A 72,089-nucleotide genomic window follows, 5' to 3' on the forward strand; every position below is an offset into this window, starting at 1 on the left:
TCCTTTACTCAAGTAGAAGTACACACATCCTTTACTCAAGTAGAAGTACACACATCCTTTACTCAAGTAGAAGTACAGATACTCGTGTTTAAAAATACTCTGGTGAAGTAGAAGTACTGACTAAACTTCTTTACTCAAGTCAAAGTAAAGAGGCTTTGAAATGTACTTCAGTAAAAAGTACCCATAACTAGCAGCTGTTTTAAAGAGTACCTGACCTCCCTTTATATTAATAGAACAATAATGTCATTGTTAGCTAATGAATGTTTCCATGCTGAACAACGGCAACATGACAACGTTTTCATTGGTCCCTCTTCTTTAGAGAAGACCAGGAAATGATGGATACACGGATCGTGTTCAAATCAATAGGCACGCAATGACTCTAAATAATAATGATCACGCCACCAAACACACATTCAAACTAAAGGAACCAGCCTGTTTGGGAAATGTGAGAAGTAGAAAGTACAGGTATTTGTGTTCAACATGTGAGAAGTAGAAAGTACAGGTATTTGGGTTCAACATGTAAGAAGTAGAAAGTACAGGTATTAGTGTTCAACATGTGAGAAGTAGAAAGTACAGGTATTTGAGTTCAACATGTAAGAAGTAGAAAGTACAGGTATTAGTGTTCAACATGTGAGAAGTAGAAAGTACAGGTATTTGGGTTCAACATGTGAGAAGTAGAAAGTACAGGTATTTGAGTTCAACATGTGAGAAGTAGAAAGTACAGGTATTTGGGTTCAACATGTGAGAAGTAGAAAGTACAGGTATTTGGGTTCAACATGTAAGAAGTAGAAAGTACAGGTATTTGTGTTCAACATGTAAGAAGTAGAAAGTACAGGTATTTGTGTTCAACATGTAAGAAGTAGAAAGTACAGGTATTTGTGTTCAACATGTAAGAAGTAGAAAGTACAGGGATTTGGGTTCAACATGTAAGAAGTAGAAAGTACAGGTATTTGGGTTCAACATGTAAGAAGTAGAAAGTACAGGTATTTGTGTTCAACATGTAAGAAGTAGAAAGTACAGGTATTTGTGTTCAACATGTAAGAAGTAGAAAGTACAGGTATTTGAGTTCAAAATGTAAGAAGTAGAGAGTACAGGTATTTGTGTTCAACATGTAAGAAGTAGAAAGTACAGGTATTTGTGTTCAACATGTAAGAAGTAGAAAGTACAGGTATTTGTGTTCAACATGTAAGAAGTAGAAAGTACAGGTATTTGTGTTCAACATGTAAGAAGTAGAAAGAACAGGTATTTGTGTTCATCATGTAAGAAGTAGAAAGTACAGGTATTTGTGTTCAACATGTAAGAAGTAGAAAGTACAGGTATTTGTGTTCAACATGTAAGAAGTAGAAAGTACAGGTATTTGTGTTCAACATGTAAGAAGTAGAAAGTACAGGTATTTGGGTTCAACATGTAAGAAGTAGAAAGTACAGGTATTTGTGTTCAACATGTAAGAAGTAGAAAGTACAGGTATTTGTGTTCAACATGTAAGAAGTAGAAAGTACAGGTATTTGGGTTCAACATGTAAGAAGTAGAAAGTACAGGTATTTGTCTTCAACATGTAAGAAGTAGAAAGTACAGGTATTTGTGTTCAACATGTAAGAAGTAGAAAGTACAGGTATTTGTGTTCAACATGTAAGAAGTAGAAAGTACAGGTATTTGTGTTCAACATGTAAAAAGTAGAAAGTACAGGTATTTGTCTTCAACATGTAAGAAGTAGAAAGTACAGGTATTTGTGTTCAACATGTAAGAAATAGAAAGTACAGGTATTTGTCTTCAACATGTAAGAAGTAGAAAGTACAGGTATTTGTGTTCAACATGTAAGAAGTAGAGAGTACAGGTATTTGTGTTCAACATGTAAGAAGTAGAAAGTACAGGTATTTGTGTTCAAAATGTAAGAAGTCAAAGTAAAAAGTGGTCAGAAAACTAAGTAGTGGAGTAAAGTACTAATACCAGAAACATGTACTTAAGTACAGTAACAAAGTATTTGTTCTCCACTACTTCCCACCTCTAGTTAGACCAGAGATTAACGTTTAAACCGTCACAATCATCCTCCTCTTCATCACAATCATCTTCATCACAAGCAGTCCTCCGCTTCAGCACAATCAGCTGCAGCACAAGCATCCGCAGCTGCATCACAATCATCTTCATCACAATCATCCTCATCTTCATCACAATCATCCTCCTCTTCATCACAATAATCTTCATCACAATCATCCTCCTCTTCATCACAATCATCTTCATCACAATCACCCTCCTCTTCATCACAATCACCCTCCTCTTCATCACAATCACCCTCCTCTTCATCACCCTCCTCTTCATCACAGCCAGCAGCCCTGAAGGGAAGTCAATGGGCTTGGTGCAGAAACCAACTAGAGGACGAAACGCTGAAGAAACACACGATGAATTTAAAGGAAACTGTTGCTAATAGTTGAGCTTTCTGCTAACGGCAGCATCTGATGTTGCAGAGCGATGGAGAAGCTCTGTTTCTGTTGTAAACATTCCTGAGACTTCCCCTTTGTTCTCTGAAAGCTGCTTGACCTTAGCGCTTTCTAATCTGAGAGAAAGAGGATCAAGTGTTAAAAAGGTCATCTCGTTGCGTCTGACTTGATACTTGAGTGCGTGACGTTGAGATAACATCGAGTGATTTGAGGCTCTTGCTGCAAAATGGTTGCATTTCAATGAGAGAAAGCTGTTGCTAACAGTTTAGCTTTGTGCTAACGGCAGCCACAGGTCTGATGTTGTACAGAGATGCAGAGGATCTGATTCTGATAGCTTAGCGCTTTGTTTCTGTTTGAAATGTTCCTGAGACTTCTCTTTTATTCTCTGAAAGCTGCAGGCGAGACGCAGCTCACCTGGAACGAGAATAATGAGATCCTGAGGAACTATAAGTCTGCCTGAATCATCAAAATGTGTTCATGACTCCTTCCCCTCCTGCAGGGTCTGTGCCTCACCTCATTTATATATATGTATATATTAATAAAATACCCAGGACTTTATTGCACTGTTTTACGTCTTTTTATATTGTATGTTGCGTTATTGGAGGAAGCCGGGGATTGCAGAGGTTCATGCAGGGCCGTCCCTCCCTCCAGGCCGATCATGCAGACTGCATGGGGCCTCATGTTGGCCAGGGACGGCCCTGGGTTCATGAGCAGAAAACTACATTTGAGATTTTCAGCATACGATGATCATCACGGGGTTAGAGAGCAGAACCAAGATGAAGTGAACGAGACGGGACAAAAGTCTAAACCAGGGGTGTCCAAACTACGGCCCCGGGGCCAAATGCGGCCAGCGGGACATTTTGAATCGGCCCTCAGAAATTAAAAAAGTATAATGGAGTATGGCCCACACACTAAACTTGTGCTTGTCTTATATTGTACTTCTTAAATATAAATGTAAACATATATTACAAAGTAGTATTCATGTGTTAATAAAACCACTTTTCTAATAAATTCAGTCAATTAAAGTTTAAAACAATTTCTAACAAATCTAAGTTGATAAGAAAAAAGCCCAATAACCTATTTGTATAACAAGCTTGAAATAAACCCTTCATATTTCCCCTTATTTTTGTATTCGGGTTTGTTGGAAACAGTATTTCGATCTCTCTGTCTGAACACACTGGAAGATTGACATTAAAGTTGACTTTGACTTATCATCAATCTGAGGCTTCTGTTTGAAGGAATGATCTGCTAACGAGATCAATGCAACCCTCTGGAGAGCTGGGATGGAGGCTGTTTTTTTCCTTAAACCATATTCAAGTAACAAGCATCATTTACCTACATTTGATTGATTTTGCTAACTTCTGACTTGACTTATGAGGCGATACACATCACCTCTAGTGAGCGGCCCTGTATGTGGCCCTCAGGGAAAGGAGCTGGGACGCTCCTGGTCTAAACAGAGCTTCAGTCGCCTCCTCACCAACAGAAAGGCTGTGTGTTTAACAGACCTGGTAAAGGTGTTGAAATCAAGAGTTAGAGCAGGTTCTCAGTCTCCTGTCAGACGGATTCAAGTTTTTGAAGAGCCGGACGCTCACGACTGCTTCTGCTCGGATTAATAATTAAACGTCATGTTTCTGAGACGGTGTTTCCAGACTGAGGCTCTCCTCAGCAGCTGGAGGCACTTCACTGATACAGAGTCCCAGATTACTACAGCTGACGGGACCCTGAAGGCACCACAACGCATCCCATACAATTCATTAACTCACACAGAGCCTCAAATAAAACCCGCTGTAGATCTGAGGTCTTTGAACGCCTCGTACAGTAGACGCTTTGTTCCTTTAATGAAGATGAAGTTATATCTTGATCCAATATCCACTTGTGTCCCGTCACGCTGCTTTAATCACATCCTGTAGAAACTAAATCTAATCACATCAGGTTCAATTAAATGTCAACGCACAATTTCATTTACCTTTGACCAGACACAAGACGTTTTCGGTCTTTCCAGCTTCAGATCTTTGCGCTCTCCTATCATGCAAGGAACTTTTTGATGTATTTTAAACATAACTAGAGAATGCAATTCCTGAAGAAATTGCTAGTGGGAATGCTTTATGCTGAAAAGCTGACGCTAAACTGCTATGCTGAAATTTAATGTGTAAGAAGAAAGTGAAGAATTTAGATTGAAATGATACATGAACACTGGGGGCTTGAATGTGTGATGAGAGAAGAAAAGAAAGTAAAAAGGCTTGGAAAAGCAGCAGAATATTTGAAATGCAAACTTTTGAACTAACTTGATGGCGAATGATCTGTCGCCATGCCAACGGCATTTGATGACATCCCATAATACGCTTAGATGCGTTGATGGCTGTGTTACCAAACCTGTGAAGTTTTGGGCCATTTGGAGCATTTTCACTGAAGTTATGAGAAAACCGTGTTTCATGGCGGGCATTGTGTTGCCATGGCAACGGCATGTCCCGTAGATGTCTCCACGGCTGGACTGTTAGCACACATGTGAAGTTTGAGCACTTTTTGAACATTTTCATAGGAGTTATAGCGACATCATGTTTTATGGCGAGGGATGCGTTTCCATGGAAACGGCATATGGTGAGATCTCAGATTTGGCGTAGAGCTGTTGAGGCATGGACCGGTGATATACACGTGAAGATTGGGGGACGATTGGACCGTGTCGATTGGACTTACAGCGACATCGTGTTTCATGGCGAGTGGTCTGTCGCCATGGCAACGGCATTTGAAGAAATCTCAAAACTGTCCCGTAGATGTCTTCACGGCTGGACTGTTAGCACACATGTGAAGTTTTAGCACTTTTTGACAATTTTCATAGAAGTTATAGCAATATCGTGTTTTATTGCAAGGGATGCGTTGCCATGGCAACAGCTTTTGAGGAAAACTCACTAATGGTATATAGACATGTTGAGGGCTGGACCATTAACTGTCATCTGAAGTCTGGTGGTGTTTGGATTATTTGCATAGGTATCACGACAACATCGTGTTTTATGGCGAGGGATGCGTTTCCATGGAAACAGCCTATGGTGAGATCTCAGATTTGGCGTAGAGCTGTTGAGGCATGGACCGGTGATATACAAGCTAAGTTTGGGGACGATCGGACCGTGTCCATTGGAGTTACAGCGACATCGTGTTTCATGGCGAGCATTGTGTTGCCATGGCAACGGCATTTGAAGAAATCTCAAAACTGTCTCGTAGATGTCTTCACGGCTGGACTGTTAGCACACATGTGAATTTTGAGCACTTTTTGAACATTTTCATAGGAGTTAAAGGGACATCGTGTTTTATGGCGAGGGATGCGTTTCCATGGAAACGGCATATGGTGAGATTTCAGATTTGGCGTAGAGCTGTTGAGGCATGGACCGGTGTGGCAGAGAGAGAGAGAGAGAGAGAGAGAGAGAGAGAGAGAGAGAGAGAGAGAGAGAGAGAGAGAGAGAGAGAGAGAGAGAGAGAGAGAGAGAGAGAGAGAGAGAGAGAGTATGAAATGAACAGTTAGAACTGACTGCTGTCAGTTGGAGTGATGACATCATCGTGTTCCATTACACAGGTGTTTATAGTTGAGCTAACGAGCTCTGAAGAGATCAAAGGTTTCATTGTTCTGAATGAGAGATGAAGCTCTTACATGTGAACGTTTTGTGGAAGAACGATAACAAATATCTGTGAAATTTCAAAACGTGAAGCATGTCAAGGAAGTTGAGTATCTGAAGTGTAATTTTTGTGTACTTTCGGGTTAATAATGTGGCCTTTTTGGCAGTTTAAGGAAGGTGTGCGGCTGCTGCTGTGAGGAAATATCTGCCTGAAATTACAATGGGCTTTAATGGAGACATGTTGAACGTTTTTGTCACTTCATGCCCTCAAGAGGCATTTTGTTTAATTATTTTTGCTTAATTATTTGTCATTTTTCAAGCTACGAGATGTTTTCCTACGTTTGTCATGAAAAATTATGTCTCAGGAATGTAGGGTTTGGGAATTATGGTAGTTTAAAAAAAAAATATGAAGGCAAATTTCAAGATTTCTCACCCTCTAGCTGTGACATCACGCACTCTGCCTTAACGAGCTGCGCAATGTTAAAGTTCAAATGTTAAAAATGTGATGAATTATGGGATGTATCTCTGGAATTATGAAAGTTATGAATGATAAAAGTAATAGCAGTCGATTCCCGACCGAGCTGAACGTTTTGATGTTTGAACGGAGTTTCTGCGATGTTGAATGTGGGAGGAGAAGACGGACAAAATAATTGGACGGAATAATAAACTTTTTGTCCGTAGCATAACATATAGTTGGAATGCTGTATCAGCATATATGAGAATATGAGAATCAAACAGCGTCAGACGGCAGAGACAGCTTTGTTTTTACGGAGCTCCGACGTCATGTTGTTGTTTACGTCAGGAGACATCTTGTATGTATCTTATGAACAAGATCAGAGACACAGAACTCATACTATATCTTTCTAGAAACACCCCTGAATGTAACACGGAGGCCAACAGGTCCATCTCTTCCATCAGGAGAAACTCGCTGCAGCTTCAGAAAGGATGCAGATATAAAAACCCAAATGTGTGTGTGTGTGTGTGTGTGTGTGTGTGTGTGTGTGTGTGTGTGTGTGTGTGTGTGTGTCGGAGGGGGAAAGGGGGTCAGTGTGAGTGTGTGGGTTTTTCTGATCGATGCCTTCAGGTGTTATGGGAATCGTGGCTATCACAGCTGCCGATAAGAATTGATTGGCAAATCAAGCCTCCACCTGCGGCGGAAAAAAAAACCACACACACACACACACACACACACACACGCTGTTACAATAACAGAAGCACAATTCCTTTTGGTTAATTGTTCGTAAGATATAACCATTGTTCTCATGCAGAAAATCCACTTTTCTTATTTTTCTTGACGAGGTGAGGGATTACTTTCTTTGCTGTTAGATAACATCGTCCACCAGACACTCACACACACACACACACACACACACACACACACACACACACACACACACACACACACACACATGTCTCTGTGTACCTTTGTGTGCAGGTTTAAGTGTGTGTCCATCACTTCCTGTCTTTATGTGTCACCTTGATCTCGACAGCAGCCATTGGGATAAATACTTCCTGTCTGAGCCGTCGTTATGGATACAGAGCAGCTTTAAACGCTGACAGCACTGTGGGTAATTACAGCTGACACACAAACTCTTGAGGAAGTGTTATTGAAAATGCTGTATTTTCCGAGCTTCGCCTTCACCTCAGCCATTTCGAATGTGGTGCGCTCAGCAGCAGACTGATGCGCTGCAGAGGTTATGATTATGCGCGGTCCCGCGGGGGAGAGGTCTGAGGATTTAAACATTAAACTAAATTATTATTATTTTATTATATTTATTATGCAACACCCGCGACCCGACCCGCATCATCTTTGTTTTACCCAGAACCAAACCTGGAAAAAAGCATTTGAAAAAATAGCACCCGCGAATCACTTTTTTTGCGGGTCACCCGCACCGGGTCGGGTACCCGCGGGATGCAGGACTCTGACACACACACACACACACACACACACACACACACACACACACTGCACGATTAAAAGCAGTGTGTGCACGGCAGCTTATACCTTTGAATACTTCAAATACCTCCACTAGAACAAGAGAAACCTTTATTAAGAGACACAAGAAGCATCTTAATCATTTAGTTTATCATCAGTGTGTGTGTGTGTGTGTGTGTGTGTGTGTGTGTGTGGGTGTGGGTGTGGGTGTGTGTGTGTGTGTGTGTGAGAGATGCTCTACTGTAACCATGTGTGTGTGTGTAAAGTCTCCTGAAACAAACTTCTGGTGACACAAGGACACATGAAGGTTTTCGTGTGTGTGTGTGTGTGTGTGCGTGCGTGCGTGCGTGCGTGCGTGCGTGCGTGCGTGCGTGCGTGTACACCGCATCACGTCTTTCTCTCTACGTGCCTCGAGCGAATCTACTCTTCCATAGAAATTAGATTTAGATATAAATCTTTATTGTGTTGATATAAATATTGACTCTTGTGTGCGATCACTACATCCCAGCTGTGTGCGCCACTCTTTAGTGTCCCCTGGTCTCCAGCTGTGTGCGTCACTGTTTAGTCTCCCCTGGTCTCCCAGCTGTGTGCGCCACTCTTTAGTGTCCCCTGGTCTCCAGCTGTGTGCGTCACTGTTTAGTCTCCCCTGGTCTCCCAGCTGTGTGCGTCACTCTTTAGTGTCCCCTGGTCTCCCAGCTGTGTGCGTCACTCTTTAGTGTCCCCTGGTCTCCCAGCTGTGTGCGTCACTCTTTAGTGTCCCCTGGTCTCCCAGCTGTGTGCGTCACTCTTTAGTGTCCCCTGGTCTCCCAGCTGTGTGCGTCCAAAAAAGTGTCCCCACAAGCTTTTCTAACAAAGTGACACCCATGATGCTAACAGTTATTCTGTTATGTGATTTTCCTAAATGTATGGAGAACACACACAGTAAGGATATCACTGGAATCTCCTCTTTCAGACGGGGTATTTAACTCGAGATGTGACTGGTTTTAAAGGAGACGGGAAGTATTGGAGTTCAAATACTTTGTTACTGTACTTAAGTGCATGTTTCTGGTATCAGTACTTTACTCCACTTCTTATTTTTCTGACCACTTTTTACCTTGACTACATGTTGAACCCAAATACCTGTACTTTCTACTTCTTACATGTTGAACACAAATACCTGTACTTTCTACTTCTTACATGTTGAACACAAATACCTGTACTTTCTACTTCTTACATGTTGAACCCAAATACCTGTACTTTCTACTTCTTACATGTTGAACACAAATACCTGTACTTTCTACTTCTTACATGTTGAACACAAATACCTGTACTTTCTACTTCTTACATGTTGAACACAATACCTGTACTTTCTACTTCTTACATGTTGAACACAAATACCTGTACTTTCTACTTCTTACATGTTGAACCCAAATACCTGTACTTTCTACTTCTTACATGTTGAACACAAATACCTGTACTTTCTACTTCTTACATTTTGAACACAAATACCTGTACTTTCTACTTCTCACATGTTGAACACAAATACCTGTACTTTCTACTAGTTACATTTTGAACTCAAATACCTGTACTTTCTACTTCTTACATGTTGAACCCAAATACCTGTACTTTCTACTTCTTACATGTTGAACCCAAATACCTGTACTTTCTACTTCTTACATGTTGAACCCAAATACCTGTACTTTCTACTTCTTACATGTTGAACCCAAATACCTGTACTTTCTACTTCTTACATGTTGAACCCAAATACCTGTACTTTCTACTTCTTACATGTTGAACACAAATACCTGTACTTTCTACTTCTTACATGTTGAACACAAATACCTGTACTTTCTACTTCTTACATGTTGAACACACATACCTGTACTTTCTACTTCTTACATGTTGAACCCAAATACCTGTACTTTCTACTTCTTACATGTTGAACCCAAATACCTGTACTTTCTACTTCTCACATGTTGAAACCCAAATACCTGTACTTTCTACTTCTTACATGTTGAACACAAATACCTGTACTTTCTACTAGTTACATTTTGAACTCAAATACCTGTACTTTCTACTTCTTACATGTTGAACACAAATACCTGTACTTTCTACTTCTTACATGTTGAACCCAAATACCTGTACTTTCTACTTCTTACATGTTGAACCCAAATACCTGTACTTTCTACTTCTTACATGTTGAACACAAATACCTGTACTTTCTACTTCTTACATTTTGAACTCAAATACCTGTACTTTCTACTTCTTACATGTTGAACCCAAATACCTGTACTTTCTACTTCTTACATGTTGAACCCAAATACCTGTACTTTCTACTTCTTACATGTTGAACACAAATACCTGTACTTTCTACTAGTTACATTTTGAACTCAAATACCTGTACTTTCTACTTCTTACATGTTGAACACAAATACCTGTACTTTCTACTTCTTACATGTTGAACCCAAATACCTGTACTTTCTACTTCTTACATGTTGAACACAATACCTGTACTTTCTACTTCTTACATGTTGAACCCAAATACCTGTACTTTCTACTTCTTACATGTTGAACACAAATACCTGTACTTTCTACTTCTTACATTTTGAACTCAAATACCTGTACTTTCTACTTCTTACATGTTGAACCCAAATACCTGTACTTTCTACTTCTTACATGTTGAACACAAATACCTGTACTTTCTACTTCTTACATGTTGAACACAAATACCTGTACTTTCTACTTCTTACATGTTGAACCCAAATACCTGTACTTTCTACTTCTTACATGTTGAACCCAAATACCTGTACTTTCTACTTCTCACATGTTGAACCCAAATACCTGTACTTTCTACTTCTTACATGTTGAACACAAATACCTGTACTTTCTACTAGTTACATTTTGAACTCAAATACCTGTACTTTCTACTTCTTACATGTTGAACACAAATACCTGTACTTTCTACTTCTTACATGTTGAACCCAAATACCTGTACTTTCTACTTCTTACATGTTGAACACAAATACCTGTACTTTCTACTTCTTACATGTTGAACCCAAATACCTGTACTTTCTACTTCTTACATGTTGAACACAAATACCTGTACTTTCTACTTCTTACATTTTGAACTCAAATACCTGTACTTTCTACTTCTTACATGTTGAACCCAAATACCTGTACTTTCTACTTCTTACATGTTGAAACCCAAATACCTGTACTTTCTACTTCTTACATGTTGAACACAAATACCTGTACTTTCTACTAGTTACATTTTGAACTCAAATACCTGTACTTTCTACTTCTTACATGTTGAACACAAATACCTGTACTTTCTACTTCTTACATGTTGAACCCAAATACCTGTACTTTCTACTTCTTACATGTTGAACACAAATACCTGTACTTTCTACTTCTTACATGTTGAACCCAAATACCTGTACTTTCTACTTCTTACATGTTGAACACAAATACCTGTACTTTCTACTTCTTACATTTTGAACTCAAATACCTGTACTTTCTACTTCTTACATGTTGAACCCAAATACCTGTACTTTCTACTTCTTACATGTTGAACACAAATACCTGTACTTTCTACTTCTTACATGTTGAACACAAATACCTGTACTTTCTACTTCTTACATGTTGAACACAAATACCTGTACTTTCTACTTCTTACATGTTGAACACAAATACCTGTACTTTCTACTTCTTACATGTTGAACCCAAATACCTGTACTTTCTACTTCTTACATGTTGAACCCAAATACCTGTACTTTCTACTTCTTACATGTTGAACACAAATACCTGTACTTTCTACTTCTTACATGTTGAACTCAAATACCTGTACTTTCTACTTCTCACATGTTGAACACAAATACCTGTACTTTCTACTTCTTACATGTTGAACACAAATACCTGTACTTTCTACTTCTCACATGTTGAACACAAATACCTGTACTTTCTACTTCTCACATTTCCCAAACAGGCTGGTTCCTTTAGTTTGAATGTGTGTTTGGTGGCGTGATCATTATTATTTAGAGTCATTGCGTGCCTATTGATTTGAACACGATCCGTGTATCCATCATTTCCTGGTCTTCTCTAAAGAAGAGGGACCAATGAAAACGTTGTCATGTTGCCCGTTGTTCAGCATGGAAACATTCATTAGCTAACAATGACATTATTGTTCTATTAATATAAAGGGAGGTCAGGTACTCTTTAAAACAGCTGCTAGTTATGGGTACTTTTTACTGAAGTACATTTCAAAGCCCTCTTTACTTTGACTTGAGTAAAGAAGTTTAGTCAGTACTTCTACTTTCACCAGAGTATTTTTAAACACGAGTATCTGTACTTCTACTTGAGTAAAGGATGTCCGTACTTATGCCATCTCTACAGGTCACATGTGAAGGACGTGACGAGGAAGAGGAGGTGGAGGAAGATAATCAGCTGTCCTCCTCTCTGCAGCTCATCATGTTTCAAAGTGATTCCCCGCAGCCTGCACCTGCTTCTTCTTTCTGCTCAGAAACTGTAATATGACTCTGTGTTTGTTCACTCTTTCAGAATGAAGCGACGGCTGCCGTCTCGTCGTGTCGAGATGATTGTTTTTAAAAACTCTGCGTCTGCAATCTGCCAACGACTGCCTCCGTGCTGCAGGCGACGCTTCAGACCACGCTGTTTGTGCAGAAAAGCTTCAATAAATCTTCTGAATTATAATGAAGCCGCAGCGCTCGCTGGAGCCAGAAAACACGTGTTGCAGTGTGTGTGTGTGTGTGTGTGTGTGTGTGACGGGGAATGTTCAGCAGACACACACACACTGATCACTGAGAGCAGATCTGCACTCTCAATAACACATCAACACATTTATTAAAGCTCTTTAGTGTCTAAATGCTACAAACCTTAGACTCTTAAGAGAGACATAACAATATACAACACAATAGAAACACAGACACGCTGATGACTGAAGGAATTATTATATTGCAACACAGTCTCACGGCATTTCGTGTTATAGTCACGAAATTAATCTATTGATTCGTGTTCACCAACACGATTTCGCCATTTTTTTCCTGTCACACAGAACGATTTTAAAAGCAATGTAAATAATAACAAATTAGAAGGAAAAAGACATTTAAAAAAATACAGATTTAAGTATTCTGACAGAACGATTTTAGAAGCAATGTATTTCTATTGGTAGTATGTTTCGTGCCTGCACCAAATAATAACAAATTAGAAGGAAAAAAAGATGACATAAAATACAGATGTCAGTATTCTGAGGCTCTGAGACATTTCTTTTCCTCACTGACGGCAACAAAACTCAGACATTATACAATTTAAAATAAAAGGGATAGGGTTAGGCTTAGGGTAAGATATTGAGTAAGAACATGTTTTTATGAACCACACAGCTTCTGGTCTTCCAAGACCCGACCGGACAAAAAGACGTGTTGCAGGCACGAAACATACTACCAATAGAAATACATTGCATTTAAAATCGTTCTGTGTGACACGAAAAAAATGTGAAAATCGTGTTGGTGAACACGAATCAATAGATTACATTAATTTCGTGACTAATAACACAAAATGCCGTGAGACTGGGTTGGTTGTTTACCCAGCTCTCTCTCTTTGGACCCTTTACACTCGTTACAACAGCACGTGGCCATGTTTTGGCCCAGAGGAGGAAAGCCTTGTTTTGTTGTCGTTACTCTGAGCTTTGAAGTCTGCCATACAGACTTTGCACTTTGGCGGACATCTTGTGTTGGTCAAGCTGCATGATTACTTTCTGAAGGACTTCAAAAGTGAAGTGAAGGGGTTTTGGATAAGCTATGCTGAGTGCATATAGCAAACCCAGAAGGAGGGCACAAGCTGAGGCACCTCCACGCCCTCAATGATGATGCCGATGTCTGCCGGTGGCTCCTGCAGTCCTTCCTCCTCAGTACATGACAACAAACATCACTGGCATCACTTTGCACTTATATGCAATAACTACTTAATATGGGACAATAATATCACTGGTCGGAGTCCTACTGTTAGGAATGCGTGGAAGGGTAGGACCCAAATGCAGACTATCAAAAAAGGTAAAAGGTCTCGAAACAAAAAGCGAGCTTTATTTTAAAAGCTGAACAAAAACATGGCAAGAAACAAATAGGTTGTACAAAAACTGACCGTGACCAACATGGAGGGAGACAGGAGAGACAACCGTGACTGACATGGAGGGAGACAGGAAAAACCAACAATGAACCGACCGGGGAACACAGGAAGAGACAAGACTAAATACAGGGAGAGGTAATCACAAGACAAGACACAGCTGGGGTAAGAGAGGCAGAAACACAAGGGCAACAGGTGAACACAATCAGACACACCAGGGAAACTAACGACAGGAAGGCAAACACAGGAAGAAGGAACAGAGAAGACACAAGGAGGAAAACATTTCAAAACAAAAGGTGGAAAATGAAAACATAAATACAAAATCGTAACAGAACCCCCCCTCAAGGGACGGATTCCAGACGTCCCAAGAAAACCCCCAAAAGTCCAAAACCTCTAGAAGGGTGGGCGGAGGGGGCCCGGAGGAGGGACGCACAACCAGAACCAACAGGGTGGGTGGAGGAGGTCCGGAGGATGGGCCCGGAAGGGGTCCCTGGCGGACGGCCCGGGGGCAAGGCAGAGTCCAAAAAGGGGCGAAGGCCACAGCGGGCGAACTCAGGGGCCCGGGCATGAGAGCGAAGGCAGTGGTTGGAAGAGTCAGGAGGCCGGGCTCGAGGGCGAAGACCACGGCTGGGGAACTCAGGAGGCCGGGCTCGAGGGCGAAGACCGCGGCACTCAGGGGGCCGGGCTCGAAGGTCAAGACGGGACAGCTCCGGAGGACGGGCAGGAAGGTCATGACGGGACAGCTCCGGAGGCCGGGCAGGAAGGCGCCGAAGGGACAGCTCCGGAGGCCGGGCAGGAAGGCGCCGAAGGGACAGCTCCCGGAGGACGGGCAGGACCCAGCATCGACCGGACAGGAACCGGAGCCGACCGGACAGGCGCAGACGGGACCCCGAACAAAGACATGGGCTGGTGTCAATGGGAACCCGGATGTAGCAAGGGCTGGTGTCGACTGGACCCCCAACGGAACAGGACACAGAGTTGGCAGGACCCCCGGTGGAACAGGTGTCGGCGGGACCTCAAACAGGACAGGACACAGACTTGGCAGGACCCCCGGCGGGACATGTGTCGGCGGGACCCCCAACAGGACAGGACATGGTGTAGGCAGGACCCCCGGCGGGACAGGTGTCGGCGGGACCCCCAACAGGACAGGACATGGTGTAGGCAGGAAATCCGGCGGAGCAGGTGTCGGCGGGACCCCCAACAGGACAGGATCTGGTGTTGGCAGGAAATCCGGCGGAGCAGTAGTCGGCGGGACCCCCAACGGGACAGGACATGGGGTTGGCAGGACCCACAGCGGAAGCCCCAACGGCACAGGACATAGGGTTGGCAAGACCCCCGGCAGAAGAGTAGTCAGCGGGACCCCCAATGGGACAGGACATGGAGTTGGCAAGACCCCCGGCAGGAGAGTAGTCGGCGGAACCTCCAACAGCACAGGACATAGGGTTGGCAGGACCCCCGGCAGAAGAGTAGTCGGCGGGACCCCCAACGGGACAGGACATAGGATTGGCAAGACCCCCGGCAGAAGAGTAGTCGGCGGGACCCCCAATGGGACAGGACATGGAGTTGGCAAGACCCCCGGCAGGAGAGTAGTCGGCGGGACCTCCAACGGCACAGGACATAGGGTTGGCAGGACCCCCGGCAGAAGAGTAGTCGGCGGGACCTCCAACGGTACAGGACATGGGGTAGGCGTCGGCCGTAGAGCCAACAGGACACGGGGGGCTGGAGTCGGCCGGACCACCGACAGGACACGAGGGGCTGGAGTGGGCCGAACCACTGACAAAACACGGGGGGCTGGCGTCGGCCGGAGAGCCAGTACTGGAGCAGAAACTGAAGCCGGAACCATGGCTGCTGGGGCCGGAACTGGGGCCGGAACCATGGCTGCTGGGGCCAGAACTGGGGCTGGAACCATGGCTTCTGGGGCTGGAACAATGGCTGCTGGGGTCAGAACTGGGGCCGGAAACCATGGCTGCTGGGGCCAGAACTGGGGCTGGAACCATGGCTGCTGGGGCCGGAACTGGGGCCGGAACCATGGCTGCTGGGGCCAGAACTGGGGCCGGAACCATGGCTTCTGGGGCTGGAACAATGGCTGCTGGGGCCGGAACTGGGGCCGGAACCATGGCTGCTGGGGCCGGAACTGGGGCTGGAACCACGGCTTCTGGGGCCGGAACCATGGCTGCTGGGGCCGGAACTGGGGCTGAAACCATGGCTGCTGGGGCTGGAACAATGGCTGCTGGGGTCAGATCTGGAGCTGGAACCATGGCTGCTGGGGCCAGAACTGGGGCTGGAACCATGGCTTCTGGGACCAGAACTGGGGCTGAAACCATGGCTGCTGGGGTACGGGCTGGAATCCTGGCCCTGCGTCTCTTAGAGGCCTTTTGGAGACGCCGTGGACCTCCAACAGGACAGTAGTCGGATCCCAGGAAAGGGTTAGAGGCTTGAGAAAAGCTTCCAGGACAACATGTAAATGTTGTAGCCACTCAGGCAACAAACCCCTGAGCCAGGGCTTGCGAGCAACCTCCTGGCGTGCCTCCTTCAAAGCAGCCACTCTACCCCGTATAGATGTGGCGTCATACCAGGTATAAAAAAGGTACTCTAGAGAGTACCCAAGACGTTCCGCCTGTAGCAACAAAAGATCTGAGTCTGCTGAGTCCAATTCTGGTCGGTTCATTCTGTTAGGAATGCGTGGAAGGGTAGGACCCAAATGCAGACTATCAAAAAAGGTAAAAGGTCTCGAAACAAAAAGCGAACTTTATTTTAAAAGCTGAACAAAAACATGGCAAGAAACAAATAGGTTGTACAAAAACTGACCGTGACCAACATGGAGGGAGACAGGAGAGACAACCGTGACTGACATGGAGGGAGACAGGAAAAACCAACAATGAACCGACCGGGGAACACAGGAAGAGACAAGACTAAATACAGGGAGAGGTAATCACAAGACGAGACACAGCTGGGGTAAGAGAGGCAGAAACACAAGGGCAACAGGTGAACACAATCAGACACACCAGGGAAACTAACGACAGGAAGGCAAACACAGGAAGAAGGAACAGAGAAGACACAAGGAGGAAAACATTTCAAAACAAAAGGTGGAAAATGAAAACATAAATACAAAATCGTAACACCTACTCTGTGATAACTCACTGATTATTCGGACGACTCACCTGATCAGAACCTAATATTTAAAAAATGCTAGGACCCCCTGAACTCACATATTGCGGATTGAAAATAATATCCCTCTTAGTTCTATATGTTTAATTGATATTACAGCTTGATTTGTGTTTATATTTTTATTTTATTTATCTCAACTGGTTTATCTGTATTATTACGATTATGTTGTTGTTCATAGTTCTGTGTGTTGTGTTAAAATGTGTACAATTCAATAAAGAGTATTTTTTTTTTAAACATGCTAGGACTACTTTTTGGTTAATAATGCCAAAGCGATTTAAAAGTATGGTGATACATGTTGTGTATCGTGGTATACTTGGGAAAATGACTAAAACCCAAATTCCGATGCTATGCTGTAGTTAGTCCTGTATTATTCCTGATGGCTGAAAAAGTGTTACAAATCACAAGCTAACCATTTGGAGTCAGACTCTTCAAGAACATCTATTCAGACAAAGTACTTTTTTTCTAGTTTATAAGGTTTTGCATACTGTTACGTGCCGTGTTGTGTGTGTCTCTCCCCCTCTCCCCCTCTCCCCCTGATTGTCTCCCTCCAGGTGCAGCCTCTCCTCCTGGTGAGCCCTCTTTACTTTTTGTCTAATTAAAACATCGCCTTGTGGCTTCAGCAATCAGTTTCCTCTCGTTTTTCTCTCTCCCTGTTATTTTATATTTTGTTACTTCCCTTTGTACCCCTAGCTCAGGAAGGAATGTAACCTTACTATTACCTTACTATTTCCTAGCAACACTTGAATAGACAGGATTCACAGAGTCAGGCTACAGAATATTTTCGTAGGAAACATTATATTTCAGTCAGACAACTCACGTGTTTCTTAATATCTTTATTAGAAGCAGCATATAGTTTCAGTTTGGCGTCTAGGCTCGGGCCTCATCACTCCACAGATTTACAAAGAACATTGAGTGATGATTAGATAACTATCCCCCGAGCCTACAGGTGGAAGCTGGGTGGAAGCTGGGGTGGAAGCTGGGGTGGAAGCTGGGGTGGAAGCTGAGTGGAAGCTGGGGTGGAAGCTGGGGTGGAGCTGGGGTGGAAGCTGGGGTGGAAGCTGGGGTGGAAGCTGGGGTGGAAGCTGGGGTGGAAGCTGGGGTGGAAGCTGGGGTGGAAGCTGGGGTGGAAGCTGGGGTGAAGCTGGGGTGAAGCTGGGGTGGAGCTGGGGTGGAAGCTGGGGTGGAAGCTGGGGTGGAAGCTGGGGTGGAAGCTGGGGTGGAAGCTGGGGTGGAAGCTGGGGTGGAAGCTGGGGTGGAAGCTGGGGTGGTGGTGCGGCAGGCGAGCAGCAGCAACATGAACACAGCAGTGGCAGCAGCAGCTTCGGCTCGGCTCACAAAGAAGAGCCGGCTCTTTCGGCTCCCAAACGGCTCTTCATTTGACCACATATACCTTTTATAATTCAATCAAATTTAGCCCTGTTTTGACTCATGATTTATATGTGTAAACATATATCACTTTAATATAAATGATTTGCTGTGGCCAATTGTTTTCCTTGCATTTACAGACCCGAACTGAGAACCAAAATGCAACACACGGGAAACCAAGGAAAGTCGGTAAGCAGCTTTATTATAAAGTGTCTCACTTGAAAAGTTCTGATATGAGATAAACCGGCAGACAGTAGGCAAAGGGCTGATCGGGGACAGGCGAGGGTTCCAGGAGTAGGCAAGACGGGACACATAGGCGGCGCATGAGGCTCAGCTTTGGGAAGGCTAAAGAACTTCTGGCAACACTTTATATTAAGGTACACATTCACCATCAACTAGTTGTTAATTAACATGCATATTAGCAGTATATTGGCTCTTTATTAGTCATTATAAAACACTTATTAATGCCTTATTCTACATGACCGTATTCTACAAGTAATAAGCCATTAGTTGAGAGTTTTTCCTCAATAACCCTCTAATTAGTGCTGATTTGTTGCAAGTAAGGAAGTTGTTGAACATGAGTTTGGGTCTAAATATGCTCTGATCAATATGGGCCTAATGAGGCAGCAGTACCACAAGAATAGTAATTCTCCCATAATAACACTTATCAAATATGGTATATTCTTATGTAACAAGACGTGAAACTATAAGTGTTAATTGAGTCTAATTAACCTTTAACAAAATATTAGGTATTTCTATCTAAGAATATGTTTTGAAGGTTAGACATGGAAAATATGGAGTATGGAATCATTCATTTATATACTCGTAATATCATGATGAATTACATGAAACACATTTGAGTTGTTGTTGACTTTATTTTTTGTTAATCACCTTTGAAACAGGGAAGAATAGCCAAAGAAGCTCTATGGCAGAAACCAGAACAACATATTTAGCAAATCTATTTGTTTGTTTCTCAGAGCCAGTCTGAGAGAATCAAAGGCTGCATGTAAAGACTTATGGTCGGATACATCTTTACAGTTTTACTGACTGAATTAGCCGAGGGTGTAGGTGTAATGAAGGGAGCCACCTTCTTCAAGAAAGCATTCGTGCTCATGGGTTCCCAGCTTAATTTGCCGCTGGCAGACTCCAAGCAGGTCATCGAACCCGAAGTCATGGTCATGAACCTCAAGCCTCATCACGTCATTCTCTCGGGCGTTGAAGTGAGTGAAGTCTTCGTCCCACCAGGGGTTTTCGTTGTTGTGGCGAACTGATGTTTCACCCAGAGTGGCAGATCCACTAAAAACCTCGACATAGGCATCCGGAGTTCCCAGAAAGCTTGAATGAAGTTTGCTGGCCCGCATGTTAAACACCTTGAGCCGGGCTTCAGCCACTGTCAGAGTGCACAGGACCAAGAGCAGGAGCGGAGAACAGGAGGCCATGGCTGCAGAAGCTGTGGAAGATGAACATGTTAGAAAAATATCACTGGTCACCGGCTTGATCTTCAATATCAGGATACATGTCTTTATTATCCTTGCAAGAATGGAAGTAGTCATCACATGCATCAGGTTGCATGGGACAAAAGAGTAACTTTAGTAGAGTCCTTGATATGCTTATATACAAGAGAGGGTGTTACAGTCAACAAGACGGAAGAATATTATTTAGTTAAGTTAAGATTAGCAAAGGCCTGCGTAAGCAATAAACATGACAGTCATATGCTTATCTCTCGAGGGGCTGTGTCATCATGCCACTCTTAGGAACAGAGCTATCATGACTTCAACACAGTGTCTCATGAGCGTCATCTATGTAGTCATACATCCGGCTACGTGCACAGCTATGTAGGGCCTCTCTTATCATGTGCTACTCTGATATAGAAGGAACATTCAGTATTTTCCCAACAAACATTTAAGTTTGGAAACATACTGCAATGAATAAGCCATTGTGGGGTTTTATGACACATTCTTAGCTCACAATGCTGTTTTAAGAATGAAGCTGGTGTTAAAAACTGAATATCATTCTGACATTTTTTCAGTCATTATGTGCATTTTCCTATACTGCTAAAATGGTGTCCATGTGGGGTCACCGACGAATCACTATTAGGCTATATATTTCCTGCTTCATCTTGTTCATGGTAGTTTAGGGAGTTTGTATGGTAACTACTTGGATTCAGTGGGACCATAAAGGGGAGCCGAGCACGACTACTTTCTGCTTCCATGTTATGGGCACAAACAATTGTAAAATAAATAAATAAATACATATACATTTCTTTTTTTTAATACTTAAAAATGTTCAGTACTTATTCGTATTCCATTAATAGTAAATGGCAGTTTACCTAGAGGACTGTGGTCCCCCCAACACAGAGTGAGTCCAAAACTACAGTGGAATTACTTTATATTTTTATAATTGTATTACAACTTTGTAAACTCTGGAGCACCGGTGATATGTGCAAACAAAGTGAATGCATAGTCCTGCAAACGAGATGACTTTGAGAAAAACCTTTACTAGCTTTCTGCCTATGTTAAATCCACTGTAAAGTGTAATCTTTTATTCACTCTTAATCATTTTTGTTACTTTCAAGTTTACCTTAACACAACGTAACAAAATCCATTCACCATTATGAGGTATTTTTTTAGTATTACTATGAAAAAGTTATCAATAGTTAAATAGTGTACACATGTAAAATCATGTAGATAAGATGCCCTTTACTTCTTGCTGTTTTATACAAAATTCCAGCTTAGCCAAATAAGTTTTCATCACCGTCAAAGGAAAGAGTGTGAAATGTTAATCTGGTAACAGCTGGATTTGTTTGAACATTTACTTTTTTATCTCTTAACCTTCAAAACACTCATATCTATGGTGTGGAAAACTCCCACCACACTGCAAAAACAGCCCTTCCAAAAACAAGCACCATATTCTTGAATCAAGACAGATGTTCCTGTCTCAAGCAAAACAATCTGCCAATGGGGTGAGCCAAATCTGCTTGGCTTGAATACGTAAAACTAGAATTAAAATCTAGCTACTGAAAGACCGTAATGGGCCTTGAAACTAGACAAAAATGCTTATTTCAAGCAATGATTCCTGCATTATTTAAGAAAGAATAACTTAAAATGAGTGTTTTGGTTGAGTTGACTAAGAATGTATTTCTTAAATTAAGATTTATATTTATCAAAGAAAGCTTACAATAAGAATCATTGGCTTTAAATTGACACAATATATTAGTGACTTTGTCTTAAACTTAGAATGTAAATCTTTAATTAAGTTTAAAAATGGTGTATACCACACCACAGTTACATTACATTACTTGTTACATGCTTTTATCCAAAGCGACTTACATACTCAATACTGTGGGCAATCCCCACAGGAGAGATTTGGGGTGAAGTGTCTCAGGGACACAACGACATGCTGACTGCAGTGGGGTTTGAACCTGTGCTCCCCTGATCAGAACACCAACGCATTAGTCCACTGCGCCACACGACTCCAGTGGTCTCAATGTGTAAAGTGAATAGACAGCTCTCGACAATGAATACATATGAAATGTAAAATTGGTGTCATTTAATCAGATTCTTAAATTGAGAAGTTGTTTGATGGTTTATTTCTTAAAATAAGAAAAAATAAATCTGTTCCATATCGGGAATTTATGCAAACCAATACTTTAACTTGTTACTGGTTCATTCTAGCTCAATATAAGATAGAATGATTTAATAAGAAAAATTAAGATATATTTTCTCAAAGTAAGAAAACTTTTCATAACCCTTATGTTGTGTTCGGGTCTCCCGTGACCCGTTTCAAGTGACGTTATATAATAACTACGCTCTAGTTTTTGTAAGGGAACGAGGCTTCATGATATCCTCCACAACAGATATATAAACACTACAAACATTATTTTGACAATTTTAGCCAAGTCTGAAGGTCTCTAAAAAAAAAAGTGTATAATTTGGTGTTGCGGTCTGGGGAGAGCCAGCAGCTTGTTGTGGGTGACTCGGGGTCAAATTTGGCCCAATCAAGATTCATCTTTGACTTTAGACACCCCTCCCCCCCTTCATACACTGTAACAATATTTTTTTCGCAACATGCACCTGGTCTCCCCTCCCTCTGCCCCCCTCCCCCCACGGGAACTCGACCTTTCTCAAAGAATATGTACACTAACACTTGAACCTGAACACACACATGCACGTGTGCAATATGTGGTGTAATGTGTTTTGGGGCCATAAAATAAAAAGTACACGGGATTGTACGGTTCTGAATGCATAAGAAGTTAGTTATGATGTAGTTCAAACAATATTGGATGATAGTCATTTTTTTTTGTGTTTTGGACTGAGATAAATCATGGGTCAAAATTGACCCGCGAACACCATGAACGGTAACAGCTTTCAAACACAACACAAGGGTTATGCAAAACATTCTTAACAAGATTATTTGACATTTTTTAGACGAAAAATAATAATTGTTTCACGGAAACCATTTTTTTATACTTTCTTAAAATTCCTTTTTTGCAGTGTGCACTTGTCTCCTATTTTCTTGAGAACCTCTGTCCATTTTTTAAAATTAATCTACTAGCTAGCTTATTCCAAAGCCTTCATTGTGTTACCAGTAAGTGTACCTAAAAAGCATTTGTTTTAAGTCTTAATCTTCTAATATTAGAGGTGGGGTTAAGAGGTGGTAGATGGAGTGATGAGCCATTTCTGATATCACCCAAACCAAATGGCATCCGTTTTGAAATGTTGATTGCAATATTTGTATTTTTTCAGACGTTAGTCAGTGTTGGACAGAGAAGGATGAAACCCTCAAACATGTACTTTTACATACATTTTCATATTTGCTTTGAAAAAAGTATATTCATTTTTAAAGACAGATATAAAAACGTAATCCTTAATAAAGGGCAAATTGGAGCTTTAATTAATAAAAAAAAAAAAATTCTTGTTTAAACACGAAACTGGAATTGAACAACTTCAAATTCTTCACTCATTGTCTTTTAGACTGCTGTGCAGGAGCAAAGTCCTAGGGTAGGAGGAGAGGACATTTCTGCAAACTAGCATTGACTTGCAGACTCACTTTGCAGAATAATGAGTTTAAAACCTTTCTGGGCTGAGACAAGTCAAGGATCAAATATCATTGCCCAGGTATAGAGTCCTTTTTAAGGTTGAGAAAAGGAGATACATGTAATTAAATGATAGTAAAGAAATTCCTTTCAAACTACTAATGATTTATTTAGCAGGTGTATACACCATTGCATTTGACCTTAATGGTTCATGTCATTTATTTCCTATAAACTATTTAATGTCTTGTTGCTTTTACAGTATCTTTAAAACTGTTATTAACCTGTTAAGCCCCAAAGCCCCCCTCGGCGGGTCTTTTTTTTTTCCACAAAAAAAAAAAAAAAAAAAAAAAAAAAAAATTATTTTTTATTAATTTTTTTTATTTTAATTTTTTTTCTTTGGATGGAATGAATACCTATGGTGATAATTCAATGTAATACATCATTTTTATAGTCTGGTACCTGAACAAGGTCAAATGGCACTGATGGAACCAGATGTACCCAAATGTGCCGAAAGCTTATTCCGCCTGGAACTTTTTTTTGCTAAACCTCTCTAAAAAGGTCAAATCTTACTTGTTTTGCCTCAATCTTGATACAGGGTACTTATTATATGTTATAGTTTGGATTCCTAAAGCTTTTAGTCTACCATCCCATCATTCAAGGGTGGTTTTCACTATAAGTAATGTTTTTTCTTTAGGCGGAGGTAAGAATTTACCTTTTTTTTACTATGTTCCATCTGAATTTACTCTGACTGAGAAAAATCTATATTGATTCTGACACTTCTACATCCAACTCACAGATGTAACCTTGCTTTGATAAAAGAATAACCCTATAATATATATAACTCATATAACCCTTTTAGAAGTGAAGTTGTAGTCATTTGTTTTGGGCATGTCATTTTCGAGCCTGAAACCTGAAAAACAGGCTCGGGGCTTAACAGGTTGAGAGAAGAGTCTATACAAACATGTCATCAGCTCACTATGTGTAGCTGGCATCCAGATGTTTGCATTGCAATTCAAGCTTTAGCTTTTCCTGACATGTGCAACACGCAATCGCAAAACAGTGACAAACATGAGCAACACATTGAGCTAACATGCCGGTTGTTGAGACCCAAAAAAAGATGTTTGATAAAATGTGAATACTGCTGCTAGACAAAGAACACATGGTCCCCGGGCTCAGATTACTTTGAAGAAATGAAAAGGTAAAGCACAAACGCTGTTCTAAGCAAAATGACAGGAACATTTTAACAATATTATTATTATTATTATGAACAGTGCAGTATTACCTGTAGTCCTGATGCTTGTCTCTCTGCACACTGTGTGCTTTTCCTTACCTTTTTAAAGGCCAGCAAACCTCTTATCAGCTTCATCCCACCCTCCCACCACACATCGACCACAGCACCTGCTACACAACCTGCTACACAACCTGCTACACAACCTGCTACACAATCAGCATTTTACATGACAGCATGTACCTTGGTGAGAGAATTAAGCAACAATCAGTAAATGTATACTGCCTAGTTTCACACAAAAAGTGTTAAAAATCACAAGCTAGCCTTTTAGAGTCAGTTTGTGTGTGTGTGTGTGTGTGTGTGTGTGTGTGTGTGTGTGTGTGTGTGTGTGTGTGTGTGATGGAGAGACACTGTTATCTCAAACATATTGATAAGAGTAAAGGGGTAAACTGTGACATGTAAAGACATTATTTTCACCAACACTGATGTCACATCCCTCAGAGATTTCTATTCTTCTTCTTTTTTTAAACCCATATTGTGAGAAAGGAACTAGATTATCTGAAAGATGCCAGAGACACAGGGGACTAAGCATGAAACAGGAAAGAGGGGGGGGGGGGGTCATCTGATACCTGACAGGGTCACACAGGTCAGTAGGGGTGGAGGGGAAAAAAAGAAGAAACTATCAAAGAATACCCTTTTAACCCCTATATTAACACAAAGGGTCAATAAAATCTTATTACCCCCCTTTTTAGGAACAATACTTTATGAGGGGGCAATAAACAACAATAACCAGCTAAACAATCAAGTCATAAAAGAGTAAAGACAATGGTTTATTAGGGGTCACCACAATAGGTGCACTGACACCTGTCACATCAAAGGGATTTAGGGGCGGGACTAAGGTTTTATGGGGGGTCATGAATCAATCACTCAACATGTCATAAATACCAAAGTGACGTGGTCTTTCAACTACTTGCTATATTATGTTATTACAAAAACTCAAGTTCTCTGAGATTGAAGTTACAGAATAACATTTCGAAATAATAATAAAAATGATATTATTATAAATATGTTATTTGTTGTTTTTACCTTCAATGGGCCTTTGTTTTAAAAAGTGATGGACATTTTTTTCAGATACAAATAAACTATTGCGCGCCACCCTTTTTTCTGTACACAATAATGTCCTTACTATTTCCTAGCAACACTTGTATAGACAGGATTCACAGAGTCAGGCTACAGAATATTTTCGTAGGAAACATTATATTTCAGTCAGACAACTCACATGTTTCTTAATATCTTTATTAGAAGCAGCATATAGTTTGAGTTTGGCGTCTAGGCTCGGGCCTCATCACTCCACAGATTTAAAAAGAACATTGAGTGATGATTAGATAACTATCCCCCGAGCCTACAGGTGGAAGCTGGGGTCACGTGTTAATGTATCATTGGTGCTCGAGTTGACTGCCTGAACTAGCTCGCAGGCTTCGCCCCCTATGTGTGTGGTAGTGATGGGAATTACGGCTCTTTTTAGTGAGCCGGATCATGTGGCTCGGCTCACGAAGAAGAGCCGGCTCTTTCGGCTCCCAAACGGCTCTTCATTTGACCACATATATCTTTTATAATTCAATCAAATTTAGCCCTGTTTTGACTCATGATTTATATGTGTAAACATATATCACTTTAATATAAATGATTTGCTGTGGCCAATTGTTTTCCTTGCATTTACAGACCCTTGTAACTCTCTGATTGTAGAACCACGCTAAACACATAGGCGGCGCGTGAGGCTCAGCTTTGGGAAGGCTAAAGAACTTCTGGCAACACTTTATATGAAGGTACACATTCACCATCAACTAGTTGTTAATTAACATGCATATTAGCAGTATATTGGCTCTTTATTAGTCATTATAAAACACTTATTAATGCCTTATTCTACATGACCGTATTCTACAAGTAATAAGCCATTAGTTGAGAGTTTTTCCTCAATAACCCTCTAATTAGTGCTGATTTGTTGCAAGTAAGGAAGTTGTTGAACATGAGTTTGGGTCTAAATATGCTCTGATCAATATGGGCCTAATGAGGCAGTAGTACCACAAGAATAGTGATTCTCCCATAATAACACTTATCAAATATGGTATATTCTTATGTAACAAGACGTGAAACTATAAGTGTTAATTGAGTCTAAATAACAAAATAATTGGTATTTCTATCTAAGAATATGTTTTGAAGGTTAGACATGGAAAATATGGAATATGGAATCATTCATTTATATACTCGTAATATCATGATGAATTACATGAAACACATTTTAGTTGTTTCAGCACTCTTTATTTTTTGATAATCACCTTTGAAACAGGGAAGAATAGCCAAAGAAGCTCTATGGCAGAAACCAGAACAACATATTTATCAAATCTATTTGTTTGTTTCTCAGAGCCAGTCTGAGAGAATCAAAGGCTGCATGTAAAGACTTATGGTCGGATACATCTTTACAGTTTTACTGACTGAATTAGCTTAGGGTGTAGGTGTAATGAAGGGAGCCACCTTCTTCAAGAAAGCATTCATGCTCATGGGTTCCCAGCTTAATTTGCCGCTGGCAGACTCCAAGTAGGTCATCGAACCCGATGTCCTGGTCATAAACCTCAAGCCTCATCACGTCATTCTCTTGGGCCTTGAAGTGAGTGAAGTCTTCGTCCCACCAGGGGTTTCGGTTGTTGTGGCGAACTGATGTTTCACCCAGAGTGGCAGATCCACAAAAGCTATGACATAGGCATCCGGAGTTCCCAGAATGCCTGAATCAAGTTTGCTGGCCCGCATGTTAAACACCTTGAGCTGGGCTTCAGCCACTGTCAGAGTGCACAGGACCAAGAGCAGGAGCGGAGAACAGGAGGCCATGGCTGCAGAAGCTGTGGAAGATGAACATGTTAGAAAAATATGCTTATTACGAGCAATGATTCCTGAATTATTTAAGAAAGAATAACTTAAAATTAGTGTTTTGGTCGAGTTGACTAAGAATGTATTTCTTAAATTAAAGATTTATATTTAGCAAAGAAAGCTTACAATAAGAATCATTGGCTTTAATTGACACTCTATTCTCACAAGCCTATCATAGCGCTCTGCTAAACCTTTTAAATCTGCTCTCCCCTCTGACAGCTGTCATTTCAGGTGACTCGACGCAACCCTCCTCCACCCCTTTTCACCTCCTGTCCCTCTGAATCCAGGGTCAAGCTAAGCCCCTCCCCTTCAGACCGACCCCAACCATCCATTCACCACCACCAGGGTCAAGCTAAGCCACTCCCCTTCAGACCGACCCCAACCATCCATTCACCACCACCAGGGTCTAGCTAAGCCACTCCCCTTCAGACCGACCCCAACCATCCATTCACCACCACCAGGGTCAAGCTAAGCCCCTCCCCTTCAGACCGAACCCAACTATCCATTCACCACCACCAAGGTCAAGCTAAGCCCCTCCCCTTCAGACCGACCCCAACCATATATTCACACCACCAGGGTCAAGCTAAGCCCCTCCCCTTCAGACCGAACCCAACTATCCATTCACCACCACCAGGGTCAAGCTAAGCCCCTCCCCTTCAGACCGACCCCAACCATATATTCACACCACCAGGCTCAATCTAAGCCCCTCCCCTTCAGACCGAACCACCAGGGTCATTGCCCAGGTATAAGAGTCCCTTTTTAACCGTTGTGTTATGTTCACATTTCGCACCCTTTGGTAATGTTCGGGTCAAATTGACCCGGGACATGTTTCAGGGTTTAAAAAAATACAGAACAAAATTCAACATGCACAATTCCTTATATATATTGTCTTTAACTCATTCCCCAACAATATAAATGAAATATATGATTCGTTTTTGAAAATACTCTTTGCTAGATCAAATTTAACAATGGAAGTGTCCATCGTTTTTTGTGATAAAAATGTAATTTATGTTAAAAAAATATACACTGTAATAAAAACTAGGTTTACATTTTGCTCATGCTTTTCTAGGACAAATGTAAATGAAACATTTTTTCATTAATGTTTATTATTTTTAATCTGTCATATAATAATCAAAGCCCTGAAGGAAATAAAGCAATTTAACAGCAATTGAAACACAAGAACCACACATCCAAAAGTATGTGGCTGTGAAATATATAGAGATGATGAAACATCCATATAAATGACATACAGTAGAACAGATGTAAACACAAAGCAAATAAAAACAATTAACAGTCACTATTCATAAAATACAGTATATCCGAAAAATATATTGATGAAGTTCTTCTAATGCATTCCACTCTCTCTCATCCATTATTAGCTCCAAGGCTCTCTGAGCAGAATATCTTTTGGCCATTTTGCTGGTAGATAATTGTAGTTCTGCACTAAACACTGTAATGTGAGGTTATGTCTCTGTTTAGTCCCTCCTCCGGCGTGCAGGTGCGAGGGGGACAGTGCGAGAAAATGTAAAATGTTTATACATATCTGGAAGATCTAAAATGTTTATAATGTTCTAGGATAGTTTTGTGTACACACTACAAAGGGTAAAGATCAAGGGAAAACAGGATCAAACAGCTTTTGTGTGTGTGTGTGTGTGTGTGTGTGTGTGTGTGTGTGTGTGTGTGTGTGTGTGTGTGTGTGTGTCTTTAGTTTGTGTATTTCTGTGTGTTTTTCTCTGTCTGTCTGTCCTGGTATTGTATCCGGGTCAGATTGACCCGAACCTCTTATGAAGGATATAAATGCGTGTGGGCAAAAAATAAAAACAATTCCACATGTCCTTCAAAATAAATAAGCCCCGGCCATTGAGTTTCAGGTTGAACGAAAATATCCTTATATATTTTTTTATTCATTGAAAATAGAAATCAGGTCAATTTGACCCGAACACCACACAAGGGTTAAGGTTGAGAAAAGGAGATACATGTAATTAAATGATAGTAAAGAAATTCCTTTCAAACTACTAATGATTTATTTAGCAGGTGTATACACCATTGCATTTGACCTTAATGGTTCATGTCATTTTTTCCAATTAACTATTTAATGTCTTGTTCCTTTTACAGTATCTTTAAAACTGTTATTAAGAGAAGAGTCTATACAAACATGTCATCAGCTCACTATGTGTAGCTGGCATCCAGATGTTTGCATTGCAATTCAAGCTTTAGCTTTTCCTGACATGTGCAATGATCGCAAAACAGTGACAAACATGAGCAACACATTGAGCTAACATGCCGGTTGTTGAGACCCAAAAAAAATGTTTGATAAAATGTGAATACTGCTGCTAGACAAAGAACACATGGTCCCCGGGCTCAGATTACTTTGAAGAAATGAAAAGGTAAAGCACAAACGCTGTTCTAAGCAAAATGACAGGAACATTTTAACAATATTATTATTATTATTATGAACAGTGCAGTATTACCTGTAGTCCTGATGCTTGTCTCTCTGCACACTGTGTGCTTTTCATTACGTTTTTAAAGGCCAGCAAACCTCTTATCAGCTTCATCCCACCCTCCCACCACACATCGACCACAGCACCTGCTACACAACCTGCTACACAACCTGCTACACAACCTGCTACACAACCTGCTACACAATTAGCATTTTACAACATGGCAGACTTAGAATGTTAGGCCTTGAGCTTTTTGGATAGTTTGGCCTATTGGTCCCTTTATCCAATATCTGATGAGAGGACTACAGCAGCACAATCCTTTATTCAGATCTAGCAAGAGGGACTTTACCAAAAATGCAGATTAAATTAAAATAATTTTAAGCATTCAAACATTTAATTATCCAAAACCAGTGAGTATACATCAATGCCAGCAACTGCTCATGTGTTTAAATGTGCTAAATACAGAAACCTATTGCATTTAACATTTTATTATTTGTTAAGTCCAAGGAGAGGGTCGTTGTGTTACTCTCTATTAGGGCAGTATAACGTGTGACTTCCTACAGGGAGAGAAATGTGTCTGAAAGCAGATCATGAAAGGCAGACACGTGTTCAACTATTACAGAAGAGCAATAGAAAACGCTTTGACTGGAAACATGGATGTGTAGTGTCCATGGACAGGAGGACTTTGCAGCTGGTGAATACAACTGCCCAGAGTAATACCCATCTAGAACATCAGTGATATTGGCAGGAAAGGAATTTTCTGCCTTTTCTTGTTTTTCTTATGTAGCAAAATTGGACTACAATCGCAAGGACAAAACAAATCTCCTTCAACTTTTAGCTAGTGTCCTATACCTCCTAGGATACGGGTATCTATATAAATGTTAGGTCAATATCTAGGATGATTTCTGATTCAATATTTACAAACATTAAACTTAGTCAAAAAGATATTTTTTCCTCATGCTCTATCTGAAATCATAGAATGTTCTTGAACAATTAAACCTCACAAGTGTAATTTCTCTTCCCAGATGCGAGTAAAGATTTATAGAAAATCTATCTGGAGATGCAAAATGAAAATAAGTAACCTACGAATAAACCTAATACAACTTCAGATAAAATAAATAAATAAAAAAACTTCCAATATAAATACTAAAGCACAAGTTAAATGTAGTTTTATACAATGATAATATTTTTCAATTTGTGTGGATGGTGTTAAGAATGCTTTTCCTTTATTTGTTATTTGCAGGTAAAAAAGAGGCAATCAAATAATCTGCTGCAGACTGCTCAGCATGTATGATAGAAAAGAGAATAGTCACACTCAGTCAGTTAGTGCTAATCTTCAGAGTGTAAAAGTAACACTGGACATAATGTTACATTTTTAGAGTTAAATACATTATTGTCAGAATTATTATGTCACACTACATCATACTGAGAAGTGTTAATCAAGTTTTACAATATGATGTAAAAACTCATAGATTTGAGGCTAACACCACAACAGCACGAGAAAATGTGGCAACGCACATCTGCCAACAGTGTGGGAGCAATCCAGCTGCTGCATGTGATGTAAGCGTGCACACCAGACATGTCCTTCACAACAGAGATACCATGACAGCCTTCAACAACATGTTTTGCGGGAAGATAAGTGTCCAAAACAAAATGTATTTCATTCTTGGACTTCATCATTAGTTGACAAATATAACAATGCCTTTTTGTCTCTTATTTTTCGATCTTGCATTTTGTGTATACTCAATGCTATTCAGCTTTCTGATGACCCTCAGTGAGTCTTTAGCAATATACTTCAGAGCTATTGAGCCTTTTTTCCCCCTTTTTTTTTTAAGTGAAACCTTCACATCACAATGTTACATTTCCAAGTCAATACAAATGATCTTTATTCACATTTATGATATTTGTTGCCTCTAGAAATGCCTGAGAAAACCGATAGCTGTTCACCAGTGTCATTGAGGGTCAACCCACACTGTAAATAAAAAACAGTTTTTCCCCCTAAAATGTAACAGTTTTTTTTATTGTATTTCATAATTACAGGAAATCATATTAAAACTAGAGAATGCAATTCCTGAAGAAATTGCTAGTGGGAATGCTTTATGCTGAAAAGCTGACGCTGAATTTCTATGCTGAAATGTAATGTGTAAGAAGAAAGTGAAGAATTTAGATTGAAATGATACATGAACACTGGGGGCTTGAATGGGTGATGAGTGAAGAAAATAGAGTAAAAAGGCTTGGAAAAGCAGCAGAATATTTGAACTGCAAACTTTTGAACTAACTTGATGGCGAATGATCTGTTGTCATGGCAACGGTATTTGATGACACCACATAATATGCTTAGATATGTTGATGGCTGCATCGTTACCAAACCTGTTTAGTTTTGGGCTGTTTGGAGCATTTTCACAAGTTATGAGAAAACCATGTTTCATGGCGAGCATTGTGTTGCCATGGCAACGGCATATGAAGAAATCTCAAAACTGTCCCGTAGATGTCTTCACGGCTGGACTGTTAGCACACATGTGAAGTTTTAGCACTTTTTCACAATTTTCATAGGAGTTATAGCAATATCGTGTTTTATTGCAACAGCTTTTGAGGAAAACTCACTAATGGCACATAGACATGTTGAGGGCTGGACCATTAACTGTCATCTGAAGTCTGGTGGTGTTTGGACCATTTGCATAGGTATCATGACAACATCGTGTTTTATGGTGAGGGATGCGTTTCCATGGAAACAGCCTATGGTGAGATCTCAGATTTGGCGTAGAGCTGTTGAGGCATGGACCGGTGATATACAAGCGAAGTTTGGGGACGATCGGACCGTGTCCATTGGAGTTACAGCGACATCGTGTTTCATGCCGAGGGATGCGTTTCCATGGAAACGGCATATGATGACACCCCATAATTGACATAGAGCTGTTGAGGGCCGGACCATTAACCATTATCTGAAGTCTGGTGCTGTTTTATGGCGAGGGATGCGTGGCCATAGTAACACCACATTACGTAACATCAGATTTGATGTAGAGCTGTGCATTATCTGAAGTCTGCTGCTCTGAGCATGTCAGTTGGAGTTATGACATCATCGTGTTCCATGACACAGGTGTTTATATTTGAGCTAACGACGTGTCCAGAGGTCAGAGGTTTCCATGGTGATGTGCAGTAATCAGTGAGAGGAGAGTCTTTCCATTGATCTGAATGAGCGATAAACCTCTTACATGTGAACGTTTTGTTGAAGAACCGTAACAGATATTGGTGAAATTTCAAAGCGTGAAGCATCTCAAGGACCTTGAGCATCTGAAGTGTGCTTTTTGTGTACTTTCGGGTTAATAATGTGGCCTTTTTGGCAGATTAACTAAAGGTGTGCGGCTGCTGTGGTGGGGAAAGATGAGGCTGAACTTACAATGGGGTTTAATGGAGACATGTTGAAAGTTTTTGTCACTTCATGCCCTCAAGAGAAATTTTGTTTAATTGTTTTGCTTAATTTATTTTTATTTTTCAAGCTACGAGATGTTTTCCTACGTTCCTCATGAAAAATGATGTCTCTGGAATATAGGGTTTGGGAATTATGGCAGGTTTAAAAAGAAATATGAAGGCGAATTTCAATCTGTCCTCCACTCTAGCTGTGACATCACGCACTCTAAATCTGAAGAAAGCCTCTTTAACAAGGTCTGAACAATGTTTAATATCTCTAAAAGTAGGAACCAGATTTAAAAGTTGTGTAACACAAATAATGTCAGAAAGATGTGTAACATTTTAAAGTTGGAATGAGGTTTCTGAGTGAAAGTATGAATGAACAGTTAGCAGTTGAAGTTGCATGAAGATTGTTCAAGTCTGAAGAGTTTCTCTATTGACTTCCATGTAAAGAATGTGATGAATTATGGGATGTATCTCTGGAATTATGAAAGTTATGAATGAGAAAAGTAATAGCCATCGATTCCCGACCGAGCTGAACGTTTTGATGTTTGAACGATGTGGAATGTGGGAGAAGAAGAGCAGCAAAATAACCCGGCGGAATAATAATAAAGAATTTCGTGCATAGCATAACAAGTAGTTGGAATGCTTTAGTTTATTCCAACTAAATTACAAGAATAAACGGTTTATTGAAATGTGTCATGTATTTTAACAAAAACAAACTGTAGAAATGGAATACTTTATTTATCTGTTTTTTTTTAGCAGTTTTTAAATGCGAATTTAACAAAACTAACCGTACAAATGATTTTCTGTTGGCAACATTTGCTGCATTTTCTGTAATTTTACTAAAAAATACTTTTGTTATGGCTATATACCACTGGATTTAGTTTAGTAGTAACGACCAACATGTAGTTTACATTAGAGTCTGGACCTGAGTACTGACTGCTGGATGTAAGAGATACAGCAGCTTCTCCTACGGTCTGGAAACATGTCAGGCCACATATTAAAGTCTCACCAGAGGCCACATCAGAGAGAGAGGAGTCTCCATGCTGAAGTGGCTTCAGGGTTCAGGTCTCTACAGAGTGTTTGCTGACTTCTAGAGTCTTCTTCTGGAAGACTTTGTCTTTTTCTTCCCAAGTGTGAAGATGACGCTTTAGCTGCCACAAAATGTCCAGTTCATAAGGATACCAGACTCCAAACCATGCTCCAGGATGCAAAGGGAACTGCCTGTTCACAGCTTTATTCATAGCTTTGTTTAAGTGATAGCAGCTGTCTCAAGAACCCCAAGTGATATCTGTCATTTTGCATTCAAGAAGTTCACCAGAAAATCTCAGTTTTTTTACAATTGTTTTACAGTGTACCTATACAACTTCATAAGACATCCTTACATGTCATATAACCATATATTAACACAAAGGGTCAATAAGTATGATTACCCCACTATTAAGGAGCATTACCTTATAGACGGCATTACAACAACAAAAGGTGACCAAAACAATCATACATCGTCATTGACTACAATGGCTTACTAGGGGGATACTACAACAGGTGCACAGACAAAGGGTCAATAAAGTCTTATTACCCCCCTTTTAGGAACAATACTTTATGAGGGGCCAATACACAACAATAACCAGCTAAACAATCAAGTCATAAAAGAGTAAAGACAATGGTTTATTAGGGGTCACTACAACAGGTGCACTGACACCTGTCACATCAAAGGGATTTAGGGGCGGGACTAAGGTTTTATGGGGGGTCATGAATCAATCACTCAACATGTCATAAATACCAAAGTGACGTGGTCTTTCAACTACTTGCTATATTATGTTATTACAAAAACTCAAGTTCTCTGAGATTGAAGTTACAGAATAACATTTCGAAATAATAATAAAAATGATATTTTTAAAATAGTTATTTGTTGTTTTTACCTTCAATGGGCCTTTGTTTTGAAAAGTGATGGACATTTTTTTCAGATACAAATAAAACTGTATTGCGCGCCACCCTTTTTTCTGTACACAATAATGTCCTTACTATTTCCTAGCAACACTTGAATAGAAAGGATTCACACAGTCAGGCTACAGAATATTTTCGTAGGAAACATTATATTTCAGTCAGACAACTCACGTGTTTCTTAATATCTTTATTAGAAGCAGCATATAGTTTGAGTTTGGCGTCTAGGCTCGGGCCTCATCACTCCACAGATTTACAGAGAACATTGAGTGATGACTAGATAACTACCCCCCGAGCCTACAGGTGGAAGCTGGGGTGGAAGCTGGGGTGGAAGCTGGGGTGGAAGCTGGGGTGGAAGCTGGGGTGGAAACGGCTCTTCATTTGACCACATATACCTTTTATAATTCAATCAAATTTAGCCCTGTTTTGACTCATGATTTATATGTGTAAATGAAGGTACAGACATTCACCATCAACTAGTTGTTAATTAACATGCATATTAGCAGTATATTGGCTCTTTATTAGTCATTATAAAACACTTATTAATGCCTTATTCTACATGACCGTATTCTACAAGTAATAAGCCATTAGTTGAGTTTTTCCTCAATAACCCTCTAATTAGTGCTGATTTGTTGCAAGTAAGGAAGTTGTTGAACATGAGTTTGGGTCTAAATATGCTCTGATCAATATGGGCCTAATGAGGCAGCAGTACCACAAGAATAGTAATTCTCCCATAATAACACTTATCAAATATGGTATATTCTTATGTAACAAGACGTGAAACTATAAGTGTTAATTGTGTCTAAATAACAAAATAATTGGTATTTCTATCTAAGAATATGTTTTGAAGGTTAGACATGGAAAATATGGAATATGGAATCATTCATTTATATACTCGTAATATCATGATGAATTACATGAAACACATTTGAGTTGTTTCAGCACTCTTTATTTTTTGTTAATCACCTTTGAAACAGGGAAGAATAGCCAAAGAAGCTCTATGGCAGAAACCAGAACAACATATTTAGCAAATCTATTTGTTTGTTTCTCAGAGCCAGTCTGAGAGAATCAAAGGCTGCATGTAAAGACTTATGGTCGGATACATCTTTACAGTTTTACTGACTGAATTAGCCGAGGGTGTAGGTGTAACGAAGGGTGCCACCTTTTTTAAGAAAGCATTCATGCTCATGGGTTCCCAGCTTAATTTGCCGCTGGCAGACTCCAATCAGGTCATCGAACCCGATGTCCTGGTCATAAACCTCAAGCTTCATCATGTCATTCTCTTGGGTGTCTAAGTCGGTGAAGTCTTCCTCCCACCAGGGGTTTTCGTTGTTGTGGCGAACTGATGTTTCACCCAGACTGGCAGATCCACTAAAAACCTCGACATAGGCATCCGGAGTTCCCAGAATGCCTGAATTAAGTCTCCTGGCCCGCAGGTTAAACAGCTTGAGCTGGGCTTCAGCCACTGTCAGAGTGCACAGGACCAAGAGCAGGAGCGGAGAACAGGAGGCCATGGCTGCAGAAGCTGTGGAAGATGAACATGTTAGAAAAATATCACTGGTCACCGGCTTGATCTTCAATATCAGGATACATGTCTTTATTATCCTTGCAAGAATGGAAGTAGTCATCACATACATCAGGTTGCATGGGACAAAAGAGTAACTTTAGTAGAGTCCTTGATATGCTTATATACAAGAGAGGGTGTTACAGTCAACAAGACGGAAGAATACTGGTGTTTGTTTGAACTGGGTTTCCATTTACTTTTTTATCTCTTAACCTTCAAAACACTCATATCTATGATGTGGAAAACTCCCACCACGCTGCAAAAACAGCCCTTCCAAAAACAAGCACCATATTCTTGAATCCAGTCAGATGTTCCTGTATCAAGCAAAACAATCTGCCAATGGGGTGAGCCAAATTTGCTTGGCTAGAATTCGTAAAACTAGAATTAAAATCTAGCTACTGAAAGACCTTAATGGGCCTTGAAACTGTGTGGCGCAGTGGATAGAGCCTTGGTTCACAGGTTCAAACCCCACTGCAGCCAGCATGTCGTTGTGTCCCTGAGACACTTCACCCCAAATCGCTCCTGTGGGGATTGCCCACAGTATTGAGTATGTAAGTCGCTTTGGATAAAAGCGTCTAACAAGTAACATGTAATGTAATGTAATGAAGCTAGACAAAAATGCTTATTTCAAGCAATGATTCCTGCATTATTTAAGAAAGAATAACTTAAAATGAGTGTTTTGGTTGAGTTGACTAAGAATGTATTTCTTAAATTAAGATTTATATTTATCAAAGAAAGCTTACAATAAGAATCATTGGCTTTAAATTGACACATTAAACTTAGAATGTGAATCTTTAATTAAGTTTAAAAATGGTGTATACCACACCACAGTTACATTACACTACTTGTTACTTGTTAGACGCTTTTATCCAAAGCGACTTACATACTCAATACTGTGGGCAATCCCCACAGGAGCGATTTGGGGTGAAGTGTCTTGCCCAGTTAGAGGTGGGGTTAAGAGGTGGTAGATGGAGTGATGAGCCATTTCTGATATCACCCAAAACAAATGGCATCAGTTTGGAAATGTTGATTGCAACATTTTTTTTTTCAGACGTTAGTCAGTGTTGGACAGAGAAGGATGAAACCCTCAAACATGTACTTTTACATACATTTTCATATTTGCTTTGAAAAAAGCATATTCATTTTTAAAGACAGATATAAAAACGTAATCCTTAATAAAGGGCAAATTGGAGCTTTAATTAATAAAAAATAAAAAATTCTTGTTTAAACTGGAATTGAACAACTTCAAATTCTTCACTCATTGTCTTTTAGACTGCTGTGCAGGAGCAAAGTCCTAGGGTAGGAGGAGAGGACATTTCTGCAAACTAGCATTGACTTGCAGACTCACTTTGCAGAATAATGAGTTTAAAACCTTTCTGGGCTGAGACAAGTCAAGGATCAAATATCATTGCCCAGGTATAGAGTCCCTTTGTAAGGTTGAGAAAAGGAGATACATGTAATTAAATGATAGTAAAGAAATTCCTTTCAAACTACTAATGATTTATTTAGCAGGTGTATACACCATTGCATTTGACCTTAATGGTTCATGTCATTTATTTCCTATAAACTATTTAATGTCTTGTTCCTTTTACAGTATCTTTAAAACTGTTATTAAGAGAAGAGTCTATACAAACATGTCATCAGCTCACTATGTGTAGCTGGCATCCAGATGTTTGCATTGCAATTCAAGCTTTAGCTTTTCCTGACATGTGCAATGATCGCAAAACAGTGACAAACATGAGCAACACATTGAGCTAACATGCCGGTTGTTGAGACCCAAAAAAAATGTTTGATAAAATGTGAATACTGCTGCTAGACAAAGAACACATGGTCCCCGGGCTCAGATTACTTTGAAGAAATGAAAAGGTAAAGCACAAACGCTGTTCTAAGCAAAATGACAGGAACATTTTAACAATATTATTATTATTATTATTATGAACAGTGCAGTATTACCTGTAGTCCTGATGCTTGTCTCTCTGCACACTGTGTGCTTTTCCTTACGTTTTTAAAGGCCAGCAAACCTCTTATCAGCTTCATCCCACCCTCCCACCACACATCGACCACAGCACCTGCTACACAACCTGCTACACAACCTGCTACACAACCTGCTACACAACCTGCTACACAATCTGCTACACAACCTGCTACACAACCTGCTACACAACCTGCTACACAACCTGCTACACAATTAGCATTTTACAACATGGCAGACTTAGAATGTTAGGCCTTGAGCTTTTTGGATAGTTTGGCCTATTGGTCCCTTTATCCAATATCTGATGAGAGGACTACAGCAGCACAATCCTTTATTCAGATCTAGCAAGAGGGACTTTACCAAAAATGCAGATTAAATTAAAATAATGTAAGCATTCAAACATTTAATTATCCAAAACCAGTGAGTATACATCAATGCCAGCAACTGCTCATTTGTTTAAATGTGCTAAATACAGAAACCTATTGCATTTAACATTTTATTATTTGTTAAGTCCAAGGAGAGGGTCGTTGTGTTACTCTCTATTAGGGCAGTATAACGTGTGACTTCCTACAGGGAGAGAAATGTGTCTGAAAGCAGATCATGAAAGGCAGACACGTGTTCAACTATTACAGAAGAGCAATAGAAAACGCTTTGACTGGAAACATGGATGTGTATCAGAATCAGAATACCTTTATTAGTCCCACAGAGGGGACATTAGCATTGTTACAGCAGGAAAGAGCCACAGACAGCTTAATGTTACCTATGTTAAGAAAAAAGTACTAACTTATGATATAATAAAAAATATAATATAAAAAATAAAAGTAAAAGAAAAAAATACTTTCCAAAATACACATCCTGTAACAGTTCTTAGGATTTAGCAGCCAGGTATATATTAAACAGTTATTAATGGCATATGTATATAATGTATACATTGCACATATATCACATATTGCACATAGTATGATGGCATTTAACTGCAGCAAGTTACACAATTTACAAAATACAAAATGCAAAAAAAAATAAAAAATAAAAAACACACCTTGTAACGGTTCTAAGGATTTAGCAGCCAGTTATAAATTACACAGTTATTAACGGCACATATATATTGCACATATAGCACATATTGCACATAGTTGATTGGTATTTAGCAGCAAGGGGTGATATAGTCTGTGTTGTGGTGTGTGTAGGGGGGGGGGGGTCTACTAGGGGCTGTGCTGGTTGTATAGTCTGACCGCTGTGTAGTGTCCAGGACAGGAGGACTTTGCAGCTGGTGAATAAAACTGCCCAGAGTAATACCCATCTAGAACATATAAAACTGCCCAGAGTAATACCCATCTAGAACATCAGTGATATTGAGCACAAATGATATTAAAGGCAATACTCACCAAAGCCATACTTTTCTGTAAACAAAAGACAGTTTTTCTAAATTGGACTAGAACCGCAAGGACAAAAAAATCTCCTTCAACTTTTAGCTATAGTGTCCGATACCTCCTAGGATACAGGTATCTAAATACATGTTGAAATCAAAGATGATTTCTGATTCAATATTTTCAAACATTAAACTTAGTCAAAAAGATATTTTTTCCTGATGCATTAATGAAAAGCTGATTTTTGTGTCTATCTGAAATCATAGAATGTTCTTGAACAATTAAACCTCACAAGTGTAATTTCTGTAATAAAAAAATATATTTAATATTTCATTTCATTTATACAATGATTATATTTTTTAATTTGTGTGGATGGTGTTAATAAAAGAATGCTTTTCCTTTATTTGTTATTTGCAGGTAAAAAAGAGGCAATCAAATAATCTGCTGCAGACTGCTCAGCATGTATGATAGAAAAGAGAATAGTCACACTAAGTCAGTTAGTGCTAATCTTCAGAGTGTAAAAGTAACACTGGACATAATGTTACATTTTTAGAGTTAAATACATTATTGTCAGAATTATTATGTCACACTACGTCATACTGAGAAGTGTTAATCAAGTTTTACAATATGATGTAAAAACTCATAGATTTGAGGCTAACACCACAGCAGCACGAGAAAATGTGGCAACGCACATCTGCCAACAGTGTGGGAGCAATCCAGCTGCTGCATGTGATGTAAGCGTGCACACCAGACATGTCCTTCACAACAGAGATACCATGACAGCCTTCAACAACATGTTTTGCGGGAAGATAAGTGTCCAAAACAAAATGTATTTAATTCTTGGACTTCATCATTAGTTGACAAATATAACAATGCCTTTTTGTCTCTTATTTTTCGATCTTGCATTTTGTGTAGACTCAATGTTATTCAGCTTTCTGACGACCCTCAGTGAGTCTTTAGCAATATACTTCAGAGCTATTGAGCCTTTTTCCCCCCCTTTTTTTTTTAAGTGAAGCCTTAGTGGTTAGATACATCTTCACATCACAATGTTACATTTCCAAGTCAATACAAATGATCTTTATTCACATTTATGATATTTGTTGCCTCTAGAAATGCCTGAGAAAAGCTATAGCTGTTCACCAGTGTCATTGAGGGTCAACCCACACTCTAAAAAAAAAATGTGTTTTTTACTGTTTTTCCCCCAAAAATGTTTTTTTATTGTATTTCATAATTACAGGAAATCATATTACAATTACAAGAATAAACGGTTTATTGAAATGTGTGATGTATTTTAACAAAAACAAACTGTAGAAATGGAATACGTTATTTATCTTTTTTTTTAGCAGTTTTTAAATGCGAATTTAACAAAACTAACTGTAAAAATAAATGATTTTCTGTTGGCAAAATTAGCTGCATTTTCTGTAATTTTACTAAAAAATACCTTTGTTATGGCTATATACCACTGTCAAATACATACAAAATACTGTTAATGCTCATTTGAAAAATGCATAATTGCAAGAAAATATCTGAGTAAAGAACGAAATATTTTGTAATTTTGCTTAATTGAACCACTACTTTACATTGATAAACTGAAACAACACAAGTATCCAATTATAGTAAAAAAAAAAAAAAATTTAACACATTTTGACTTGTGTTACTTTGAGGATTGAATTGTTAAATATGTGAATTTCAGGTTATAAAAACTGTGTAAAACCATAGAGTTAAATACAACAACAAAAAAGTTGACTGTTATTAACTTGAGTAGTTATACTGATGCCACTCTCGTCACATTAGTATGCATAAAAAGTGACAGGTGGTGTGAAAGGTCACATATACTACTACTTATGCTAATTAGTCCCTTTGATATGCTAATGAGCCCCTTTGTTCGCGGTGTTATCGCGTGTAGGTGTGATATCACAGATAGGTGTGATATCCTTTGATGTGGGGGGGGGGTGAGGTGTTGTGACATGTAGGTGTGATATCACACCGGCGTGTTATAAGCCTTTGATGTCAATCTAATTAGCCCTTTGATGTCTGTCCTTTGATGTAAGGTGGGTGAGGTGTTATAACATGCCGGTGTGATATCACACCGGCGTGTTATAAGCCTTTGATGTCAATCTAATTAACCTCTGAAGTCTGTCCTTTGATCAGTGTTTGTAACTAGTATTAAGGCAGTCTCTTTGAAGTTGTGTGAGACTGTCTCGCACCCCGTCCTCCTCCCACCCCGTCCCCCTTCCTTTTGCTGTGATGCCAGAAGATAGAGGTGGGGGTGGAGTTAGGTAAAAAAGAAATCCGTGCAAACTAGATAAAAAGCCAGTCATTTCCACTCACCAAGTCACCTAAACTTTGAAAAACGAAAATGGCAAAGAGACGCATCGATATGGGTTTAATCAGCGAGACGCCTGTGACAACTTACCGCCATCCGTCGGGAGTGCCAGTCAAGAAACGGATGCAGTATCTGTGCCGTGTTCAAACCCCTCCGTCTGAGGCTCTTCATGAAAAATGGAGTCTGGAAAATGGAGATGTTTGGGGTTATGTGTTCAACTATATGGCGAATGAACTACATTTCTACAATCTGAAGAATGGAGAAACTTATGGACCCCAAAGTGTTAAAGCAACGTTGACCTCAACAGATTGGGCTGTGTTAACTCTGGTGTCTTCCAGAGATCTCCGTGCAACCGTTGTATCAGAAAAAGCAGTGCATAAAGAAACCATCGTGGATGCATTGTGGAGTCGTTCAGGCATCGTACGTGCAATGTCCATGAAACCTGCCTCAAAAAGCAAAGAAACGCAAACTGTGGTCTGGATGTGTGAGACTGTCTCCCATCACACCCATCCCCTCCCACCCCTCCCCTCCCCCAGCCTGTCACCTCCTGATTTTGCTATCAGCCATTAATTTTCACTCACTAAGTCACCTAAAACTTTTATTGTCCTCTCTAAATTAGATTAGTTTTAATATGATTTGTGTTAACTAAGGATGTTCTCTTTAGTTGTATGGCTTGCGAACTAATGTTTAATTACTTTATTAACTACAAGGGACTCTCTTCTTGAAAGAGGGTAATAATAATTTAAAGATCTTAATGACCCCATGGTATTGTCTTTTTATTGTTTAATTACTTTATTAACTATAAGGAAGATTTACTGGTGTGCTTCCCTAGATGATGTAAATAGTCTAAGTGTCATGTTAGGGGGACATTACGGAACACAGGAGTCCGCCCTTGGAGGCTTGGAGAGCGGATAAAGAGAGGTGTATTTATTGGGTTTTCTTTAGAGCTGTTTTCAGTGAGACAATGCAGTTTTTTGAAAATTTTAAGTTTCAAGTTTCAAGGCTTTATGGCATATGCCCATTAGCTACAGTGTAGATAGGTCAATGAAAAACATAGGTCACAGGCTCCTCCAACAGTGCAACAAATATATATATATATATATATATATATATATATATATATAGAGCACATAAAAACAGATAAAATACTGCAATAGAATGTTTTGATATGACAGATTTGTGCGTAATTCTCTCACAAAGGAACTGTAAGATACACGTTTATGTATGCAAAAAGTTAAAAACTAGAAAAAATGAAATACTTTGTCTAAATAGATGTTATTTAAGAATGTGACTCTAAAAGGCAAGTTTGTGATTTTAACACTTTTCTACTGACACTAGGCAGATTTAGCTTTTAGGTCAGAGGGTGAATACAGGTATACTTGGTCATAGTATTTGGGGTGAGGTGAGGTGTTATCACGTGCAGGTGTGATATTCCCCCCTGTAGTCGATCCTTTGTTGTCTAATCTAATTAGCCTTTGATGTAAGACATTTATTTTCTTAAAGACTGTGACTCTAAAAGGCAAGTTTGTGATTTTAACACTTTTCTACTGACACTCGGCAGATTTAGGCTTTTTTCTCTTGCCAAGATACTTTTCAATAAACTTTGAGGTATGCAAAAAGTTAAAACTAGAAAAATCAAATACTTTGTCTAAATAGATGTTATTTAAGAATGTGACTCTTAATGGCAGCTTTTTGATTTAAGTAAGACAATCCAGCTAAACAATGTCGTTTTTGATGACTTTACTGATTTTTGCTTTTTTTCTGCTACCAAGATACTTTTAGATACAGTTTGTTGTCTGAAAACTTTACAACTGGTAGAATGTCAATCACTTTGTAACACATTTATTTTCTTAAAGACTGTGACTCTAAAAGGCAAGTTTGTGATTTTAACACTTATTTACTGACACTAGGCACATTTTGGCTTTTTTCTCTTGCCAAGATACTTTTAGACACACTTTGAGGTATGCAAAACCTTAAAACTAGAAAATGAAGTACATTGTGTGATTAGAATTGTTCTTAAAGACTGTTTCTCTAAAAGGCAAGATTGTGATTTTAACACTTATTTACTGACACAAGGCAGATTTTTACTTTTTTTCTCTTTTCTTGTGTTACCAAGATACTTTTAGATACACTTTGATGTATGCAACACTTAACAAAGGGTATAATATGAAGTACTTTGTAAGGAATGGGGGTTTCTTTAATACCCCGTTTTTTTTAAAAACACTTGTTCAGTTAAACAATGTAGGTTTTCTCTGATATTTTAGTTATTTTCAGCTACCAAGATACTTTTTTTGATACACTTTTATGTAGGAACATTTGACAACTGGTAGAATGTCAATTATTTTGTAACAAATGTATTTTCTTAAAGACTGTGACTCTAAAAGGGAAGTTGGTGATTTTAACACTTTATTTTTTCTCCCGTTGTCTTTCACTTACTTTTTGGATACAGTTTTATGTATGACAACTTTACAACTGGTAGAAAGTTAAATACTTTTTCTGAACAGATTTTCTTTAAGACTGTGACTCTTAAAGGCACTCTGGGATTTTAGTAAGACAATCCAGTTTTATGGAAATAATTTAAATTAATTTTGTTTTTTCTCCTACAAAGATACTTATAGTTACACTTTAATGGATGCAAAACTTTATAACTTGGTAAAATATTCATTAATTTGTAATGAATTGAGTTTCTTTTTTGTTTTTGTTTTTCAACATACTATTGTACACAATGACTTTTCCATATATATATTTTTTCTGACAAACTATACTTTGACTTTTTCCGTAAAATCGTGACAAACTATTACTTATTCTTAAATTTGACCTCTTGCTGCTTGGTTGGAAATGATAGATGAAAAAGCTACAAAGCTCAAAGAACTTTCTAAAAACTCTCAATTCTACAGATGACTCCCCCCACTCAACGCAATAAGGCCCCGCTCACACGGGACCGTTTGCGTTTATGCACAGTATGCGTATTCAATAAAGTCTTCCGTTCACATGCATTTGTTTCATTTAACGTGTCTGTTCAAACGAGGCCGCTGGAAACGCTGTAGTACATATGCCGGGACTGTAAGTGGCGCTGTAACTTCCGCCAAAATACACCAAAAGTAGCGAAGAAGAGCAGCCCAGCAGCCCCCGCCGCAATGTTGCCATGGCTACCCTTCTGTTCATGCCCCGCGGTGTATTTAGCAACATGTAGTTCATGTAATTCTCCATGTCCACTTGTTGCTGATGGTTGTGGTAAAGGAGCTGTATATTTTTGCACTAATATCTGTAGCATGGTCAGTAGCAGTAGCACTAGCAGTAGCTACTGACAGGAGGAAGTCAGTGTGTGTGGCGATTGCTGGTATTCAGCGGGATATAGTCATTTCCTCAGCATATGGATAAATGCAACGGGGAAGTTAACTGAAAGAAACCAAGAAGCACGTCTCTGTGGAGAGGACGGCTCAGAAAGAGAGATATTCTCTACAAACACCGGGTGAGATGCACCTTTGTCAATATAATGGATCAATGCATGAAATATGACTCTGTTTATTTTGTTTAAGGAGTATATTGGGCGTTAACAATTCTGGTTTGCCTTTTATAATATTATTTCATTCAAGTACCCCTTGTGCGTTTAATTAACACAGCTATTTTTGATAGTTGCTACAGCAGTGAGCAGGAGAGGTGGGGCTATCGCAATTTTTTCAGGAAATATTCGTATCGAGGTGATTACACGGACTCGGTTGACCCCCCAGAGCGTTTCGTTTGCAAATCGATCCACCTTGGGACCCGTTATTGTTTGTGGGGTCAGTTTCTATCGGCCTCGTGTAAATAATAGGGCTATACGCACGCGAAACTATGCAGATACAAGCAGTTTTCTCCTCGTGTAAACGGCGCCTAAGTCCACCCCCTACTCAGCAAATCATCTAAAACGAAGGACCCCGCTAAGACGACCGTTGAAAACTAGCCAGGGATCTGAGAAAAACAAAGTCTCCCCCCGCGAGTTGCAGCCAGGAACAAACTCCTGGACTACCATCATCACCACCATTGTGGACACCCAAATCTTGCAGTACTACTGCTGCAGATGTTACTCCTTGGGCCAAGACGTCTCTGTTTTTGAACATAGTGAAATCGGAGTTGGTTGATATTCTGGAGAGGGGTGCTGCATCGGTACAGAGAAGAAATCTACAATGGATGCCGAGTCAGTCACCCCGGCCAGAGGCAACACGATTGTCTGAATGACATTCCAGAATATTTCTTCAAAAACAATTACAACGCGTTAATGAAAAGACTTTGGCTCGCCAACTTCATTACTGTGATTGACCAGAGTCTTAATGATAAAAACATTTACATGGCTGAATGGAGGATCCAAGGTGCTTCGGAGGCTTTTCTGCACAATCTCAAAAACTGCAGACGCCTCAAGGAGAGACTTGAAAAGATCCATGCCGAGCTGGATGGAGAAGAAGAAGACTAATAACCAGCGGTTGATTGAAGCCAGGGATTTTTTTTTTCTCCCCGATACTTTGACTTTTCTTTAAAGTAAAATAAAAAATGGGTAAATACTATGGAAAACAATCTGTATATATTTATCAGAATGCAGTCAATACCTGTTTAATAAGTGTGTTGTTGATGACGATTGAAAACAGAATGAGTAGTGATCCCCATGTAAACAGAATGGCTGAAGTTTGTAAACTAGAAGACATTTTGGATATCGTTCATTCTGGCAGTACTATTCCGGGTCATTGGGAAACGATTGTAAACGAAACATTTAAAGTGGTACTGGAATCTTCATTTTCCGAAACATTCTGTAACATTACCGAAGAAATGAAACAAACACCAAAAGTGTATCATGTGCTCGCATTGTATGCTCTGTTTGTAGATGTAATGCATCTTTGTGTCAAAAACAGCATACACATGAATACTTTGACCGAAGTGCAAAAACTCCATTATAATATTTCCCTTCATCTGGGGGATTCTGTGCTGGAGAAGATCCTGGGGATGTTGCAATCAGTATAAATGTATTAATGATTCCTATGGGGTGAAAACATTAAATTGTAAATATGAAATTCTGCAAATAAAAAAAGTGTTTTTACATTTTAAAAAACTGTTGTCTTCAAATCATAGTATAGTATTTCCTACATATCATTTAAAAAAAGAGTCACAGTGTAGAATGTCCGAACATTTATTTAAAAAGTACTAGTATAGTATGTTAAAAGTATCTTGAAAAAAGTCCAAGTATAGTATGTAGTTAAGAATTATATTATATAGTTTGTCTGCAATGTCAGTATAGGATCTCTAAAAATAAAAGAAATGAGATAGTATAGTTTGACAAAAAGATCTTGAAAAAGTCATGACATTGTGTGTTGAAATGGTTTTGAATAAACACATCAGTATTTTAAAAAGTAAAATTGTATCAAGTGCATCAGACAACTCAAATTACTCCATTTGAACCATATTATAAATAAGTAAAGAATGGTCATAGTATATAGCAGGGCTGTTTAATAGTTTTCTGTGTTTCTGTGTGTCGGTGTTTCTGTGTTTTTGTGTGTCAGTGTTTCAGTGTTTCAGTGTTTTGTGTGTCAGTGTTTAAGTGTTTCTGTGTTTCAGTGTTTCAGTGTTTTGTGTTTCTGTGTTTCAGTGTTTCAGTGTTTTGTGTTTCAGTGTTTCAGGCCTAGGCTCCACGAGGACGAAAACGGGTTGAATCCGCATATTTCTCTTGCGTATAGCCCTTTAAGCTAGACGACGCCGTAACGGAACGGTAGAAACGGACCCTGCAAACGACAACGGGTCCAAAGGTGGATAGATCTGGGAACGGAGCGCTCTGGGGGGTCCAACGGGGCCGTGTGGTAGCCTATACGGTCATCCGTTTCTGATAATAACGACGCAATAGCCCCGCCTCTCCCCACCTCTGCTGCTCACCCCCGCAAAAGTACACTGCACACTGAATTCAGATTATTTATCTTTATCTCGATATGGACATAAACGCGAGTGAAGTCTAATCTGACAGGACGGAGACACGCAGCTCCTCCCGCTGCATCACAGCGGGAGGAAAACACACACTTCAAGTCAGATCATCACCCTTAGCTATTTTAATTACCTCTCAAACTACCTAAACTAGTTATAAATATGTTTATCTTTACTGTCGAGTCATCATTACTGGATCAGCTGCTGCATGAGACAGACACTGACGCTGTCAGAAGAGAGGAAAAAGAGACAGCCTCCGTGTATTTTATTATTATATATCATTATATCGTCATTATTCATTTGTTTTAAAGCTCAATAAATAACAAAGAAGACCTTTGACCGGCACTTTTATAATTTTGTCCGGAAGATTTCAACTTTAACACACATTGACCGGCGAAAAACTCTGCCCAGATCCCTCGGCCCCCACCGCGGAGAATAAACAGAAGTGCAGCCATGACAACCATTCTTCTTCGCTGCTTTTGTGGAGGAAGTTGCTACTTTTGTGGAGGAAGTTACAGCTCCACGTACAGGCTCGGCATATGTACTGCAGCTTTTCCAGCGGTTGGATGTAAACGGAGCTGTCTCGTGGAGCTTGACACAATCCGGTGTATATTGCGTGTGGGCGGAAGCTTTTTGGCGTTTGCGTTTGCGTTACTCCTATGCGTTTTGCCGTATGCGTTCCCGTGGAGCCGGGGCCTCAGTGTTTCAGTGTTTCAGTGTTTCTGTGTTTCAGTGTTTTGTGTTTCTGTGTTTTTGTGTGTCAGTGTTTCAGTGTTTCAGTGTTTCAGTGTTTTGTGTTTCTGTGTTTCTGTGTTTTCGTGTTTCAGTGTTTCAGTGTTTCAGTGTTTCAGTGTTTTGTGTTTCAGTGTTTTGTGTTTCTGTGTTTTTGTGTTTCAGTGTTTCAGTGTTTCAGTGTTTTTTGTGTGTCAGTGTTTCAGTGTTTTGTGTTTCTGTGTTTCTGTGTTTCTGTGTTTCAGTGTTTCAGTGTTTTGTGTTTCAGTGTTTCAGTGTTTCAGTGTTTCAGTGTTTTGTGTTTCTGTGTTTTTTTGTGTGTCAGTGTTTCAGTGTTTCAGTGTTTCAGTGTTTTGTGTTTCTGTGTTTCTGTGTTTCAGTGTTTTTGTGTGTCAGTGTTTCAGTGTTTCAGTGTTTCAGTGTTTCAGTGTTTTGTGTTTCTGTGTTTTTGTGTTTCAGTGTTTCTGTGTTTTTTTGTGTGTCAGTGTTTCAGTGTTTTGTGTTTCTGTGTTTTTGTGTTTCAGTGTTTCTGTGTTTTTTGTGTGTCAGTGTTTCAGTGTTTTGTGTTTCTGTGTTTTGTGTTTCAGGCCCCGGCTCCACGAGAACAAATACGGCAAAATGCATCGGAGTAACGCAAATGCAACCGCAAAAAACCTTCCGACCACACGCAATATACACCGGATTGTGTCAAGCTCCACGAGACGGCTCCGTTTACATCCAACCGCTGGAAAAGCTGCAGTACATATGCCGAACCTGTACGTGGCGCTGTAACTTCCTCCACAAAAGCAGCGAAGAAGAATGGTTGTCATGGCTGCACTTCTGTTTATTCTCCGCGGTGGGAGCGGAGGGAACCGCGCAGAGTTTTTCGCCGGTCAATGTGTGTTAAAGTTTAAATCTTCATGCTTCCTCATGCAGCAGCTGATCCAGTAGGTAAACCCGACAGTAAAAATAAACATATTTATAACTAGTTTAGGTAGTTTGAGAGGTAATTAAAATAGCTAAGGATGGTGATCTGACTTGAAGTGTGTGTTTTGCTCCCGCTGCTTCACAGCCGGAGGAGCTGCATATCTCCGTCCTGTCAGATTAGACTTCACTCGCGTTTATGTTCATATCGAGATAAAGATAAATAATCTGAATTCAGTGTGCAGTGTACTTTTGCGGGGTTGAGCAGCAGAGGTGGGGAGAGGCGGGGAGAGGCGGGGCTATGAAACGCATGACCGTATAGGCGACCCCACGGCCCCGTTGGACCCCCCAGAGCGCTCCGTTCCCAGATCTATCCACCTTTGGACCCGTTGTCGTTTGCGGGGTCTATTTCTACGTTTCTGTTACGGCGTTGTCGAGCTTAAAGGGCTATACGCATGAGAAATATGCGGATTCAACCCGTTTTCGTCCTCGTGGAGCCTACGCCTCAGTGTTTCTGTGTTTTTTGTGTGTCAGTGTTTCAGTGTTTTGTGTTTCTGTGTTTTTGTGTTTCAGTGTTTCTGTGTTTTTTGTGTGTCAGTGTTTCAGTGTTTTAGTGTTTCGGTGTTTCTGTGTTTTTGTGCTTCTGTGTTTCTGTGTTTCTGTGTTTCAGTGTTTCTGTAAGGCTACATAAGTAAGAATGTAAGAATTATTTAACAAGATTTTTGAAGCCTTGCTGAAGAAACAAAATAATTATTTTCCAGCATCCGTTTGCAACTTTTTAGGAATCTGACTATCTTTTAGAATTGCATCAAATGCTATAGCCACTTATGTAGCCTTACAGAAACACTGAAACACAGAAACACAGAAACACAGAAGCACAGAAACACAGAAACACAAAAAAAAAAACAGAAACGCCGAAACACTAAAACACTGACACACAAAAACACAGAAACACAAAACACTGAAACACTGAAACACTGAAACACTGAAACACTGACACACTGACACACAAAAACACAGAAACACAAAACACTGAAACACTGAAACACTGAAACACTGACACACAAAAAACACAGAAACACAGAAACACAAAAACACAGAAACACAAAACACTGAAACACTGAAACACAAAACACTGAAACACAAAACACTGAGGCCTAGGCTCCACGGGGACGAAAACGGGTTGAATCCGCATATTTCTCATGCGTATAGCCCTTTAAGCTCGACGACGCCGTAACGGAAACGTAGAAACAGTTATCCATCCAAAGGTGGATAGATCTGGGAACGGAGCGCTCTGGGGGGTCCAACGGGGCCGTGGGGTCGCCTATACGGTCATCCGTTTCTGATAAGGACGACGCAATAGCCCCGCCTCTCCCCGCCTCTGCTGCTCACCCCCGCAAAAGTACACTGCACACTGAATTCAGATTATTTATCTTTATCTCGATATGGACATAAACGCGAGTGAAGTCTAATCTGACAGGACGGAGACACGCAGCTCCTCGCGCTGTGATGCAGCGGGAGCAAAACACACACTTCAAGTCAGATCATCACCCTTAGCTATTTTAATTACCTCTCAAACTACCTAAACTAGTTATAAATATGTTTATTTTTACTGTCGAGTCATCATTACTGGATCAGCTGCTGCATGAGACAGACACTGACGCTGTGAGAAGAGAGGAAAAAGAGACAGGCTCTGTGTATTTTATTATCATATATCATTATATCGTCGTTATTCATTTGTTTTAAAGCTCAATAAATAACAAAGAAGACCTTTGACCGGCACTTTTATAATTTTGTCCGGAAGATTTAAACTTTAACACACGTTGACCGGCGAAAAACTCTGCCCAGATCCCTCGGCCCCCACCACGGAGAATAAACAGAAGTGCAGCCATGACAACCATTCTTCTTCGCTGCTTTTGTGGAGGAAGTTGCTACTTTTGTGGAGGAAGTTACAGCGCCACGTACAGGCTCGGCATATGTACTGCAGCTTTTCCAGCGGTTGGATGTAAACGGAGCCGTCTCGTGGAGCTTGACACAATCCGGTGTATATTGCGTGTGGGCGGAAGGTTTTTTGCGGTTGCGTTTGCGTTACTCCGATGCGTTTTGCCGTATGGGTTCCCGTGGAGCCGGGGCCTGAAACACTGAAACACTGAAACACTGACACACAAAAACACAGAAACACAAAACACAAAACACAGAAACACAAAACACTGAAACACAGAAACACAAAAACAAAGAAACACAAAACACTGAAACACTGAAACACTGAAACACAGAAACACAGAAACACAAAAACACAGAAACACAAAACACAAAACACAGAAACACAAAACACTGAAACACAGAAACACAAAAACAAAGAAACACAAAACACTGAAACACTGACACACAAAAACACAGAAACACAGAAACACAAAACACTGAAACACTGAAACACTGAAACACAGAAACACAGAAACACAAAAACACAGAAACACAAAACACAAAACACAGAAACACAAAACACTGAAACACAGAAACACAAAAACAAAGAAACACAGAAACACAAAACACTGAAACACAGAAACACAAAAACAAAGAAACACAAAACACTGAAACACAGAAACACAAAAACACAGAAACACAGAAACACAAAAACACTGAAACACTGAAACACTGAAACACAGAAACACAGAAAACACAAAAACACAGAAACACAAAACACAAAACACAGAAACACAAACACTGAAACACAGAAACACAAAACAAAGAAACACAAAACACTGAAACACTGACACACAAAAACACAGAAACACAGAAACACAAAACACTGAAACACTGAAACACTGAAACACAGAAACACAGAAACACAAAAACACAGAAACACAAAACACAAAACACAGAAACACAAAACACTGAAACACAGAAACACAAAAACAAAGAAACACAAAACACTGAAACACTGAAACACAGAAACACAGAAACACAGAAACACAAAACACTGAAACACTGAAACACTGAAACACAGAAACACAGAAACACAAAAACACAGAAACACAAAACACAAAACACAGAAACACAAAACACTGAAACACAGAAACACAAAAACAAAGAAACACAAAACACTGAAACACTGACACACAAAAACACAGAAACACAGAAACACAAAACACTGAAACACAGAAACACAAAAACACAGAAACACAAAACACAAAACACAGAAACACAAAACACAGAAACACAGAAACACAAAAACACAGAAACACAGAAACACAGAAACACAAAAACACAGAAACACAAAACACTGAAACACAGAAACACAAAAACACAGAAACACAGAAACACAAAACACTGAAACACTGAAACACTGAAACACTGAAACACTGACACACAAAAACACAGAAACACAAAACACTGAAACACTGAAACACTGAAACACAAAAACACAAAACACTGAAACACTGAAACACTGAAACACTGAAACACTGACACACAGAAACACTGAAACACTGAAACACTGACACACAAAAACACAGAAACACCGACACACAGAAACACAGAAAACTATTAAACAGCCCTGCTATATACTATGACCATTCTTTACTTATTTATAATATGGTTCAAATGGAGTAATTTGAGTTGTCTGATGCACTTGATACAATTTTACTTTTTAAAATACTGATGTGTTTATTCAAAACCATTTCAACACACAATGTCATGACTTTTTCAAGGTCTTTTTGTCAAACTATACTATGACTTTCTCTCATTTCTTTTTTTTTTAGAGATCCTATACTGACATTGCAGACAAACTATATAATATAATTCTTAACTACATACTATACTTGGACTTTTTTCAAGATACTTTTAACATACTATACTAGTACTTTTAAAATAAATGTTCGGACATTCTACACTGTGACTCTTTTTTTAAATGATATGTAGGAAATACTATACTATGATTTGAAGACAACAGTTTTTTAAAATGTAAAAACACTTTTTTTATTTGCAGAATTTCATATTTACAATTTATTGTTTTCACCCCATAGGAATCAATAATACATTTATACTGATTGCAACATCCCCAGGATCTTCTCCAGCACAGAATCCCCCAGATGAAGGGAATTATTATAATGGAGTTTTTGCACTTCGGCCAAAGTATTCATGTGTATGCTGTTTTTGACACAAAGATGCATTACATCTACAAACAGAGCATACAATGCGAGCACATGATACACTTTTGGTGTTTGTTTCATTTCTTCGGTATTGTTACAGAATGTTTCGGAAAATGAAGATTCCAGTACCACTTTAAATGTTTCGTTTACAATCGTTTCCCAATGACCCGGAATAGTACTGCCAGAATGAACGATATCCAAAATGTCTTCTAGTTTACAAACTTCAGCCATTCTGTTTACATGGGGATCACTACTCATTCTGTTTTCAATCGTCATCAACAACACACTTATTAAACAGGTATTGACTGCATTCTGATAAATATATACAGATTGTTTTCCATAGTATTTACCCATTTTTTATTTTACTTTAAAGAAAAGTCAAAGTATCGGGAAAAAAAAAAATCCCTGCCTTCAATCAACCGCTGGTTATTAGTCTTCTTCTTCTCCATCCAGCTCGGCATGGATCTTTTCAAGTCTCTCCTTGAGGCGTCTGCAGTTTTTGAGATTGTGCAGAAAAGCCTCCGAAGCGCATTGGATCCTCCATTCAGCCGTGTAAATGTTTTTTATCATTAAGACTCTGGTCAATCGCAGTAATGAAGTCGGCGAGCCAAAGTCTTTTCATTAACGCGTTGTAATTGTTTTAGAAGAAATATTCTGGAATGTCATTCAGACAATCGTGTTGCCTCTGGCCGGGGTGACTGACTCGGCATCCATTGTAGATTTCTTCTCTGTACCGATGCAGCACCCCTCTCCAGAATATCAACCAACTCCGATTTCACTATGTTCAAAAACAGAGACGTCTTGGCCCAAGGAGCAACATCTGCAGCAGTAGTACTGCAAGATTTGGGTGTCCACAATGGTGGTGATGATGGTAGTCCAGGAGTTTGATCCTGGCTGCAACTCGCGGGGGGAGACTTGGTTTTTCTCAGATCCCTGGCTAGTTTTCAACGGTCGTCTTAGCGGGGTCCTTCGTTTTAGATGATTTGCTGAGTGGGGGGTGGACTTATTGCGTTGAGTGGGGGGAGTCATCTGTAGAATTGAGAGTTTTTAGAAAGTTCTTTGAGCTTTGTAGCTTTTTCATCTATCATTTCCAACCAAGCAGCAAGAGGTCAAATTTAAGAATAAGTATTAATTTGTCACGATTTTACGGAAAAAGTCAAAGTATAGTTTGTCAGAAAAAATATATATATGGAAAAGTCATTGTGTACAATAGTATGTTGAAAAACAAAAAAGAAACTCAATTCATTACAAATTAATGAATATTTTACCAAGTTATAAAGTTTTGCATCCATTAAAGTGTAACTATAAGTATCTTTGTAGGAGAAAAAACAAAATTAATTTAAATTATTTCCATAAAACTGGATTGTCTTACTAAAATCCCAGAGTGCCTTTAAGAGTCACAGTCTTAAAGAAAATCTGTTCAGAAAAAGTATTTAACTTTCTACCAGTTGTAAAGTTGTCATACATAAAACTGTATCCAAAAAGTAAGTGAAAGACAACGGGAGAAAAAATAAAGTGTTAAAATCACCAACTTCCCTTTTAGAGTCACAGTCTTTAAGAAAATACATTTGTTACAAAATAATTGACATTCTACCAGTTGTCAAATGTTCCTACATAAAAGTGTATCAAAAAAAGTATCTTGGTAGCTGAAAATAACTAAAATATCAGAGAAAACCTACATTGTTTAACTGAACAAGTGCTTTTAAAAAAAACGGGGTATTAAAGAAACCCCCATTCCTTACAAAGTACTTCATATTATACCCTTTTGTTAAGTGTTGCATACATCAAAGTGTATCTAAAAGTATCTTGGTAACACAAGAAAAGAGAAAAAAAGTAAAAATCTGCCTTGTGTCAGTAAATAAGTGTTAAAATCACAATCTTGCCTTTTAGAGAAACAGTCTTTAAGAAAAAATCTAATCACACAATGTACTTCATTTTCTAGTTTTAAGGTTTTGCATACCTCAAAGTGTGTCTAAAAGTATCTTGGCAAGAGAAAAAAGCCAAAATCTGCCTAGTGTCAGTAAATAAGTGTTAAAATCACAAACTTGCCTTTTAGAGTCACAGTCTTTAAGAAATAAATGTGTTACAAAGTGATTGACATTCTACCAGTTGTAAAGTTTTCAGACAACAAACTGTATCTAAAAGTATCTTGGTAGCAGAAAAAAAGCAAAAATCAGTATAGTCATCAAAAACGACATTGTTTAGCTGGATTGTCTTACTTAAATCAAAAAGCTGCCATTAAGAGTCACATTCTTAAATAACATCTATTTAGACAAAGTATTTGATTTTACTAGTTTTAACTTTTTGCATACCTCAAAGTGTATCTAAAAGTATCTTGGCAAGAGAAAAAAGCCTAAATCTGCCGAGTGTCAGTAGAAAAGTGTTAAAATCACAAACTTGCCTTTTAGAGTCACAGTCTTTAAGAAAATAAATGAGTTACATCAAAGGCTAATTAGATTAGACAACAAAGGATCAACTACAGGGGGGAATATCACACCTGCACGTGATAACACCTCACCTCACCCCAAATACTATGACCAAGTATACCTGTATTCACCCTCTGAATCTGCAGCTAAATCTGCCTAGTGTCAGTAGAAAAGTGTTAAAATCACAAACTTGCCTTTTAGAGTCACATTCTTAAATAACATCTATTTAGACAAAGTATTTCATTTTTTCTAGTTTTTAACTTTTTGCATACATAAACGTGTATCTTAAAGTTCCTTTGTGAGAGAATTACGCACAAATCTGTCATATCAAAATGTTTTATCTGTTTTTATGTGCTCTATATATATATATATATTTGTTGCACTGTTGGAGGAGCCTGTGACCTATGTTTTTCATTGACCTATCTACACTGATACAAAATAATTTAAGTTATTTCCAGAAAACTGGATTGTCTTACTAAAATCCCAAACTGCCTTTAAGAGTCACAGTCTTAAAGTGCGGTCCTTAGTTTTGGATGATTTGCTGAGTGGGGTGGGACTTATTGCGTTGAGTGGGGGGGAGTCATCTGTAGAAATTAGAGTTTCTTTCACCCGTATAATGTGCCTCGCTGTTTGAATCTTTTTAAAAAGTTCTTTTTCATCTATCATTTTCAACCAAGCAGCAAGAGGTCAAATTTAATAATAAGTAATAGTTTGTCACGATTTTACGGGAAAAAGTCAGAGCACGATGTCACATCTTAAAGACAGATTGAACTGGATAGATGGTTAGTCTTTTTCAAACATACCATACGTTCTGCATGTTAGTATATTTGGCCAATCGGGTTAGGCCCTACTGCCCTACCCGCTCAATAGGGAAGTCACGCTTTGGGAAGAGGTGTTTCATTTGACAGATCTGACTTGATTGTTGTTGTGATGGCTGAAGGAAGAGGGACGGGGGAGGAAAATTCAGAGGGTGAAGAAGCAGAAAAATAACTTGTTTGTAAAACGGACAGCACGTCAGTTTCAGGAAAGATGACACCAGTTTCATGCATGACATGCCAAATATCCTGAAGCCCTACAAAAAAATAAAAAAGGTACAAGTATATTGTGTTGAAAATATCGCAAAAAGTCGTAATATTGTATAATGTATTAGTTGCATGTTGTATTTTGATAAAAATCACTGTGTAGTTTTTCAAAAATATAATGGAAAAAGGAGAGAAAAACTAAATATCACAGTATGTGAAAAAAGTAATGTTGTGTTAAAATAACATGAAATAAATCAAAGTAAAGCATCTAAAAACATATATTTAAAAAAAGTAATGTTCGTCAAGTCAAGTTATCAAAACTGCATTGTTTCATCGAAACAGTGTTAAAATCACAAACTCTCCATTTAGAGTTTGATTCTTTAAGAAACTCAATTCATTACAAATGAATGAATATTTTACCAAGTTATAAAGTTTTCCATACATAAACGTGTATCTTACAGTTCCTTTGTGAGAGAATTACGCACAAATCTGTCATATCAAAACATTCTATTGCAGTATTTTATCTGTTTTATGTGCTCTATATATATATATATTTGTTGCACTGTTGGAGGAGCCTGTGACCTATGTTTTTCATTGACATATCTACACTGTAGCTAATGGGCATATGCCATAAAGCCTTGAAACTTGAAACTTAAAATTATCAAAAAACTGCATTGTCTCACTGAAAACAGCTCTAAAGAAAACCCAATTCCATACAAAGTACTTAACTTTCTACCAGTTGTAAAGTGTTGCTCACTTCAAAAGTGTGTCTAAAAAGTATCTTAGTAACAAAAACAAAAGCAAAAAGCATTAATGTTAACAACGCCTCAAAGGGCGGACTCCTGAGTTCCGTAATGCCCCCCTACCATGGCACTTGGACTATTTACATCATCCAGGGCTCAACACCAGTAAATGCACCTCTCTTTATCCGCTCTCCAAGCCTCCAAGGGCGGACTCCTGAGTTCCGTAATGTCCCCCTAACATGACACTTAGACTATTTACATCATCTAGGGAAGCACACCAGTAAATCTTCCTTATAGTTAATAAAGTAATTAAACAATAAAAAGACAATACCATGGGGTCATTAAGATCTTTAAATTATTATTACCCTCTTTCAAAAAGAGAGTTCCTTGTAGTTAATAAAGTAATTAAACATTAGTTCGCAAGCCATACAACTAAAGAGAACATCCTTAGTTAACACAAATCATATTAAAACTAATCTAATTTAGAGAGGACAATAAAAGTTTTAGGTGACTGATAGCAAAATCAGGAGGTGACAGGCTGGGGGAGGGGAGGGGTGGGAGGGGATGGGTGTGATGGGAGACAGTCTCACACATCCAGACCCCAGTTTGCGTTTCTTTGCTTTTTGATGCAGGTTTCATGGACATTGCACATACGATGCCTGAACGACTCAACAATGCATCCACGATGGTTTCTTTATGCACTGCTTTTTCTGATACAACGGTTGCACGGAGATCTCTGGAAGACACCAGAGTTAACACAGCCCAATCTGTTGAGGTCAACGTTGCTTTAACACTGCGGGGTCCATACGTTTCTCCATTCTTCAGATTGTAGAAATGTAGTTCATTCGCCATATAGTTGAACACATAACCCCAAACATCTCCATTTTGCAGACTCCATTTTTCATGAAGAGCCTCAGACGGAGGGGTTTGAACACGGCACAGATACTGCATCCGTTTCTTGACTGGCGCTCCCGACGGATGGCGGTAAGTTGTCACAGGCGTCTCGCTGATTAAACCCATATCGATGCGTCTCTTTGTCATTTTCGTTTTTGAAAGTTTAGGTGACTTGGTGATTGGAAATGACTGGCTTTTTATCTAGTTTGCACGGATTTCTTTTTTACCTAACTCCACCCCCACCTCTATCTTCTGGCATCACAGCAAAAGGAAGGGGGACGGGGTGGGAGGAGGGCGGGGTGCGAGACAGTCTCACACAACTTCAAAGAGACTGCCTTAATACTAGTTACAAACACTGATCAAAGGACAGACTTCAGAGGCTAATTAGATTGACATCAAAGGCTTATAACACGCCGGTGTGATATCACACCTACATGTTACAACACCTCACCCCCCTCACATCAAAGGATATCACACCTATCTGTGATATCACACCTACACACGATAACACCTCGAACAAAGGGGCTCATTAGCATATCAAAGGGGCTCATTAGCATAAGTAGTAGTAGGTGTGACCTGTCACTTTTTATGCATACTAATGTGACGAGAGTGGCATCAGTATAACTACTAACATGTTCGGTGCAAATTTTACAGGAAAACACTGTAATTTTACAGGGTTAGGATTTATCTGCTCGTTTTACAGTCAATAACCTTTAATAAAAGTACAGCACTAAAACTTCTACGGGCAAAAAAACGTAAGAAAAAACGGTCAAAGTACTGGCAGGGAATGAAGGAATTGTCCTTAAAGATTTTACAGGAAAACACTGTAATGTTACAGATGTTTCCTCTCTTTTCAAAATCCATTGTCATAAAATGTTACATTCAAATACCTTAAAGTGGACCTATCATGCTATATTTGAATAATATAGTATAGGACCATACCTATATAAGGCATATTTATACTTTTTTTTTTTCAAAATACCAAACAGATCATGCATTTTAGCCATGCCTCATTTTGCTCAATTTGACATTTTTTAGCTCTGTTTTTGCAAGGGCTGATTCTGTGAGAACAGCACCATCTACATTCTACCAGCTCATAATCTCTGTTTAGAGCCAGGTAACATTCTAATCTACTTTGGCTTTTAGTTTCTTCTTTCCAATGTTGTAAATAGTTGTCTTTACATTGTGTTATAATGCGTTTGACTGTGATTGGTGTTTGGAGAGCAGTGTTGGTGTGAGACTAGTCAGAGTGGCTCTGAGGGGCAGTTAGCCTCAGCACCTCTCTCTCTCTCTCTCTCTCTCTCTCTCTCTCTCTCTCTCTCTCTCTCTCTCTCTCTCTCTCTCTCTCTCTCTCCAGACTTGCTGTTTCAGCCCAACATCTCTGTGTCCTCCTCCATGTACGGGGTCTCCGGGGCCCAGCAGCAGGGGCTCCAGGTGTTCAGAGGCTCCACCTTCACCATCAGCTGCTCCATCCAGCCTCAGTACCCAGGAGGCTCCTTCCAGCTCAACTTCACCTCCATCAACTCAGCAAACACCTACTACTCACTGCCAGCTGTCAATCACTCTGCCCACTTCCTGTTTCCTTCTGCAGAGCCCGCCCACCAGGGAAGCTACAGCTGTGTTTATCACGTCTTTGTTTTTTCTCATGACTTCTCCTCTGAGAGCCGTCTGCTCTCCGTCACCGTCACAGGTGAGCTGTTACAGTTTATAAGGCTATATAAAATATATATATATATATAATAGAAAATTCAGAGAAATGTTGACTGTGTGACTGAAACTTGGGTGCTCGTCCCGATGCTAACATCCCCCCCGCTGAGTAAGTATTAACAGCATTAGTTGTATTGTTAAGGTACAACAAAGAATATCCATTAATTTTAGCTCACTTTTAGCAGACTATTTTAACTGTTTATCTATTACATTTTTCATTTCATTTCAAACCTTTATTTAACCAGGTGAATCCCATTGAGATCATTGATCTCTTTTTCAAGGGTGACCTGCTGCAAGTAGGTTCCACATGAATACATATAAATATAAAACAACAGAAAAATAAAAAGGACATCATACAGCATATTTACAGCGACTACAGTTGACATAGCTAGTAACATTTACAGGTTCCAACAGTTTCCGATTGGATAGCATCTATCCTTGCTTTAAAAACATTTAGTGGAACCAAATTGCTCAGTTTCCATTCCTTTTGCAGACTGTTCCAAGTTAGTGGAGCTGCGCATCTAAAAGCTATCTTCCCTAAGACAGTCCTAGCAGTTGGCACATTTAATAAAACCACAGCATCTCAGGCAGTAGCCACTTACAATTCGCCGTGAGATCAGGGAGCAGATGTAGGATGGAAGTTTCCCTAACATGGCTTTGTATATAAAAATGTACCAGTGACTGAGCCTCCGTACAGTTAGTGAAGGCAAACCTGCCCTTGCATACAGGGTACAGTGATGGGTTAATGCTTTACAGTTTGTCACAAATCTCAGTGCACTGTGATAGACGGCATCTAACTTGATCAGGTGCATTCATATAAATCAGATCACCATAGTCCAGTACAGGTAAAAAGGTCACAGTGCCTTTTCCTGGCCTCAAGTGAGAAACAGGACTTGTTTCTGAAAAAGAAACCTAGCCTAACCCTCAGTTTTCTAAGCAGATTATTGACATGAAGTTTAAAAGTGAGACAATCATCAAGCCAGATACCAAGGTATTTGTAACAGGTAACCACTTCAAGTTTTATTCCTTGCGTAGTTACAATATCTAACAGGCTCTGGTGTCTTTTTAGCTTTTGAAAAGAGCATTACCTTGGTTTTATCAACATTTAAAAGAAGCTTTAGTTCAGAGAGCTGAGTCTGAATAATGTTAAAAACAGCCTGTAATTTAACAACCGCCTCCTTAATGGAGGGACATGCACAGTACATCACGGTATCGTCCGCATAAAAATGTAAGGTTGCTCCATCGACACTTTCACCTAAACTATTGATATAGATGGAGAATAAAAGTGGACCTAAAACAGAACCTTGAGGAACACCATTAGTAATGTTCAACCACTCAGAAGACAGCCCATCAAAGTGAACACATTGGGACCTTTCAGAGAGGATGTTCACAAACCACCCCACTGCATGGCTTGATAAGCCAATACTGACCAGCCTCTGCTTCAAGATGCGATGATCGACGGTATCAAACGCTTTGGACAGGTCAACAAATAGAGCTGCACAACTCTGCTTATTATCTAAAATACTCGCCATATCATTCACCACTTTCATTGTGGCAGTGATGGTGCTATGTTGCTTTCTGAAGCCTGACTGATGTTTAGACAGGATGTCATTTTTGGATTCTTGTACCACAGTCCTGCACCGTTTCTGAACATCTTTAGATTACCACTGGATTTAGTTAACGACCGACATGTAGTTTACATTAGAGTCTGGACCTGAGTACTGACTGCTGGATGTAAGAGATACAGCAGCTTCTCCTACGGTCTGGAAACATGTCAGGCCACATATTAAAGTCTCACCAGAGGCCAAATCAGAGAGAGAGGAGTCTCCATGCTGAAGTGGCTTCAGGGTTCAGGTCTCTACAGAGTGTTTGCTGACTTCTAGAGTCTTATTCTGGAAGACTTTGTCTTTTTCTTCCCAAGTGTTTGCAGATGAAGAAGACGCTTTAGCTGCCACAAAATGTCCAGTTCATAAGGATACCAGACTCCAAACCATGCTCCAGGATGCAAAGGAAACTGCCTGTTCACAGCTTTATTCATAGCTTTGTTTAAAGGTAGGGTAGGTAATTTTGGAGAAACCAGCTCGAGTGCGCTAGAATTTAAAATACATAGACGGAAAAATCTGCCACTTCCTTACAGAGCCCCTCCTCCAACACACACGAACGCGCACATGACCAATGAGGGCACGAGATAAGTTTGTGGACAGATGGAAGGCTGACAGGCAGGTAGGCCATCCAGTTATTTTAGCCGGGCCGACTAAAATGATTGGTCGTACTTTTTACAGTATTACAGCTTCCACAGATGACATTTTTGTATGGATTTTTTGTCAAAGCACTTAAGATATTCATTGCTATCGGGATGTTAAGAGCATTCCATGGAATATAACACAAAGTGTATCTCCAGCCGGTTTCTCAAACTTACCTACCCCACCTTTAAGTGATAGCAGCTGTCTCAAGAACCCCAAGTGATATCTGTCATTTTGCATTCAAGAAGTTCACCAGAAAATCTCCTTTTTTTTACAATTGTTTTACAGTGTACCTATACAACTTCATGAGACATCCTTAAATGTCATATAACCATATATTAACACAAAGGGTCAATAAGTATGATTACCCCACTATTAAGGAGCATTACCTTATAGACGGCATTACAACAACAAAAGGTGACCAAAACAATCATACATCGTCATTGACTACAATGGCTTACTAGGGGGATACTACAACAGGTGCACAGACAAAGGGTCAATAAAGTCTTATTACCCCCCTTTTAGGAACAATACTTTATGAGGGGCCAATACACAACAATAACCAGCTAAACAATCAAGTCATAAAAGAGTAAAGACAATGGTTTATTAGGGGTCACCACAACAGGTGCACTGACACCTGTCACATCAAAGGGATTTAGGGGCGGGACTAAGGTTTTATGGGGGGTCATGAATCAATCACTCAACATGTCATAAATACCAAAGTGACGTGGTCTTTCAACTACTTGCTATATTATGTTATTACAAAAACTCAAGTTCTCTGAGATTGAAGTTACAGAATAACATTTCGAAATAATAATAAAAATGATATTATTATAAATATGTTATTTGTTGTTTTTACCTTCAATGGGCCTTTGTTTTAAAAAGTGATGGACATTTTTTTCAGATACAAATAAACTATTGCGCGCCACCCTTTTTTCTGTACACAATAATGTCCTTACTATTTCCTAGCAACACTTGTATAGACAGGATTCACAGAGTCAGGCTACAGAATATTTTCGTAGGAAACATTATATTTCAGTCAGACAACTCACATGTTTCTTAATATCTTTATTGGAAGCAGCATATAGTTTGAGTTTGGCGTCTAGGCTCGGGCCTCATCACTCCACAGATTTAAAAAGAACATTGAGTGATGATTAGATTACTACCCCCCGAGCCTACAGGTGGAAGCTGGGGTGGAAGCTGGGGTGGAAGCTGGGGTGGAAGCTGGGGTGGAAGCTGGGGTGGTGGTGCGGCAGGCGAGCAGCAGCAACGTGAAACACAGCAGTGGCAGCAGCAATAAAAAAAAAAAACTGGCAGCTTAAATAGAGCGGCATGTTAAGGAGAATGTGTTTGGTTGGTTGTAAGAGGGACGAGGCGCGTCACGTGTTAATGTATCATTGGTGCTCGAGTTGACTGCCTGAACTAGCTCGCAGGCTTCGCCCCCTATGTGTGTGGTAGTGATGGGAATTACGGCTCTTTTTCGTGAGCCGGATCGTGTGGCTCGGCTCACGAAGAAGAGCCGGCTCTTTCGGCTCCCAAACGGCTCTTCATTTGACCACATATACCTTTTATAATTCAATCAAATTTAGCCCTATTTTGACTCATGATTTATATGTGTAAATTAAGGTACAGACATTCACCATCAACTAGTTGTTAATTAACATGCATATTAGCAGTATATTGGCTCTTTATTAGTCATTATAAAACACTTATTAATGCCTTATTCTACATGACCGTATTCTACAAGTAATAAGCCATTAGTTGAGAGTTTTTCCTCAATAACCCTCTAATTAGTGCTGATTTGTTGCAAGTAAGGAAGTTGTTGAACATGAGTTTGGGTCTAAATATGCTCTGATCAATATGGGCCTAATGAGGCAGTAGTACCACAAGAATAGTAATTCTCCCATAATAACACTTATCAAATATGGTATATTCTTATGTAACAAGACGTGAAACTATAAGTGTTAATTGTGTCTAAATAACAAAACATTTGGTATTTCTATCTAAGAATATGTTTTGAAGGTTAGACATGGAAAATATGGAATATGGAATCATTCATTTATATACTCGTAATATCATGATGAATTACATGAAACACATTTGAGTTGTTTCAGCACCCTTTATTTTTTGTTAATCACCTTTGAAACAGGGAAGAATAGCCAAAGAAGCTCTATGGCAGAAACCAGAACAACATATTTAGCAAATCTATTTGTTTGTTTCTCAGAGCCAGTCTGAGAGAATCAAAGGCTGCATGTAAAGACTTATGGTCGGATACATCTTTGAAGTTTTACTGACTGAATTAGCTTAGGGTGTAGGTGTAATGAAGGGAGCCACCTTCTTCAAGAAAGCATTCGTGCTCATGGGTTCCCAGCTTAATTTGCCGCTGGCAGACTCCAAGCAGGTCATCGAACCCGATGTCCTGGTCATGAATCTCAAGCCTCATCGTGTCATTCTCTTGGGTGTTGAAGTAAGTGAAGTCTTCCTCCCACCAGGGGTTTCGGTTGTTGTGGCGAACTGATGTTTCACCCAGACTGACAGATCCACAAAAAACCTCGACATAGGCATCCGGAGTTCCCAGAAGGCCTGAATCAAGTTTGCTGGCCCGCATGTTAAACACCTTGAGCTGGGCTTCAGCCACTGTCAGAGTGCACAGGACCAAGAGCAGGAGCGGAGAACAGGAGGCCATGGCTGCAGAAGCTGTGGAAGATGAACATGTTAGAAAAATATCACTGGTCACCGGCTTGATCTTCAATATCAGGATACATGTCTTTATTATTCTTGAATCCAGTCAGATGTTCCTGTCTCAACTACTTTTTTTACGATGTTGTATTTTAGTGTTGCCTCTGTGTTTAGTGTCCTGTCTGTCTGTAACTTTGTGTGGTAGTGTTACCACTGACAGGTCTCTCTTGAAAATGAGACCTTGTGTCTCAATGAGATTTTACACCTGTATAAATAAAGGCTAAATTTAAAAAAATTTAAAAAAATTCGTAAAACTAGAATTAAAATCTAGCTACTGAAAGACCGTAATGGGCCTTGAAACTAGACAAAAATGCTTATTTCAAGCAATGATTCCTGCATTATTTCAGAAAGAATAACTTAAAATTAGTGTTTTGGTTGAGTTGACTGAGAATGTATTTCGTAAATTAAGATTTATAATTAGCAAAGAAAGCTTACAATAAGAATCATTCGCTTTAAATAGACATAATATATTAGTGACTTTGTCTTAAACTTAGAATGTAAATCTTAAATTAAGTTTAAAAATGGTGTATACCACACCACAGTTACATTACATTACTTGTTACTTGTTAGACGCTTTCATCCAAAGCGAATATTTTTTTTTTTCAGACGTTAGTCAGTGTTGGACAGAGAAGGATGAAACCCTCAAACATGTACTTTTACATACATTTTCATATTTGCTTTGAAAAAAGCATATTCATTTTTAAAGACAGATATAAAAACGTAATCCTTAATAAAGGGCAAATTGGAGCTTTAATTAATAAAAAAAAAACGATTCTTGTTTAAACACGAAACTGGAATTGAACAACTTCAAATTCTTCACTCATTGTCTTTTAGACTGCTGTGCAGGAGCAAAGTCCTAGGGTAGGAGGAGAGGACATTTCTGCAAACTAGCATTGACTTGCAGACTCACTTTGCAGAATAATGAGTTTAAAACCTTTCTGGGCTGAGACAAGTCAAGGATCAAATATCATTGCCCAGGTATAGAGTCCCTTTTTAAGGTTGAGAAAAGGAGATACATGTAATTAAATGATAGTAAAGAAATTCCTTTCAAACTACTAATGATTTATTTAGCAGGTGTATACACCATTGCATTTGACCTTAATGGTTCATGTCATTTATTTCCTATAAACTATTTAATGTCTTGTTCCTTTTACAGTATCTTTAAAACTGTTATTAAGAGAAGAGTCTATACAAACATGTCATCAGCTCACTATGTGTAGCTGGCATCCAGATGTTTGCATTGCAATTCAAGCTTTAGCTTTTCCTGACATGTGCAATGATCGCAAAACAGTGACAAACATGAGCAACACATTGAGCTAACATGCCGGTTGTTGAGACCCAAAAAAAATGTTTGATAAAATGTGAATACTGCTGCTAGACAAAGAACACATGGTCCCCGGGCTCAGATTACTTTGAAGAAATGAAAAGGTAAAGCACAAACGCTGTTCTAAGCAAAATGACAGGAACATTTTAACAATATTATTATTATTATTATGAACAGTGCAGTATTACCTGTAGTCCTGATGCTTGTCTCTCTGCACACTGTGTGCTTTTCCTTACGTTTTTAAAGGCCAGCAAACCTCTTATCAGCTTCATCCCACCCTCCCACCACACATCGACCACAGCACCTGCTACACAACCTGCTACACAACCTGCTACACAACCTGCTACACAACCTGCTACACAACCTGCTACACAATTAGCATTTTACAACATGGCAGACTTAGAATGTTAGGCCTTGAGCTTTTTGGATAGTTTGGCCTATTGGTCCCTTTATCCAATATCTGATGAGAGGACTACAGCAGCACAATCCTTTATTCAGATCTAGCAAGAGGGACTTTACCAAAAATGCAGATTAAATTAAAATAATTTTAAGCATTCAAACATTTAATTATCCAAAACCAGTGAGTATACATCAATGCCAGCAACTGCTCATGTGTTTAAATGTGCTAAATACAGAAACCTATTGCATTTAACATTTTATTATTTGTTAAGTCCAAGGAGAGGGTCGTTGTGTTACTCTCTATTAGGGCAGTATAACGTGTGACTTCCTACAGGGAGAGAAATGTGTCTGAAAGCAGATCATGAAAGGCAGACACGTGTTCAACTATTACAGAAGAGCAATAGAAAACGCTTTGACTGGAAACATGGATGTGTAGTGTCCATGGACAGGAGGACTTTGCAGCTGGTGAATACAACTGCCCAGAGTAATACCCATCTAGAACATCAGTGATATTGGGAGGAAAGGTGTCTGCAATGAGCACACATTATATTAAAGGCAATACTCGCCAAAGCCATACTTTTCTGTAAACAAAAGACAGTTTTTCTGCCTTTTCTTGTTTTTCTTATGTAGCAAAATTGGACTACAACCGCAAGGACAAAACAAATCTCCTTCAACTTTTAGCTAGTGTCCGATACCTCCTAGGATACAGGTATCTATATAAATGTTAGGTCAATATCTAGGATGATTTCTGATTCAATATTTACAAACATTAAACTTAGTCAAAAAGATATTTTTTCCTGATGCTCTATCTGAAATCATAGAATGTTCTTGAACAATTAAACCTCACAAGTGTAATTTCTCTTCCCAGATGCGAGTAAAGATTTATAGAAAATCTATCTGGAGATGCAAAATGAAAATAAGTAACCTACGAATAAACCTAATACAACTTCAGATAACATAAATAAATAAAAAAACGTCCAATATAAATACTAAAGCACAAGTTAAATGTAGTTTTATACAATGATAATATTTTTCAATTTGTGTGGATGGTGTTAATAAAAGAATGCTTTTCCTTTATTTGTTATTTGCAGGTAAAAAAGAGGCAATCAAATAATCTGCTGCAGACTGCTCAGCATGTATGATAGAAAAGAGAATAGTCACACTCAGTCAGTTAGTGCTAATCTTCAGAGTGTAAAAGTAACACTGGACATAATGTTACATTTTTAGAGTTAAATCAATTATTGTCAGAATTATTATGTCACACTACATCATACTGAGAAGTGTTAATCAAGTTTTACAATATGATGTAACAACTCATAGATTTGAGGCTAACACCACAGCAGCACGAGAAAATGTGGCAAGGCACATCTGCCAACAGTGTGGGAGCAATCCAGCTGCTGCATGTGATGTAAGCGTGCACACCAGACATGTCCTTCACAACAGAGATACCATGACAGCCTTCAACAACATGTTTTGCGGGAAGATAAGTGTCCAAAACAAAATGTATTTAATTCTTGGACTTCATCATTAGTTGACAAATATAACAATGCCTTTTTGTCTCTTATTTTTCGATCTTGCGTTTTGTGTATACTCAATGTTATTCAGCTTTCTGACGACCCTCAGTGAGTCTTTAGCAATATACTTCAGAGCTATTGAGCCTTTTTCCCCCCCTTTTTTTTTTAAGTGAAGCCTTAGTGGTTAGATACATCTTCACATCACAATGTTACATTTCCAAGTCAATACAAATGATCTTAATTCACATGTATGATATTTGTTGCCTCTAGAAATGCCTGAGAAAAGCTATAGCTGTTCACCAGTGTCATTGAGGGTCAACCTACACTCTAAAAAAAAAATGTTTTTTTACAGTTTTTCCCCGAAAAATGTAACAGTTTTTTATTGTATTTCATAATTACAGGAAATCATATTAAAACTAGAGAATGCAATTCCTGAAGAAATTGCTTGTGGGAATGCTTTATGCTGAAAAGCTGATGCTGAACTGCTATGCTGAAATGTAATGTGTAAGAAGAAAGTGAAGAATTTAGATTGAAATGATACATGAACACTGGGGGCTTGAATGTGTGATGAGTGAAGAAAAGAAAGTAAAAAGGCTTGGAAAAGCAGCAGAATATTTGAACTGCAAACTTTTGAACTAACTTGATGGCGAATGATCTGTCGCCATGGCAACGGTATTTGATGACACCCCATAATACGCTTAGATATGTTGATGGCTGCATCGTTACCAAACCTGTTTTCACTGAAGTTATGAGAAAACCGTGTTTCATGGCGAGCATTGAGGCATGGACCGGTGATATACAAGCGAAGTTTGGGGACGATAGGACCGTGTCCATTGGAGTTACAGCGACATCGTGTTTCATGGCGAGGGATGCGTTTCCATGGAAACGGCATATGATGACACCCCATAATTAACATAGAGCTGTTGAGGGCCGGACCATTAACCATTATCTGAAGTCTGGTGCTGTTTTAGACCATTTGCATAGGTATCACGACAACATTGTGTTTTATGGCGAGGGATGCGTTTCCATGGCAACAGCATGGACCGGTGATATACAAGCGGAAGTTTGGGGGACGATCGGACCGTGTCCATTGAACGTTTTGATGTTTGAACGGAGTTTCTGTGATGTGGAATGTGGGAGAAGAAGAGCAGCAAAATAACCCAGCGCAATACAGATGGAGCATCTTATTTCAGACAGTTTGAAACGCGAGGGTCGTTATTGGGTCGTGATTGGTCCGTGATCGGCCCGTGATCGGTTCGTGATGAAGAGCCGGCCCCCAGTCTGACTTGATACCGCCCCCGTGATAAATACATTTAATTATTGTGAAGCCAGCTGCAATGGATCATTGATCCACCAGGGGGTGCAGTGGGGTTCCACACTGGAGCTCATGTGAAATCAACTTCGATACAGTAAGCTGGATGTACAGTATGTCTGGTACTAATGTATAGCGGATCTTTGTTAAGATCCATATGTCACGGATAGGATCATAGTCTGTGCTAAATAAGACATGTAATCATTTACAAAACATCACCATGTTGTTATTTAACAAAATAATGTTGTTTAGTCGAAAAAAACTAACGAGAGGAAATGCAGCCAGCTCTCGATTTTTAATCCTAATTTAATCATCATCTTCACCACGATCATTTATGTTTATGTTCGCCGAATTGACATGAAATCACTGACAAATATGAATATACTGTATTCAACTTCATTGAAATGTTATTAACGTGCCTAAACTCAGTAATTCACTAAAAATATTTATATTTTAATGGAGCCTTGTCAGGCAGATCAAGATCCCGACGCGTAGCGGAGAAAAATAGTCCGTTGTTACCGTTTTTTAAACAGTCAGAATGAAACGGCAGCTCTCAGCTGTGTGTTTACACACCTAATGGTCCATCAGCCACAGCTCTCTCCCCCCCTGATCTTTCTTTTCTAACAGTTAAGTTAACTGTAGGTTACTCTGAGTGACAAGCTTACAGTTAGTGAAGTAACACTTTTTTTTTGTGAGTCACGACCTGGCTGTTTCATTCTAACATAACGCTCCAAATATGACTGTTTCCACTCGGACTTCAATACAGCAACACCATTGTTTGGTTTCCATGGTAGCGTGTCTCTTTAGTAGCGTGCACTCCTTTCCTGTAAATTACAGGTCCAGCGAGGCAAAACAGTGCACTTCTCTTTCCCGCACTACTGTGACAGACCATGGGGCTGGGTCAGCCACTAACATATTCATATTTCTCTTCTCAAAAAGAGAAATATGAACGTTAGTTTTTAACTGAAATGATCAAATAAAGTCAAAATGTCACAGTGTTTACAAACATTGACCATACCGTTCACCAGCCCCCACCCCCCTATGTTGAGTATACTCTTTGTTTAAAACTAATTGGCCATCGGAATGTGTGTCCCAACCCCCCCCCTGTGATATCTCTTCTCCAGCAGTCTGTAGGTTTGTGTTTGCATATTTATGCTGTCGCAGTTCCTGTTGTTTCTATCGCGCATTGCCGGTATGAAAGGGTCTG

At 39.4% G+C, this 72,089-nt stretch overlaps 3 protein-coding genes and 1 pseudogene across 3 annotated transcripts; all 4 read right to left on the reverse strand.

Annotated features, from left to right (window-relative positions):
* Positions 1-19,478: 19,478 nt before the first annotated feature.
* LOC117497924 (perforin-1-like) lies at positions 19,479-24,961 on the reverse strand. The gene is made up of 2 exons (XM_034149957.1): positions 24,941-24,961; positions 19,479-20,073 (listed from the first exon to the last, which is right to left on the reverse strand). The coding sequence occupies exon 2, from the start codon at positions 20,060-20,062 to the stop codon at positions 19,676-19,678; it is 387 nt and encodes a 128-aa protein (XP_034005848.1). The 5' UTR covers positions 20,063-20,073; positions 24,941-24,961; the 3' UTR covers positions 19,479-19,675.
* A 2,254-nt stretch (positions 24,962-27,215) lies between these two features.
* Positions 27,216-27,778, reverse strand: LOC117497926 (annotated as a pseudogene).
* An 8,753-nt stretch (positions 27,779-36,531) lies between these two features.
* Positions 36,532-39,140, reverse strand: LOC117497927 (perforin-1-like). Its single transcript, XM_034149959.1, has 2 exons — positions 39,122-39,140; positions 36,532-37,129 (listed from the first exon to the last, which is right to left on the reverse strand). The coding sequence occupies exon 2, from the start codon at positions 37,116-37,118 to the stop codon at positions 36,732-36,734; it is 387 nt and encodes a 128-aa protein (XP_034005850.1). The 5' UTR covers positions 37,119-37,129; positions 39,122-39,140; the 3' UTR covers positions 36,532-36,731.
* Positions 39,141-65,693: 26,553 nt separating this feature from the next.
* Positions 65,694-67,867, reverse strand: LOC117497925 (perforin-1-like). Its single transcript, XM_034149958.1, has 2 exons — positions 67,846-67,867; positions 65,694-66,291 (listed from the first exon to the last, which is right to left on the reverse strand). Exon 2 carries the CDS (start codon positions 66,278-66,280, stop codon positions 65,894-65,896), a length of 387 nt encoding a protein of 128 aa, XP_034005849.1. The 5' UTR covers positions 66,281-66,291; positions 67,846-67,867; the 3' UTR covers positions 65,694-65,893.
* Between the last annotated feature and the right edge of the window lie 4,222 nt (positions 67,868-72,089).

This window comes from Trematomus bernacchii, unplaced genomic scaffold, assembly GCF_902827165.1.
Source record: "Trematomus bernacchii unplaced genomic scaffold, fTreBer1.1, whole genome shotgun sequence".
Lineage (NCBI taxonomy): Eukaryota > Metazoa > Chordata > Actinopteri > Perciformes > Nototheniidae > Trematomus > Trematomus bernacchii.

Bases quoted from the DNA above. Each gene is read 5' to 3' on its own strand.
- LOC117497924 (XM_034149957.1), bottom strand. From the start codon at position 20,062: ATGGCCTCCTGTTCTCCGCTCCTGCTCTTGGTCCTGTGCACTCTGACA.
- LOC117497927 (XM_034149959.1), bottom strand. From the start codon at position 37,118: ATGGCCTCCTGTTCTCCGCTCCTGCTCTTGGTCCTGTGCACTCTGACA.
- LOC117497925 (XM_034149958.1), bottom strand. From the start codon at position 66,280: ATGGCCTCCTGTTCTCCGCTCCTGCTCTTGGTCCTGTGCACTCTGACA.